Source organism: Atractosteus spatula, chromosome 8 (genome assembly GCF_055471065.1).
Source record: "Atractosteus spatula isolate fAtrSpa1 chromosome 8, fAtrSpa1.hap1, whole genome shotgun sequence".
NCBI lineage: Eukaryota > Metazoa > Chordata > Actinopteri > Semionotiformes > Lepisosteidae > Atractosteus > Atractosteus spatula.
The window spans coordinates 30,796,637-30,857,604 of NC_142713.1; the positions used below are offsets into that span (position 1 = coordinate 30,796,637).

Below are 60,968 nucleotides of genomic sequence, written 5' to 3' on the forward strand. Positions count from 1 at the left end.
TTGGGGAAATACGGTGCTGAAGAAGAGAATACTCTGTCACATGTTATCTGGAGTCTGGTCTTTGGTAGAGAAGGAATGCCTGAATCAGTGTATCTTATTTCCTGAATTATATCTATGCAATAAAAACTTAATATACGCTGTAGCTAAACTATTCTCTGCTTTATAAACAAATAGGAGGACGTAACGTTCACTTTAAATTTCATGGAAAGCCTCATTGTATGTGTTGTTTATTTTATACATTCATTTTTGTTCAATTTCATGAAGGGTGCCAATAATTCATGAGCTGACTGTACATAGGACTGGACTTACATGTTAATGCAAAGTGGTTTTAGTGAGCACAGGAACAGCAGAATTCTGGACATACTGATTAGTATTAAGTGCCTTAGTATACCCCAGCAAAGGGGTTACAGTAGTTTAATTTTTAATGAAATAAAGGAACGTATCAAATAGAGAAAGGGCCTTCAGTGAGCAATGTTACACAGATGGAAAAAAATACCCTTGTGACCTTCCTAACATGAGCTTCAGATGACAGCACAGGATCAAAAGTAACTCCAAGGTTTCTGGTTCTCTCAAGGGCTTAATTTCTAAGCACCATCAATAACAACACTGAAGTCACCAATGTTGCAAAAATGGTGTAGGGCGTCTGTGACTGTATCCTCATTCTTGTCACAGTTTAGCTTAAGAGAGTCCTGTGCATGTATACTGTATCTCAGGCCTAGACAAACATCTGTAAAGTGCAGAAAACCACAGCAATTGTATCTGATTAGTTTTGCAAGTAGATCTGAGCATCATCAGCATAGTGAAAACAGTTCACAGGAGCTGAAAGGTGAGATGAGAATACTAAATAATAAAGATCCCAGCATGAAACCTGCGGAACATCCTGACAAAGACAACACTGGTTTAAAAAAAGTCAAGACTTATATCTTAGCTCCTATTAGAAAGATAGGAGGGAAATTAACCAATGGAAGAACTGGGGATGCTTACATACCTTTTTACATGCTCCAGTAGGATGTCTTGAATTACAGCAACAGAAACTGCTCTCAAATCCAGAAGGAGGAAAATATTAAGTAACTGAGTGAGAAATCGTCAGCAAATCATCCAGTACCTAAAAACAGTTGATTCAGATTCTTTGTCTTAACCCAGCTAGAAAGATTCAAAGGCTCTTTAAATAAAATATGAGATTTTAACTGTGGTGTCATTTCCCAGTTAAGAAATGCAGGATAAAAAAACAAAGGTGAACAGTAGTCGTTACTGTAGGTACTTGAGATTTAGGCACACAAAAGTGTGATAGCAACAGACATTAAATCTTCAGCTACAAGACCAGATTTTGGGTTATTTGTTACTGCTGTCATTGGTGATGTTAGTAACAAATGGAGAAAGAACAGAGAATCTATATTTTACTTTGAATGTAGAAAATGCTCGGTGCCAGTTTCAGGTATTAGTTTTCATTTCAGTGATCAACTCAGTCACATACAGTATATTGCATCTACAGCAGTACAGTAAATTGAGTGAATCTCAAACTTGTAAGAGTGGGAGTGGGTGTAGTTGTCATGACTGCAGGAGCTGAGGTCAGAAGCTGGTATAAATATTATGCATTTTGTTGTGAAAGAATTGCATGAATGTGTTATATTGTTCCAAAGTAGGTGTTTTACTGGTTTGAGCTTTTTACTGATGGTGGATAATTAACGGACATCATCCTTCTCAACAAGATTGGAATAGGGAAATCCCTACAGGTCTGCTTCTGCTGTTCACTATCCTGCGGATGAAATGCAAGCCCCATCTTTAAGTCACTTCTCAAGACAATGCCCTGCTGCCATCGCAGAGCTCAGTTCCCTTTTGTACAAGGGAAAGAATGAACAACACAAATGAGACAAACTTTAGATTTTGTGATCTCCACCAAACTAGTTGAATTCAACAAAATTAATTCTGCTGTTGGCTGTATTCCATTTACAATTAATGGAAAGTAGAGGGAATGTGAAATCCAGTAATAGCAGCTTTGTGGCCAGAAGTGTACAATTCAAGTGTAATACTGTAATGTATGTTGGAAATACTCATACCATGACAACTGAGTTTAACGTATTACAACTTTTATGTATTGGGAAGAAAATATGATGATTAAAACCAAGACAATACAAGGAACTGTATGTCTATTGAAATTCTCAGGAAATAAATGTCTGGGTTTGGGTGAATGAATTGCGCAAAACAGTTAGTAGATCGGATAACACAAGAAAAAACATATTAGTAATTTAAGTGGCATGGTAAATAAGGACCATCAGCAGTGGCTGAAATCCTGTTGGATCACAAAAGTAGTATATTGGGAACAAAAGACATTTTGCAGTCAAAAATAAACTCATTAAGAATCTGTGTCTTGTTAAAATCAAGTATTCAAGAGACCAAATTAGAAATAGATCCTTACTAAAGAGAGGTTAGATTTAGAAATGCGACACGTGGCAGTTTTGGGAAGATAGTACAGAAATCCATGACCAATAATGTGACCCTCAGATGAACACTGGCAAGAATGGGATTAGGTCGCACTGATATTGAAGTTAGAGGTGTCATTATAGCCCATAGTGAGATCAGATCCCCATTTACGGCAGAAATCTTAGGAGGTCCCCATTCCAGTACTAACCAGGCTCAACCTTACTTTATTTCTGATACCTGAAGAACTCGGGTTTTAAGGTGGTATTGCTGTTGTCAATACTACTGAGATGTGGTCAGTGTAATTTTGTAGTGTTTTTATCTAAATTGAATTTAGTGTCTTACTAAATATTTAAGATTTTCAGGACAGCATTCTCAGTTATATTACTAGTTTACATATACTGAACAAATGATCAGTAAGTAACTTGAATCAAAAGTCATGTTTGACACAATTGCTTAAGAAAACCAGGACAAAAGTATATAGAGTACATTGCGAGGTTGTCCATTGCGGGTTGTTATTATAATAAAACATAGCTACATGCAAAGATTATTTTCTCGCCTTTGTGAATTTAGAGAAAATATTCTGGTGAATATTATGAGCCTGTGGAAATTTCAGGGAAAGCATTTCAAAGTCCTGTGCAGCAGCACAGTCTGATGTCTTGTGCAGTAGCTCAGCTCCAGAGCAAAGAAATGTAGGCAGTTGTGACACACAGACACGTGGTTATGTTACTAGAGTTTAAATAGTTACAGTTTCTAAGTGACTAACATGTTCAAACAGCACCAGTCACGATGAGTACATTTTACACCCCTGGAACAGTTCTGCCCCCAGGAAATGTAGGAAGGAAACTAAGCTGGTTTGCTTGTGCTCAGTTTTCCAGGGCCAAAATCCTGTAGCATCTCATGTGTTAAAGAACATGGTATCCAAGGAGGCTAACAAGTAATTGATTCAACACCCCAGGGAGGGATAAGTGTTACACAGCACTCCTTCCTATTGAAACTTTAATTAACTCATTTGTAAGGCCTTGCTTCGGTTTTTAGTTTTAGGATCCAGACAAGTCTGTCAAGCTCAGTGGCATCTAAACTAAGAGTATCGTTTTAAGCAAAGAAAAAACAACTGGAATGAAGGAGGTCTTTTCTTTAAACAGTAATTACTACAAAGGTGATAACAATCGTTTGATTTTGCTTGGATTCACTGTATATACTCAGCTTATTATCGTGTTTAACTCTGCTTTAAAGGCATAACAGAAATACCGTTTTTATCTTAGTCATACCGCAGTGGAGACTCACTCCGATGTGGAATTGTGTTGCAATAAGCCCTCACCTTCCTTGGTTGTGCTCCTCAGCCTTTCCTTTCCCACAGCTCACTTACCCAGATATAAGGATTTTGCGACTCACCACTCCCTCCCCCCACACGTCCATGTCACCGAACCCCAGCTCGGGGTCATATGATGACCAAGACTTGTTTCGGTGTTTATGCTGAGTTTGCCTCAGAGTGCGCAGTCACCTTATCCTGGTAGGAACAAATGACAGTAAAGCACAGAGCTGATGCTCATCACCCTCGCACCAGATGAGATTCTTCCAGGAGGTGGCCTCTGTCTTGTGTGTATACAACACATTTAGCACGACATTTTGGTTACTCTACAAAACTGACATATTGTAACCAACGCTCATAGTTCTGTATCGGCGGCGAGGGGAATGACTGGGCTGGAGACGATTCTACAGGCTACCTGACAGTTTTATTGCCCCTTTCAGTGGCACATGCTGCCTCCAAAGCAGGGAAATAGCTGGGAAGGCAGAGAGAGAAAGAGCAGATGCAGAGGAGGGAAAAGAAAGAAGATTCCTCCATTTTTATTAAGGAAAGGAAGTGAGCTGAGGTATAAAGGGAGACACCATGGGGAAAGGACCAACACATTATTAGGGGGGACTGTGGAAGGCTACAATATACTGTATAATCAATGTTCTATTAATTATTTTTTTATTTTGCTCATACAGTATTTGATTTTTCCAAAACTTCATGTCACACCCAATAATGTCTGAGGGCACAGCACTGTGCTAAAACACAGGGGTTGAGAAACATTGTCCTTTGGATTTCCAGAAAAAAAACCTAACTGAAAAACAGAAAAAGTCAAATGAGATTTCATTCCTATAAATGTCATGTAATAATCCCATGGATTTATTGCAGTATCTGCAGTTTAAATGTACTGTACGTTTCCCACTGACCAGGCCTTTATCCTCCTGTGTGCTTTTTAATTGTGTATATCCTGTGGTTTAACCATGTCCTATATGCAGCAAGTAAAGGCATACAGGGGCTAACAGTAAATTTAATTTCCCATGCATCTGCTCACTTCTCACTACTCCTGAACTAATTACATCCCGAGTGTCCCAAACTTTTGCTTATTGGCAAATTTGACTGTTTTGCTAATGACACCTTGAATTATGTTATCAACCATATACACTACATGATACAGTAAGAAAGTGAAACCAGGGAGTTTGAGAATTTCCAATAACCAGGATTTTCACAAACTAACTGGAATATTTAGGATTAATATGGATTTTGTGAAATCCATGGTTAAAAACATAGAGATTTTATTATATTCTTGGTTTCATAGTCTTGTTGTAACAAGTTAAATCCATTTATAGGGTGTGCCATTATGTCCCACTGTCTTTAGATTAAGAACAAGTTTCTCATTAGAAACCTCAAAGGCTAAAAAATCAAGTACACAATGTTATACTGTAATTATCAAAGTTTTCTATTTTTTTTAAAGAAAAGAACATCTCTTAAGCATGATCTCTTCTACAGAGCTCTTGTTGACTTTCCCCAGTACTATTGTAACAGAGCTTGCTGCTTTATTGGGTTCTAAGGACATCCAGTACATAAGACACAGCTCTAAGCAAAATAAAGGCATGTGTGCCACCTTTATTGACACCAGAGATAACCTAACATGGAGAAAGCACGTGCAGAGTACAGCCAGACTGTCACATCAACAGATCTCCCAGATGGAGGGAGCCAGCCCCTTACCATCTCCCCTCAATATGATGACTCCACAAACCTGGGGGAAGACACCCCCATCAGCACACTGGGGACTGGGGGTCCCTTCACCTCACTCTCCAAGCTCCCTACAGATGCTGGTGGAGCACTGCATGGCCACTGCTACAGGTTCGTGTGCTGACAGCACGCCACATCAGCCTCAGTCCCCCGCACCCACACCATCACATACATGGAATCTGGCACATGAAACAGAGCTGCAATGTTTCTGTATGATTCACCCACGAAGTGTTGTTCTCATCACATCTTGGAAATCTTCAGAGTGTTTCGTGTTGTTTGTGCCATTTTCCACTGACAGGACCCAAAAACACCACATGTGCTGACTTACAAAAATGTGTCATCCCGTTATCGTGCCTCTTATTTTTTTCATGGAGGGGCAATGTGTGCATTTAGCAAATGGTTAAATAAAACACAGTATAACATAAAAGAAACTCCTATCATTTGTTCATAACATATAAACACTCTGGTAGGATCAGAACAGAGAATGGCTTTCTTCCATACAATTATGCAAGACGTGACATGAAATGCATTGAATCAGTGTAATGTGTGTACCTCTGCCTGCCCCTGGCAGGATTCAATCTCGGCCACTTCCAGGCTCTGAGCACCTCTCCTTAGACAGGAGCCTGAAAGAACATGCTTAGAGACCAGCTCCTGAGCAGAGTTTTCCACCGTTGTGGTCAGTAATCAGTTGTAGTTTATGCTTCTGCTTGCAACCTGCAACTTTTAGGAATCTAAATCAATGAAAATGTCTCTTCAAGTTAATGTGCAATAACTGGTCAATAAAACAACCTAAGACAGAAGTCAAATATGCACACATTGAGATCTCAAAGAGAAGTGTTAGGAAGCTTCATTATTGGAGCTGGGTGTTGCTCAACACAAAATAAATGAAATCATGGATCACTATTATTAGAATAGAAATTACAATGATTAAAGATTTTTTTATTTCAATGTTTGCTAGCTCTGTTTTGAATCAATATATAAAAAAGAAGATAATGACTTCACACATATTTATATTACATATTATACTAAAGTAAGAATCCAGCGGCTATATCACCCTGCAACTCACAACTGGCAACCCACTGAAGCTCAGCAGCTGTGAGCCTGGTCAGTACCTGGATGGGAGATGTTCTGGGAAAAGCTAAGGTTGCTGCTGGAAGGGGTGTTAGAGAGACCACTATGGAGCGCTCACCCTGCAATCTTTGTGGATCATAATGCCCCAGCATGATGGGGACACTATACTGTAAAGCAAAAGTGCTGTCCTTCTGATGAGACATAAAACCAAGCACTTAATTTCCTGTGGTCATTAAAAATCCCAGGGCATTTCTCAAAGAGTAGTGGTGTTAACTCCGGTGTCCTGGCCAGATTTCTTCCTGGTCCCTACCAATCATGACCTCCTAATTTTCCCCATCTATGAATTGGCTTCATTACTTTGTTCTCCTCCCTACTGATAGCTGGTGTATGGTTGCCGTTGTTTCATCCAGATTGGAGCTACACAGTGGTGGAGAGGAGTCCCCGTTACCTGTAAAGCTCTTTATGTGGTGTGTTCAGTAAAGGACTATAAGGTATATGTGTAAGGGATTATTAATTTAAAATTTTAAATTCATGGATTTTTAAAACAATGGACACGTCTAAGAATCAAAATAAAGTTTATAACACCTGGAAATGTAAACATTTCAAGCTTTAAAGCAGAGGGAGCTTTAGAGAGTCTGTGATCAAAGCAATCATAATGTCTACCGTAGTTAATTAAGTTCTGGCTAAATGATCAGTCCAGAAAGACACCATATAAGATCAGATCAAGACAAATAAAAGAGGGATCAGCTAAAAAGAATGTCAGACAACACAAGAGAGGAGAGGAATGAGGAGACAGAAGCAAATGGAACTTGAAACTGGTGCAAACCGAGAGTCGCTTCATCATGATCCACTTAGCTTGGGAACTAAGTGTTTGAATCTTGCTAAGAGAATTCGCTGTTCTGTAGCTTTTGGGGAACTTGGAGCTCCTGAGTGAAGAATCCCTTGGTTTAAAACTGTCTCTCTTGCTCAGTGGGTGCATTTTAGAATAGGCTAGGATAGGCTACCGTTTATTTTGTGGAATCCGAGTCAGAGAGAGAGATTTAAGCGTAAGTTATTCTGTCAAATGTTTTTTAGCAGCCTGGGGTTTTCTAGGTGGTCTAGACGTAGATCTCTGAAAAGTCTTGTCTGTAAACTTGTAAATACAGTAGCTTGTGTGTTGTATGTGTATGTTGTATGCAATGTAGTGTTTGTATTGTTATTGTTAATAAATATATGTTTAGGCTAGTGTGGCTAAATTATTACACTTTTCACTAAAGTTACAGTGTATCAGAGAATAAAGAATTCAAATGCCTCTAATTATACCAACCACTAGGGTATATTATTGGCAGAAATCTTTACAAGTTATAATCATTTATTTTTCTTATTGACTAATCTGCTTGGTCAATTCCTGATTTTCTCCATTTTCATGACCCACCATTAGTAACACTATTTTGTTAACACCTGCAGAATACTAGTAATGGTGTAATTTGTGTTTGTTTTTGAAGTAGCAAATTCTCGTAAAACAAATCTCAGATGTGTAAAAAGCAGATCAAAATCCATCTAATCCAAAGAAATGGGCATCAGGGAAAATCAAATTAACTGCTTTTTGGGGTTCGAGGGTTGTAGAGGCAGTTAGTGGTCAAATGTACCCTAGAACTGAAGGAATTAAAAGACCCGATAATCAATCTTTAAAAATGTCTTTAATTGGATGCTCTTTAAGAAGAAATTAGAAGTGACAAAAACAATGATTACCTTTGCATAGATCTTAGTCTATGCATTCAACAACATATAACAAACTCATTTAAATTGCAGTTTCCTGAATGTAGAAAAAACAACATAAGATAAAAGGTACAAATATTTAACATCCTCCCAGAAAGTGCAATAACTTACAAAGTCTCTCATGAATACACCAGGTACAGATTTCCTGCAGTTGAAGTGCTCTAGGCTCCCTGGCAACACACTGTGAATTATTTGTTTGAATTGCCTGGCATTGCTATTTTAGAAAGGATTTGGTTTTTTAAATGGATTTATATGGACCCAGAACAATCATATCGCCATCAGTTCAAAAAATCTTTGACTGTACCATGTTTGTGGAAAATTGATGGAGTCTTGCTTTTGGGGTTTGAAAAGATCAGCAAGGTTATAAAATAATGGAAATATTCTAGATATTTTTTTAGCTATAATAATAAAGTGAATTACAGTAAGGAGAAACTGTAACTGTTTTGACAGTTGACAGCTGTAGTCTGTCCTTGGTTTTGGAGAGAAAATCGCATGCAGTGTTATTTCAGCCATGCAGTTCTACAATGTGCAGGATGCTATTAAGATTTGAATAAAAAAGTAGTGGTTATGGGTAGTTGTTATATGTAATAAGAATATACAATGAAAATTAAAATTGTTCTAGATGTAACCTTTGCTTCAGCTATAACTTAAGGGACAAAAGGAAGCAGACAGGCTTGAGAGAGGTTTTACAGCAATTAGATTATGAACATTCACATGTAAATTAAACCTCTGTCTGCTTTTTTACTTGACATTAAAAATGCACAGGGTCTGTGATGGGCATAGCTTTAAAATTACAATACAGAACAGAAGCTTTTGGTGTTTCTGCTGATCACAATTTTTCAACTGTACATACCACCATCTTTTAAACAATTCAGTAACCAAATGCCATCAATTAAATTACAGAAATATGGAAATGTAACATTTTCACTTTGCAAAATCCTCTTTCTTCAAAACCCAGAATATACAAGTTAGACACAATCATTACTGTGATATTTAAAAGCTTTTAACACATTCAATGTAAAGGGATATGCTGGATTTCAATTTCAGCTGAGCAAGCATATATTTTCTAAGAGGTGTATTGAAAACACAACAAATGTTACTGGCTTCAATACTCATTTGTTGCATTTTAAAGCCTCTCAGTCTCTCAGTACACAGTATCTTATTTTACTCTAATACAATGGTTTTGAGTTACTTATTATGTAACATTTTTCACATTTGTTTCTAATAATCAAAAATAAAAATGTAACTAACATATAAAAATATTGTTCTATATCATTTTCTATTTTGTTGTTTCCATTTTTACTAATTGGAATATTATAATTTTTAATTTTTAAAAACATTAGAGATTCTGTGCTTTATTATATCCCAACTCATACTGTATACACTGTCAAGATAATCCTTTCATATATTTACAATTAAAGTCATTATGAATTATCTAAATCAACATTTTAACTCATTTTTACAGGTTTTATGGTTGTACCTTACACATGTAGGAATTATGGTAAAATAAAACTATTAACCCAGACTGTATTTTCTTTTAAAAAATAAAAATCTGTTCAGTATCAGTCTTTTTAAAAAATGTTAATACCTTCTTTCACAACCAGAAATAATTTAATGAATTAACATCAGAATAAACATTATTGTAATAAAATATTGGGATATACTACTGTACTGTATATCACAGATATGTATATACTGTATCTCTATGTAAAAATTATCTATAATCCTGTGAATTAAATGGCATAATGCTCTGATAATCATAATGATATTATAACTTTATAGTTGCATGACTTTAAAGGTATTCTTAGGGGGAATGGGTCCTCTTGGGCAGAATATATGGTCAATTATATTGAGGTGAATTACTCTGTAAACTTTCTAAACATTTCTAGGCTGACTAAAAGGGACATCTGTGTACAAATGTTACATTTTAGTATATTTTGTGGAAAATAGTACACATGTCAAATACTTTTTAGAATGCTTGCCCATTAAATCTACTGCACTGAAGGCTCTCCTAAATAAATGGCTTCTTTTAAAGTTGGAATAGTTTGGTGATGGAACCATATCAATAGGTAAACCCATACAAAGACAAACGTGGTGTATAAAATTGCAAAGGAAAACACCTGATAGCTCCAACTTGTGGAAGATATTGATATCAGTGCGTTATTAAGGGGCAATTGATTGAATAATTTACAAAACATTGATATTAAAATTTAAAATAGGTTGTAATTCAAGTGCAATATTTTACTTACAATATTATTTTGTTGTTTCTGACTATTTTATTTCTTTTAAGTGTGGGTAAATTTGCAATGTCTTTGGGTTTGTTAATTGGATTTTGGATTGTTAATAGTGTACATTTCATTTTAAGCTTTTGATTAAATGAACAACTAAATGCTTACGTAATATAACTTTTAGTTATTCAGAAATGGATATCTACTACTGTACATAATTTTAAGATGCGTATCTTACTCTAAACCTTAACTTCATTATGAATTAAAAACACTTTATGGGGTAAATAGTGCTTCTATTATTAATATACCACAGCTGCCCTGTCCTTTACCAATGTTTTACACACATCTATCAGGTGTACATTTAAGTCCCTGCAACATTTGAACCTCTGTAGTGCAATTGTTCAGCGCTTTTGCCACCACTGATTAACCAAAGATACATGCCTGTTGTGCACAAGAATCATATTATTTCATGACCAATGTCTCATTTTCTCCTGTGCCAAAAATGTATGAAAAAGTTACAGCTTCGTCTTCTACGGATTTCCTTATCCATATCCATATCCGCACCAAACACAATGCATTCTTATTCAGCTGCAGCCAGCTCTAGCCTATCCTGAGGTGCAATTAAATACTTAATCCAACAAGAGTTTGTGAGAGATTATTACGGCTCTCACAGCTTTTGACAGGTCTTTTTAAAACTATTGTATCAAGCGCGGAAATCAAATAAAAATTATGCTTTTTCCAATATTCAGTTTTTTCCCCAATATGTGGACAACTAGGCCATAGGTTTATTGGAGATTTTTCAGTGAAACTGTCCTCTTGTCCTCTTTTATCCAGTAGTTTCAAGCATTCGAAAGGTTTGTGATTTTCTTTCGCTTTTTCTCTTCACCTCCATACTCATCATCACTTAGCAGACACGAAATCACAAGTCAGGTTACCCTCTATCACTCACAGCTGTTCACTGTGCTCCGTCAGGGGATGTTAATAATTGTTGGATAAGTGCTTACTAAATTAAATATTCTGGGTAAACCATAGGTTCAATTGCACTTGGCCATCAAAGGAAACATAAGTGATTAAAATCACTGATGAACCCAGTTTCTACATTTTACCAAGCAGAATCACATGCACTGCACTGTCATTCATAACCACATTGAGGTAGACAACAGAAAGGCTTAAAATGGTACAATGCAAATCAAAAGGGTGGATGCTGGTAAGCACATGAGCATTTACTGTATGTTTGTTTTAATTAGGCCTACAGTATATACAAGGAGTCAGTAAAACGGCGCATGACAGTCACCGCAACATGCTAAGTAATCAAAATCGAACTGGATTCCTCAGTCAGCCATTCAAATGATCCTGAATCCAGCCCTTGGCTTCTCTCTGGTTCTGTGTTGTGTGTAGACATCCTGTGTCCTGTCTGTCTCATGCTTGACGCGTCTGAGACGACACATTCATCAATTCTGGCCTTTGTTCTCAGAACTGTTGAGTGGATGTACTGTTTTATTTCTGTCATTCTCTATAGGGTATAGATGGATCTATAGTGCATTATACAGTAGTTAAAGAAGAAACTGAGACAGGACTGCTTTGCTTTTTTTCCCCTATTGTACATGGAGGCACTTTCAATGATCCACTGTGTAAGAGGGTTAAAGGCACTAGCAACTAACTCAAGTAATGTTGCCATTTTCTTTTCTGCAAAGTGTATTGGGGAACAAAAATTCAAATATTGAACTAATGAATACTGTAAAATCAATTGCAATATGGATGCATCATTTACATAATACAGTATATCTAATTTTTGCATTCTGAGAATGTCCATGCACGACACCACTGAAGTAATATTGAATGTAGTTTACCAAGTAGTGCCAATTATGAGTATATGTGTTTTGATTTGCTCTTCTCTCATTAAAAAAGTCTGCAGTCCCAGGAAAGTCTAGGATATGTACAGCCACAGTTCAGACAAAGTGAGGACATGAACCCACTCATTTCCCTGACAATAAGCAGGAAAATCATCCGGTCCTTCGGAAGTTCCTCTATTACAACAAGCTGTTTAATTCTGACGTCATGCATTAAATATACTAGGATACATAGTACCTTAGTCAAATTGTCCATAATGCTGAGTATTTTAACATGCTATGATCTCCAAAAGTTACTGTTCCCATAAGGTTTAACATTCAGCACTTAAATTCTTTAAATTATTTATAATTTAAATAATCAATAACCAGTGCACTTTTGGTGAAAGCAAATGAGGAAAAAAAACTCAGAAGGTCAGGATCAAACTAAAACCTATTTCCCATTATATGAGGTAATGTTTCACGCATGCCAATATTAAACGAAGAGTATCAGAACATGCTTACATTTCATTTTTTTTTCCATTGTGCTGTCTTGCATCTAAAGGGCATGTCATTGTACCCATTTTGTAAGATTTGAGTTACAGCATCTGCAGGAAAATAGCAGCATTGCAGATGTCCTGGAGACTTCTTATGCTATAAATTCGCAGCAACAGACCAGTCTTTTTTTTCGGATAAGGTGCTTTGCTGGTCGGTATGTCTCAAGTAATGACATCACCTATCACAAGGGAATAAGTAGATCGATAACTGCAGATGCTTGCATGTTTCAGCAGAACTGAGAATTCTGATGCACTTTCCTGGATGCACTGTGCAACTTGCTGAAATTTACTGTAATCCATGCATAACTTACTTTAAAATGATCACGTTGTTTTGACGAGCAAATAATGGAAGTCCTTGTTAAGGGTTGTACAACTTCTTATAATAAACCTAGTTAAAATATTTTCCCATTGTATATACCAACTTGAAGAATCCCATTTAAAAATAAATGAAAATATTAATCTTTCACGTATCCTGAAAGCTTGTTGTTGTTGTTTTTTTTGTCTTTTTCTTTAAATCGCTGAGCATAATAATCGCAATGCAAGAACGCATTAACGAGGTAAATAAAGCATTCAGATATGATTACAGTATCTACAAAGTGACAGTGTCACTTGGGTCCGAGCTGCTAATGTTTCTTTTAAACGTCAGTTAGCAGCTTGCTCTTGTTAACACAGTTTTGGTTGGCTACGGTGCAGTTGCCAGTTCTGAGGTTTGCCTCTCTAAAATTGTCTATGCTATTGTTTATGTCCTCATCGATTTCCATGTACTCGGACTTGCTGACAGTAGACGAACTACGGCGACTCGAATTTGTGTCAGATGCGATGTTCGGGTTGCTAACATGTAGCAATTGTGCCTGTTCTTCCCCTTCCGTCTCTCTGTGATAGAAGTAATTAAAGTTGGACACAATTACAGGCACGGGCAATGCAATCGTCAGCACTCCGGCAATGGCACACAGCGACCCCACGATTTTACCCCCAATTGTAACAGGGTACATGTCCCCATAACCCACGGTTGTCATAGACACCACAGCCCACCAGAAAGCGTCCGGGATGCTGGAGAAGTAGGAATCCTTCTCTTCTGCTTCTGCAAAATACACTGCACTGGAGAACAAGATGACACCGATGAAAAGGAAAAATATCAACAGTCCCAGTTCCCGCATACTGGCTTTGAGAGTCTGTCCCAAGATTTGAAGTCCCTTGGAGTGTCTGGAGAGTTTAAAGATTCTGAAAACTCTGACCAGACGGATCACCCTGAGGATTGCTAGAGACGTCGCCTGCTCTCCCTTCTGCTCTTTCCCGTCTTGCTCTTCTGCCATCTCAGTGCCAAGCGTGATAAAATAGGGGATAATGGCCACTATATCAATGAAGTTCATTATGTTCTTAAAGAAGTCCGCCTTGCTGGGACAAGCAAAGAACCGAACTACCAATTCAAAAGAGAACCAGATAATGCAGAGAGTCTCCACAATGAAGAAAGGGTCAGTGAAGATATTTGGTTTGTAGTAGAAGGTACTGTTCCCTATAGTTTGTATCCTCCCTGCAGGGTCGTCTTTTAGTTCAGGTAGAGTCTCCAAACAAAATATAACAATTGATATCAGAATCACCATTACAGATACAATAGCAATCCCCCTCGCTGGTCCAGAACTCTCCGGGTGCTCAAATAAAAGCCAGATTTGGCGTTGAAATTCCTTCTCGGGCAAAGGGCGTTCTTCCTCCCTGATGAAACCCTCATCCTCGCGAAATTTTTCCATTGCCTCCTCCCCGAGCTCGTAAAACTTTATCTCTTCCGAAAACATATCCAAAGGTACGTTAACCGGTCTTCTTAACCGGCCTCCCGATTGGTAATAGTACAGGATGGCGTCAAAACTAGGACGGTTTCTGTCAAAGAAATATTCATTTCTTAGGGGATCGAAGTACCGCATCCTTTTCTTGGGGTTACCCAGTAAGGTGTTGGGGAACTGGGCAAGTGTTTTTAGTTGAGTCTCGAAGCGCAGCCCGGCTATATTGATAACCACTCGCTCACAGCATTCGTGATCATCGTGGTCTGGTGGGTAGCTGTCTTGTGGGTGCCCGGGCAAGGCAGACGTCTCATCCATGTTATCTCCTGCCACAACTGTCATCCTGGCTCTCGAATCTTTTAATACTGCAGGAGATACGTCTTCTGTTCAGCCCGCGTCAGCAGGCTTCCAGTTTTTATTATATGTGTCTTCTTCGACTTGCTCTTTTGTTTGCGGGTTCCCCTTTTTAGGGGATAGCTTTGCTTCGCTTCAGTGCGGTTCCCCAGCTATCCGCGCTGACTCGACCATTGCTTCTCTGTGCTGCTGCTGCTGCTGCTGCTGCTGCTGCTGTTACTGTCACCCAGTAGGAGAAAAAATGGATCGAACAGAAGAGATCTTTGCCAGATCAGCAGTTTCGGCTGCCTGTTTTTTTTCTTTATGCTGTAGACCTAAGGTGGCCAAAGCGCAAACTGTACAGGATGCTGCGGAATACAAAAAATCGGAGAAAAAAACATTTATTTCTTCTTCTTTGAAAGACGTTCAAAATCCCATACAGTTCATTGGAACGAGCCGTGCTTATTTTTACTGCATAGAGCTCTGCACAAGTTTCAGATCTACAGCCCACCCACACTCCTCAAACTAAATCCCGCATATGCTAACATCTCATTTTAGCCAAACAGCTGCATCATCGTTAGGGACTTCAGGGTAGTACAGAAGTAAGGTCTATTTTTGTGCGTTTATTATTATTATTATTATTATTATTATTATTATTATTATTATTATTATTATTATTATTATTATTATTTCGTCATCATCCTTAATTCACCTTACCTCCGGTTAATCTTGTAAGACACTGTGCAGGAATGCGTCGACTCCGTGGACACCGAAAGCCAAAGCTAGAACTTTGCACTCCCTGCTTTGTTTTAATATGGCTATCGCTTTACACTGCGCTATCTAGGAGCTTTCCTGAAATATTAATAGACTATATTGTCTTAGTACATGTCTACGGCATTTTAACGTCATTATTTTCTAAGTTTAATCAGAACAACCGAGCCACCTCACCGGTAAAAGTATCGAAGTGTTGCATCTTACATTAAGGCAATATAAAAGCCCGAGAGACAGACGAGAGAGCAGAGACAAAACCAAACACGAAATCCACTGGATCTATTGACCTCAGCCCAGCTGCACCATTTTAGCATAATGTCCTATACAGCGAGAGAAGTGATGATGGTGCGATTGGGAAGGCTGAATACATTAAGGGCAATAAGCGAACTCTTTTGCCATTTCTTGACGTTGCAGCATCAGCAGAAATTGGAGAGCTTTTCCTGTTTGGTGCAGATATGATAACGAACGTCCCAAGGTACTGTACACCGATATCTCAGTACAGTTTCAGAAGGTGAACGAAAGCGGGACTTTAAAAGGGAACGGATTGAGAGCAAAAATAAAAAAAATAAAAAGCCATTTATAAAGACAGTCTACCGCATTACTTAACATACTGTATACTGTACTATAAAGTACTGAGGAAAGAAAGAGTTGTGTGTGAGCGAGGCATAGAGTGCGTGAAATTGTGTGTTGGGAGGGGGGTGGGAGGGGGGTTAGACGCAATGCAGACCGGCTGTGCTAAACACACGTTGCCACTAGTGCATCCTACACCATAAAAAAACAACATTGCATAGTACAAGACAGCGCTGCTGTACAAATATGGGTTTGTAGAATCACCGAGGCGGCTGTAGTGGTGTCACACCGTGTACTGTATGTTACTCTCGACGATGACAAAGGTGGAGGGACATGGATTTAAATACAGTACATGTATGAAATAAAGATTAGTTTTAGGGGGATTACGACAACGTAAAATAAACCGAGATACAGTATACAGTTTATATAATACTACTACGGACGTTTTATCATGTTATGCAAACCCCAGTTCAACATACTGTACAATATATCAAGACAGTAAATTCACTACTATTTATAGTATGTTCTCCCACAGACAAAGATCAGGCTTATTATTTTAATTTACTACAATTCTGTCATGCTTTATCAGTATTTAATTAAAAACAGCAGCATATTTCAGAATAGTTTTACTTGCAGTTTGCTAAAGCAGCACTAGGGAACATCCAGCATTATTGACCATACAGTAGGTACTGTACAATGAACTTTGTTTTTATTTGTTCTTTCTACTGTGTGTGTGCAGTAGGAATATACAGTAGCTTGGTAGGTCAATCCTTAAATATACATGTACTCATCATATACTGTACACAAACATGATGTTCCAGAAGCCCGGAGGCTTATAAAAATATTTTTAATGGAAAGGTCAGAAGTAATGGGCCAGCTCATACTGTAGCATACAGATGAAATACTTAATTTCCTTAAGATCACTAATTTCCACACCTATAGGACACAACTATAAATAGAGAAATGTGTTATAATCAGCAGGTTTAGCATGATCTCCTTAAATAGTTCAGATACTGTAATACTTCCACTACTGGAACTGGCATTGAAAGCAACAATCGTGTTACCTTACACCATGCCACAGAAACTGGATATTTACAGTAATTTATGATGGTGTATATTAGAAAGTAAAAAAAAAAATCAGCGTTGAAACATACAAAATCCAGTGATTTTATGAATATCAGGACTTTTAAAGTCAGAAACTATTCACATTTTTGGGAGGTTCTTCTTCCATGCATGGATTGAAAAGTGAAAATATCTTGAAAAATATTGTTTAACCAATTAGATGTATAGAAAATGAGGTTTGGTGGATGTTTTGGTTTAAGAATGGGATTAAAGGAATGCAGTTCAGTCTTTGGCCATTCCACAGGTGGTGGTCTGGCACCCATTCAACGTGTTTCTGCCACTGAAACCATGGCTTTTATCACCTTTTTGCACACAAAAATGAGCAGTTGTCTGTTTTCAATTACAGCATATTGATTATTCGATTGACCAAGCTAATTTTACCATGTGATTTATTGTTCAGTTGTGAAAAGGATGGCTCATGCTGTTGCTCAGGACATTGATGCATGGCCTTAATTCCAAATTATTCTAATAGTCTACGATGCAATTGACCATATTAGCAGGATGACCCTAAATAACCCAACATAGAGTAACTGGAGAAACGTTTAGAACTAATAAAATGGGAAAAATCAGCACCATGGACAGTACACTTTTCAGCAGCCTATAAATTGACCTTTGCCAGTAAACACAATAAATAGCATCTATATACACTGTCAGGTATGAGAAGGTGATTTTAATGAGTATTCATGCCATGTTGATATACTGTAATATGCATTTCACTTCTTGTGATATTCATGAGTTAATAGACCACCATTGATTGTTATACATATGCAGCCCATCAGTTATACAGTATACATATAATATATGTTTTAAAGGGCTTCTTTAGAAAAAAACAGATGGTTTTTCCCCATCTCCATGTGTGATGATTATAAAACATATAATCATATAAATTATTACAATACTCACAATACCTCACCTTACCCTTTGTTATTAAACTGCAGATAGAAAATGATTTAATTTGATAATTTCCTATTTAATTATCTTTATTTTTAATTGTACTTATTTTAAGGTATTGGACAGGATCTAAGATTCACATTCTCTTGCCCATCGGCATTATACAATTAAAAGATCTTTAGTTCAGAGTATTACTGATATATTTAAGTACTAAATGCTTTTTGCTGGTTCCATTGTGCACTAGTCAACTATTATTACTGGTATATTGTAGTTTAGTACTGTTTTCTGTACATCTTTAATGGTCCTGTTACTAACTACTGATTTAATTTTGAATAAAGAGTTACTGAATCATAAAATCTGGTGTTACAATTGTGTTGCTCCATTGAGTAGTACTGCATGGTTCGTTGATTCAGATGCTATGTACAGTGTAATATTGCCACTCTATGCTACAGCAATAAAGTGGAGGAATCCCTTGCAGACAACAGTGGATACAGTAGACAGGCGGTGCTAGAGAACAGATAATAAGAAATGAATCCAGCAAGAATCTCTAGTCCATTACCACTTTCCTTCAGAGTCATTAACAAAGTAAAGCACCTCAGGGAGAGTGGGGGGAGGCTTGCACTGGATCATGGGTCTTAAAGGCACAGTTAGTCCCATTAAAAAGCCAATACTCACTCCATTCAGTGGAACATTGTTACACACAGTATGTTTTGTTTTTTATTTCAATCATAAGTCCTGTATTTTACATGCATCTACAATATAAATATAATGTATGCATTCTTCCATTGTAAAAGGAGTAGTCTTAGAGGAATGGACTATAGCTAAGATATTTGAGCTCTGTAGCACTCTTTATTCCAGTAATAGTTTCCAAATGCATTCAAAGTTCTTACCCCGTCCTCCAAAAATAATTTCAGTGCATTGATCTGTTTTCTCTTTTGCTTTTGTGATCTATGATCTTGGATAAACTCAGATTAAATCTTGAGAGACTTCAAAGAATATGGATTTTGTAGAAACATCTCTAGTCCGTTACAGAATCTCTAGTCTCAGTACTGTTTCTCTGGAAGTGAAAGAGTACTAACTGAGATACAGAATAGCGTGGATCTCAAATGTGACATTTCTGCTCAGAGAGCACATTGTCTAGTGTTAAATCATGAGCAGATATAAGAATCAAATTCACAGTGTTCCTCTAGAGATACACACATTTTCATATTTATAAATTATTCAAATCTGAACTACAGAGTGTGCAGAACACATAAATGTGCACACAGGATACAAAACAAATCATCAACTAAGATGAATATAATATTGCATCAATATATGTATCCATCAAAATCATCAGATTTTATCTCATTTTCAAGAACTGCAAAATGAATTTATTGAAATAATAAGACTCTGTACTGTCTGTGTCAAATAAGGATATATACTGTATAGTACAGTAGTAAGAATTGTTTGATATAGGACGATATGCTTGGAATGGCATTTTTACATGGTATTTTAGTATGAATGAATCGAAAGAGAAAAGACACTGGTTGATTTCTGAACATTTGGCACTGTTGCAGATGTGCTGTGATCAATGATGTTGGTAGGAAGCTTCAAACAGAAGAATTTCTGTATATATAGTAGCATGCAGAACATGTCTCTCCATGGCAACGGGGATACAGCTTTTCTACTGGGATGAAAACCTAGTGCTTTTGACTTCACATTCACAAATACACAAACTGAAATACAGCTCATAAGATATCAAACCTTTTCTTTTCTTCTTTTTTAGAAGAAAATCTGAAAAAAGACAGCAGATCTATCCACAGAACGCTTTTGCCATACGGAATTATATATTGCAGCAACGGGACAGTTCTAGAGCATCACAAACAATTTGACCATATTGACCAACATAAAATAATAGTAGGAATAACCTAAAATAACAATGGGACCTAACAAAACATTAATAAATCCAACGAACACCGATCTTCAAAGCAGCTCAAATTAAACCCATTGCTGGTGTGTATTATCTACCTGTAAAGTGTTGTGTTTCTCGAATTAGATTCATAACCCTAGGAATAAACAGTACTCCCAGCACTCCCATTATTAATAAGATGTTTGCTTCATGTCTCAACATGAATGCAACTCTGCCAACAATGTACTGTAGGATTTCCTTTAAAAGAAAAAAAAATAGTGGGGCATTTTGGTTTATCTAGAAGGAAGAGTGCCATCTGCTGGTCCAATAAAACAATTTACAAAACCAGCTTAATTTGCATCCTGATTGTCAGCCAACAGACAGTAAGAAGCAGTAACGACACTACCTTAGTTTCTTAGTTCTGATAAGCACTTCTACTTCCCAAGGCCATATGGTAACTAATCTGAAATGAATGTACAGTATCAAATCTAAAAGTGGCATGTTTTTCAGAAAACGTCTTTTCACAGTGGACTTATACATCATGGACAAAACATCGATTATTTCTCAAATCTACAGGTGTGATAGGTAGAACGCTGTTTCTTTAAATAGATACTACAACTACAGCTTTCAATTCAAACACATAATGATGACATTCCTTTTATCCAATGCCATAATTATCAATTGATTAATGCAGTGAAAGCCATATACTGTATTTAGTCATCTGCTTTCAGATACAAATAAGCCATTGGTACTGTATGTACTGTACATCACTATAATGAGATTTTTATGATGAATTATGTTTGTGAATTTGCAGTCTCTATACTCTCATGTGTGTGTGTTTAGTTTGGTATAAATTGGACAAACAGGCATTTCCCTTAATTAGATTAATTTAACCTTCAATTAGCAGCCTGGATTCAAGAGACAAAATCAATAGATCGAGGGTACAGAGAGGCTATTGCCTGCTCTGGCATCCTGTGTGCGTGTTAAGTGATACAGGGAGGTGATTCAATTCAAAGTGGAACTTTATGTATAATTGACCTGAGATTGGGTTACCAAAGCATGTTAGACAGATAGAAAATTGAAATGTAAGACAATTTAAGAACCAGATTCTGCCAAAGTAGGGTGGAGGGTTTAAAATTCAACTCTCTTAGTACCCTTACCTTTCCAGTCTGCAGTAATCTAATGGATTTCACTACTTTTCTCCGCTTGGAATGAAACATTCAGATCTCACTTTCATGGGAAAGACAGGAGGGGACAATCCTTTTGAGACATTGCAGTGTACTGTAAATCTACACAGGATATTTCCTCTGCACATGGGAACGCATAACTGAATTGCAATTGGGAGCAGCAGCAACAGCTGCAAATGCACCAGTGGATACTGTCAAGTACCTTATGTAAACGTCTTTTCTCATGTAATTTTATTTCCAGTCTTGGCCCATGCTCTTGTCATCTGATGCTCAACACTTACTGTAGTTTGGAGGTCTTGGCAGCATGCATTCCGTCTGCATTTAGTTTCTTTACACCTTTCATTGTTGTCCTTAGGATTCAAACATTCTCTTCCTATGTTATATCACACAACCCTTACCATTTAAGTGCACAAGAACCTAGATCTCAGGAAAAAAATTACTTTATAGACAGTATCAGAAAATCACAGACACAAAAAATGAAACAGGAATTGTAAGTGTCTTTGAAAAGCCTGAGTGATGTAACACTACAGGACCTTTAACCTAGTTAAGATTGTCAGTGACTTAATATTATGCAGCCATTAAATGTCAGGAGGTCTCTGTGAAAATATTCAAAGGAAGCAAAGACAACCTGGAAATCACAGCTGTAGGCTGTAGGTAATTTTTTGAACAATACTAATGTTTAACCTCTTAATCATTCTTGTTGCAGTATGCTCATTGGCATAACCAATTCCAAATAAATGGTCTACATATTTATTTGTACGATTGTAAACATCTTAACATACAGGAAGTCATACAGTCTCAATGATCCCATCCTCAGATGCTTGATGATTTGCTTTTTTAAACATTTTAGGACCATCCTGTCAATGATGACATGAGCTTTCAAAACGTTTAGCCTAATTTATGAAAGTAATCAACAAACCATGCTGAAAAGCTTGTTACATCCTTGACTTGTTCTGCATCACTTACAAATATGTTGCTGCTTTATATAATTATAATAATAATTACAACAATAATTCCTTACACTTATATAGCACTTTTCTGGACACTCCACTCAAAGCACTTTACAGGTAATGGGGACTCTCCTCCACCACTATTGTACACCAGGATGATGCAACAGCAGCCATAGTGCGCCAGAATGCTCACCACACACCAGCTATCAGTAAGGAGGAGAACAGAGTGATGAAGACAACTAATAGATGAGGATTATTAGGAGCCCATGATTGGTAAAGACCAGGGGGAAATTTGGACAGCACACCAGGGTAACACCCATACTGTTTTCGAGAAACGCCCTGGGAATTTTAGTGACCACAGAGAGTTAGGACCTCAATTTTATGTCTCATCTGAAGGACGGTGCCTTTTTACAGTATAGTGTCCCCATCACTACACTGGGGCATTAGAACCCACACAGACCACAGGGTGAGCACCCCCTGCTGGCTCCACTAATACCTCTACCAGCAGCAAAACATTTTTGCCAAGAGGTCTCCCATCCAGGTACTGGCCAGGCTCATACCTGCTTAGCTTGAAGTGGCTAGCAGTTGTGAGTTGCAGGGTGATATGGCTCTGTATGTATTATCCAGTATACGAAAAGCTGGATAATCTGCACATACAGAGAATATGATCCTCTATTGTATCTTTAAATTAAATGTTATCCACACAAGAGCACATCACAGTCACAGGCATCCCTTCAAGACAAACTGAGACTGTGTTTCAGGGCATCGGATCTCTCTTAAGTTCAGAGCTGAGGGGGAGCTACTTCTGGATTTCTGGCACATGAGAATAAATTAAAATTAATAAGTGACACAACAGAGAGAGGAACTTCCATTATTCTGATTAGGATATACAGTAGGTAGGAATTCAAGTACTGATATACAAAGGTGATTAGAAATGTTCCAAATGTAATCTTAACATCAGAGACTTTTTCTGTTTGAGCTACTAACACTACTAACCATGTAGATAACCCACAATGAAAATTAGCTGTTTAAAGATTAAGCATACAGGATGTTAATTTCTTTTTTAAGCATTGTCTCTTGCAGGAAGACAATAAGGGATGATGGAAATCCAACCCATTACTATATTGTTATCAAAGGCTTGAAATTATAAAACACTAAGTCAAAGGGTGCATTATGGCCACAAAAGACTGATCATAAGAAGGCAAAATTACAGTAAATCTATGACACTGTTCCTTTACTAGTAGCTAATTTTCAGTGTGAAATGTGTAAGGAAGTGGATAATTTATCATCTCTATAACTTTTTAAGAATAATATAGATCCGCACTGTAGATATGCAACTATACTTTATTCTATTTTCAATGTTACAAAATGAATTCACTAAGAGATTGTTTAGCACGTCTTTGACTAAATTCTTCACATGTCTAACTTGCTATGAAGTATCAGCGTTTGGTGCTGCATGCAATTTAACATTCACACATGTCCATGCCCAATAAGTGAAGGCACAGATTCGTTGCTTTATATCTGAGATAATTCAGGTGAAAAGTGAAAATGACAAACAGTGACGGAGCAGTCTGTCACTGTGGCAAATGGAACATGTTAGGACAGGGGTGGCAGAAGTTAATGGAGCTTTGTTTTTCTAAAACACCAGAGTGTGTCAGTTCTCAGCAATTTACCCTGTTTGTTTCACAACGCAGGTTGTGGAAAGGAGGGGAAACTAATGGTAGAGAACACTATGTTTAGAGAAATGGCACTAAAGAAACAAGGCAGAGTATAGAATGCCACTAGCTTACCTCTTAACAGCACTGCATGAGAGGAGAAGCCAGTGCCTATTTGTTTGGAGGGGTCCTCAGAAAGGTCAAAAGGTTACAAACAGATAGGAGACTGGTCATATGCCTGAAACGTAGCTAGTGGAACATACCATTGCTGGAATGCATGAGAGGGGAAGTTATTAGAGCCTAATGTTATTGCTAAAAATGGCAACCAGGTATAGAAGATCTAATGAATGTCTGTCCTGTGTATTGTTAAGGGTTTCATGTACAGTATTTGTTTGTCCAAGTAGTCCTGACTACTGAGCTATGTGTTGTTAATCTTGTGAATTTTATGTTTTACACCTAGTGTAGCTATAACGGTACAGCCCAGATCCTATTTTAAGGGTGTGGTGAGCACTAGGGTTTGTTGGGAGTCAGGAGTTGGTTCTGGTGAGTTAGGGGTTTAGAAATAAGAGCAAGGTGTGAGTGGATATTTTAAAAAGATTGTTCCTTTATTTATTTATTTTGATACTTGGTGAAGAGACCCAGTGAGTGTTTGTGTGGCCAGCTGCATAAACTTCAATAAAACTGGCCTTTTGGTTTGTGTGCTGACTTGCCATCGTGTATTTTTTTCCTCTCTGTGAACAAAACATCCTACGGCCAACACTACCCACACAGGAGGTGTTTGTGTGACACAGACATGAATTTTCTTTTTAATGATCCAGACAGGCATGGTCCTTCATCTCAGAAGAAGTGCTGCACCAAAACAGGAGAAAATCATACATCAGTGTTCATCTACAGTGCCAAGAAAAAGCTTGTGATCCCCAAAGGTTGGTCTGTAGTCTTGTATGTTGTAGACCTAAAAACATGATTTGATCTTCATACAAGTTCTAATAAAAGACCATGATTGTTACAAAAGTTAACAGCTGAGCAGAAAGCAATCCAGAGATGGAGGTTGTAGCCTGGCTAGGGTCAGAGAGGAAGAGTCCAACAGGCAGGGGTCAGACCAGAGGGTTCCACAATGCACAGTCCAGGAGAAGGGAATCAGAGTCGATAACAAAACTGGGTTGTAAGCCAAGAAGACCAGGAGAGGGGAAGCCGAGGCCCTGACAAGTGTGAACCCAATACTGAGCAGAGAGATGAGCGCGAGGCAGGTTAAAGTAGTATTATTTAATTGAAACTGCACTGGAATGCGGAGAGTGTTGGGTCCTCATTGGGCAAGGCTTAAGACTCATTGGGCGAGGCATAACAATGATGACCTGGTAAAATGTACAGTATATACTGTATATATTTGATTGTTTAATTATCAGTCATAGCTACGCTCCCATGAAAACCCCTCTAGCTCTGTTCTTTCCTGATGGAAAGTTGTGCCACGAAGGCAGACATTAGCCGGAGCTGTAGATGCCCGCAGATCCTTTGTTGTGACTCTAGGGCTCTTGGAGACTTCCTGGATGTTATTTCCAGGATGCTCTTGGCTACCTACAGTACCATGTGTTGTGTCACCTCTTCTATTCCCATAGTTGACTTACCTGGCATAATATTAGTGTAAATGAACAGGTAAAGGTTCATTCAGTGCTGAAATGTATAAGGTGCAGGAGTTGTTGGGCCTAACAACTGAAGAAATCTTGAAAAACGTTGCTTTTCTTCTTTTTGCATTACAGTGTGGAATTAATCTTTACTTGCTCCTTTACAGCCAATACACTCTTTTGCAGCTGCCCACTTGATAATATTAATCCAAGTCAATAAAAAATTCTGCTCTCTCCTCTTGCATTCTTTGCAGTTATGCAGTACACAGTATGTATTGGCAGACTTCCCATCTTCAGATCTCAGAAGCTATGCGAGGCTGGGCTTGGTCAGTTCTGGGATGGGAGACCTCAGAGAAACACCAGGTTGCTGTAAGTGATGATGGTGGCGCTCTACCTTTTGGACCAGACTAGTCTTACCACTACCTCAGTGTGGTGACCAGGGACACTGCTGCAGGAGTGGCTATCATTCAGGTAAGACAATGAATGGAGGTGGTCACTGCTTTCACATTTAACAGCCTTCTTCTGGCTAAATTCCACTCTGGGCTGTACATTGTGCCCTTTTTAAAGTGTCCCTTAAATCGATTGGTGAAGCTTGTCCAGTTGATCGGCTCTGTAGTGAGACTGCCGTCGGCACCCAGGTGGGTTCTGCACTTCAGTGATCTGTGAAGCTGGTCCTTGTCTGTATGTAAAGTGCTTTGGGATCCTTTGGAATGGAAAGCAATACATGAATACAATTAATAATTAATTCTGCTGTAGTTTAGACATATATGTGAACCTTGTGCGTTGATAACCGAGGGAAGCTGTGTCTTGTGTTACAGAGATTGTGATCAGGATACTCACAGCTGCCAGCAGCAGTAAACACTGGTGACACAAGAAGCAAAATGGACAGGAATTTGGACCAGTAGGGCAAGAAGAGCAAAATGCTGATTTGTTCTTTTAGTGTGGTGTTTAAAGGATAAATGGGAATGTTATGTTTTGTGCCACTTTTTCCAGTATTCATTGATTAATACTGATGGTTTTATTATTTAAAAACAAAACACTTACTTAACGAAATAGCAAAACCTAGAGAGAAAAAATATCCTTTTGTATTTTCAGCCTATCCAGCAAGCTAGCCTCAGAGCAGTTCCCAGAATTCACCGTGCAGTCTAGAGCTCTGTCCAGCTCAGCTTTGCGATAGATTTAAACTGTCCGCAGTTAAAAACGAAAAACAACTGGCAACAAACAGCAAAATGAATGTGGCTGACCCCAGGCACTCCGAGCAACAAACATGTCACGCCAACATGTTTTTCTGCATCACTCACCAGAACTGAAAGCTGTATTTTTCACTTAATGCAACCCACTGAAGCAAAAGCACACTTACATTAATAAGTGCTTCAGGCCTTCAGATTTAATCATGACAGAAGCAGCGCATAATCTGCAGGTTAGAATTCCTCTTGAAGATGTAATTCTCAAGCTCTAATATGAAGACAAACCCATCGGACTAACAAACATTGTGTTTATTAAATCTAAATATGGTTTTGTAATATAGATATTAAAGCAAGAATGCAAAGTATTGCATCTCAATGCCTCCTGGTGTTCTGCTGTTACTCACTCTCAATGTCATACACTGTAATATATATGTAAAACTATATTATTTTAATGTAGTTTATCTTTATTAGAAAATCTGCTTGTTCCAGTTACTTTTAGCCTAGCTCTCCTTCTCTGGGGGTATGTGCCTTGTTAGTATTCAGCAAACCTCACAGGGAATTCTTTTCACTTTGTGAGCTGTGACCAGCTTTTCCCATGTACTGTACTGTAAAAATCAGACAAATCATTTTGCTCATCAATTTCCCTCACATTTAAGGTTTGTGTATAAACAGGAGGAACATTTTTTTTTTCAGTAGCTGTAGGCTGTTAGACATGGAGCAGTTCTATTTTAACAAAATGTCTGTGATTTTTCTTCTTCTACAGTATGTATTAAATTTAGAGTGCATCAGATATTAGCAGTCAGTATGTGACACTGAAGCTATTTACTGTCATTGTGATCTCCCAAGGAATAATGACAGCACGCCACGTATCCTGAGAAGCAATCTCAATTTAATATATGCATGTGTATTTGCATAACTTTTTGATGGCATTAACATTTTAGCAGAGCTGTAAGCATGGCTTTGTTTTCCATGCTGCTTGTTTCTAAAGGAGAGTGAATCATTGACCCAGTTGTCTTTAATAATTGATGGATGCTGCGTGGTTTCGGATCTCATCTTTAATGCTTCTGAACACAGGAAAAGGTTTTCTTAGATGGAATACCTGCAGTTTCATGACATGCAAACACACTTGCATATAATCACAGAAACAGAGCAAGGAGCCACACACTTTTTTTTACCATGGTACTGTATCTTTTGCATTCATTTTCAGATCAAAGAATTGTTTAAATACTAAAATTCCAGGTTTTACCAGCAGCATTCATGTCTTACTGATGTTTCTATTTCTCTCCTTAACCTGTGCAGTGGAGTTCTCCTTGTGTTACCTGGGGCATTGTCAAGAGCCTTGACTACTGGCCAGCTAAGCTATTTTGGTTGAATTTTCTGCTGTGTAAAGGGAGATTGAAAGTTCTGTTCCTTGCCAACGCAGCTCTTGCTTCAGCAGGATGGCAGGTTACAGGAACCTGCTTGCAGACAATGCTATCGATTGGAGAGTTTGCTCCCAACCCCTCCACTCCTGCTAGGGTTAGGGACTGTGGGGATACTTCTTTAACCATTTTTAACCTCCCCCACACACACAACTCCACTTTCTTCTCCCTCCCCCGGTATAAAAAAAGGAGGTAGGTAAACCTTTCTTCATCTTTGGAGCACTTTTAGTGATTGGCACGCATCTTTAAATTATTAAGGGCAATAAAACCCCTCCAGCTTGCAACTCTGCTGTCCTGCTCTCTCCTCCCCTCTGCCAACACAGCTTAAGGACAAAAGGGAGGATCAGTACAATATCACAGTTACATACACTAAGTGTTATAAATACATACAGTACTGTATATATGACAAAGCAAAGACACAGCCCACACCACAGTACATTGATTTATCAGGCCACACCCTGGTTACTGTAGCCTTAAGTGGACTTAGAACTGGGGAACACACATCTCCTTTGGATCTCCTCTCCCCTCGGGTACCCCAGAACTGCTGGTCCCCACTTATTCAACAAGGAACTGAGGAAACGTACCTCGCTCAATTCATCATTCATGACTGCCCATAACACACTCTTCTACTGTACCTTCAGCATACATCATTTCATCAGTGAGAGAATTGGTGGTGAGTAGGTAATGAGGTGTTGAAATCTGTTGAAATGTTAAGCTTGGCGAAAATCGAGATGGAAGAACAGGAACCAGAGACAAGCTTGCAATTTCTAACCAAGCTAAATTACAGCCAAGCACAGTCCATCAGTGTCGGGCCACCATCTAGGAGAGACCTTTCCAAGACTGATCGTAAGGTCTAGGTGTGATTGTCTGGTCAGAAGCATGTAGGCTCTACTGAAGTCCATTCATAGCGACTGTTGGCAACCTCACTGCACAGCACTACACTGATCAGGTCCTGGGGCCTCACTTCCTTCCTTTTCAGGGGGGCAGGTGTTTACGGGGACAGGTGCTCATTCAGCTTATGTGAGAATGGCTTTCTTGCAGGATGAGAATAAGGCAGTTATGTTGTGGATGCCGGCAGATTTGAGCATACTGAACATTTCTGAAATGAGCTGAGAGTTGGTATCAAGGGCTTATCCAGACTTGTCCAAGAATAAGACAGAATCCTACAAGTATGAACCCCCAAAGTGGAGCAAAGTATGTCTCGCTTCCAGTAGTGGTACAGCTACATGCTACAAGACCGTGACTTTCACAGTAGACCCCCTTTGGGTAAAATCAGTCGATGACAAATGTTAATCAACATGGTGCATTTACCTGTCATTTCTGTAAAGAAAAGAAAGCTTTCCTTTCTGACTTGATAATACTTTTGTAAATGTATTTCAGTTGTGATTACTAACTTACATGATTTTAGGTTTCTTTTTTTCTCTGTTTCTTTTCTTGATGGACAGGCAGGATATCGCTATACAACATAGTCATTTGTTCAACCTTGGCTGAGGTTATCAAGCTGGAAATGACAAAAATGGGTTACATTTATTTTAGTCAAATGTAAGGTTATCCAAAATGTAGTTATTGCAAAGAATACTTACTGGAATAAGTATTATAAAATTATTAGTCAAATAACGTAAATGTGACAGAAATTTTGTGATTCATGCATGTCAATATTATTACTTATTAATATCTTTTGTAAGATTTGTAATTTAATATTAGGAATGCAATAACCTCAGTCTTTGCAGGGATGAGATAAGACATATAAACTATAATGTAACAGCTCATTTATAGTATTTTATTTTTCCTGTACTTAAAGTCTAAAACTTGAATTAATGAATACAAAATCAGTTATTTCAGAGCACGTGTGATTCTGTGGAGAACACAAGTTATACTGTAGTAGAACAGTAGAAATGTACTCTGAGGGGGGTCAGTCTTGCAAAGAAAATGAAAGGTAGTCAGACCTTTCAGTGCACCAGAGAAGGCAAACAATGAGTACTGGAGAATGGGCAACAGAAGGCTACCCCAGTCAACCAGTGGTTTCCCTCCTTTGGGACAAAAATCATGAAAAGGGGGACAGTGTGCTGCAGGACAGAAGGTAATTCCGTATCTGTGTAGGGCACCAGTGTCACACCACTTCAGCCATGCTTGCTCCATCTCTGTGGCACCATGTGGGGCCCCTGTCAGGAACAGACTAGCCGGAGACAGACAGAGAGAGGGGACCAGAGGTACAGATGGACAGAGAGAGAGGGGACCAGAGGTACAGATGGACAGAGAGAGAGATGGGACCAGAGGTACAGAGAGACAGATAGAGAGAGAACCAGAGGTACAGATGGACAGAGAGAGAGATGGGACCAGAGGTACAGATGGACAGAGAGAGAGGACCAGAGGTACAGAGAGACAGATAGAGAGAGAACCAGAGGTACAGATGGACAGATAGAGAGAGAGGGGACCAGATGTACAGATGGACAGAGAGAGAGGGGACCAAAGGTACAGAAAGAGAGAGAGGGGACCAGAGGTTCAGATGGACAGATAGAGAGAGGGGACCAGAGGTATAGACAGACAGATAGAGAGAGAACCAGAGGTACAGATGGACAGAGAGAGAGGGACCAGAGGTGTAGATGGACAGAGAAGGGGGCTGGACAAAAAGATGGACAGACAGAGAGAGAGGGAGGTATAGATGGACATACAGTACAGAGAGACAGCGAGAGGGGTGAGCAAAAAGATGGACAGAGAGAGAGAGGGAGGTATAGATGGACATACAGTACAGAGAGACAGAGAGAGGGGTGAGCAAAAAGATGGACAGACAGATGGGGAAGATGAGCAGAAAATGATCAGGAAGAGCTGGACGTCCAGTACAGAGTGGTGTACTTGGTGTAGTAAGGCTGAGAGAGAGAGAGACTGGCTGAGCTGAGGAGGGAGCAGTGCTGAGGCAGGAAGCCACAATCCTAAAGAGTAGAGGCAATAGTAAGTAGTAGTAAGAAATACTGTATGTAGAAAAGTATAAAACCATTCAGGAGGAAACATTTAGACATTGTTAAGAAAGAGACAACAAATAGACAGCAAGAAAGACATTCATTTAATGACTAAAAGAAATATCCAAGGACATTGTGGAAGAACAACCTGAAAAAATCCAGAAAGAAAAAAAGAGATGTGAAAGATAGAGAAGATGAAACTGCTTAAAAAGAAGAGGGAATATGATTCAGTGAGGTCAGGCTTAAGATGCAAATTCATCCACTCTGAGATAGCTGAGAGATGTTAAGGTGACGTGGAAGGAGCCAGAAAACGAGATGGGTCTTTGCATCATCTGCGTAAAGATGGTAAGAAATTGAAGCCTCGATGGGAGACAGGAGCTCTAAGAGGATGTGTCCAGACAGAGGAGAACACTGTCTTGAAACTGTGAAAACAGGAAGAGGACCTGTCTATCTGAGGGAGTAAACCTACGGTAAGGCAGCTGGTTAAGGCCAGAAGTTCAACAAGAAACAAGAGGGAAAAAAACACAGAGAAGCAGAGGTGATCAGACAAGACTACTGTAAGTCACAAAAAAAGAAGGACTGATTTCTGCCGCCAGAAAGAAATACGTCAGGCTTTATCACCTCGATAAACCATCAGATGCAATTTGCAGATTACAGGACACCCAAGCCTGATAGGAAAATATTTCAATAATGCTAATCTACCAATGTAAAGTTATTTATGACAGGCTACAATCCATTAAAGAAAACAGGACAGGGATGATGAAGCTTTGAATTCCGCTGATGTAGGAATTATTGTTATATTCCTAAATGGACAGGATAACAAAAATAAACGAGAATAACATGGAAAATTGCAGTCTTCATGTTGAATACACTGCAGTACTCCCTTGTTACTAATATTGCTGTTAACTTTATAAAGGGCTAAATTATACTGTAGGTAAACAATGAACCACAATATTACAGTACATGTAGGGTATCCTGCAAATATCAGCCCCTTTGCTAAATTAAAAATAAAATGAATCATTCCGTCTTTGGCTGTATTTGGCTCTTAGAAAGCAATTTTATTCTTTTAATTGTGTGTGAGATTCCTTTCAGTCCAAAGCCGGCCACATCACATGACTGTAATTACATTTAAAGGCACTTGAGGCTGTACGTGGGAGTCTACCGCATTGCGCAGAATGAGTGGGACCTAATATTTAGTAAAGGGAAAATGTATTTGGACTCCTCTTCCATTTTTTTAATCGAACATACTACAGCTCTACAGAAATGTCTAACCCTTTCTAATTATTGTATCATCTCGTTACACGTGCTAATCATGTACTGTACGTGCACGTCATGAATGTTAATTCATAGGTTTTACCACAAATAAAGGAAAAGAACAACTGTAAACTACCCGGGGAAATGTATGCATCGAATGTTTCATTTATATGTTCATTGTATTTTAATTTCATTGGTTTAACTAAATCTGAATTCGCCATGAATTAGGACTGTGATTGTTTTACCTGACTGCCTTGGAGTGCGGTGGCGAGTATTTAGCTCGTCTCTCCCCTTTGTTAATTAAATAGTACCACCCCTACTTCGCTTCTTAAATGGTTTGGTTTCGAGCAAGGTCTTTTCAAAAATAGATTCTAATCCCCCTTAGGCGAAAAATGTCTTTTTCTAAAAATAGAAACGAGAAAGGAGAGAACCGTGTTTGCAGCTTTCAGCTTCTCTTCCCGGGCGCTACCATCTATACATGGGGCTTCCCCGAAGCTCCTGCGCTGCGTAATGACCTGCTTCAGCTGCTAATGTTAATGATTCATGTGTTTTTACAAAATCAGGTTTACGGTTTAAATGCATTTAAGAATTTACTGTATTATGGATATCAGTTTAAAGTAATTACCTCGTGACAGCCTTTTCATGTACTGTAGTTCAAGGGTAATCACGTGTACGCAATCCTTCCTGCGTTTCCAAAAATAGACTTATTACATAACAGTAATGTACTGTTGGAGGTTGGAGTATCTTCCCTCTTCAGGCATTCATAAAATTTCTGCCTCGCTGGAAAATAATATTTTGTTATTATTATGCCACGATATGGTGAATTATTCTGCTCCTCATAACTGTATTTTTTCACCAAGGGCATTGTATGTCCTAAATAAGATCGTGCTCCCAGTACTGAATTTTCTGACGCCTCCAAATGCAGCAATTTATAATTCGAAAATTATTATTTTAAAATCTATTAGGTTATTAAAATTTAGCTTTGTTCAAGGAGGAGCAATTTAAACAAAGTATATTTCTCAAGTCGAATTCCAGCATTCCAGCTGGGATGTGGATAAGTTAAAAGTCATAATCACTTCTATATACTGTTGGCTTCATTTTGTTGACTGTGTAAGTTGATGTTGATCTGTGCACAGTGATATGGAAGTAAGCGTTGGGGCTACAGAGATCTTGGACTCTGGGTTCGACTCTGGCCTGGGGCTTCTTCTGAGTTTTGATCTCCCTGTGTCTGTAAGGTACACTGATTTCCTCTCACACTCCAAAAACACGCAGTCCAGTTCACCTGTCACCTCTCAATTGCCGCCACGTGTCTGTGTATAGGTGTGTGTTTGTTTGTGTGCCCTGCAGTGGACTGGCATCCCATCTAGTGTGTAGTCCCGCCCTGTGCCCTGTGTCTGCTGGTTTAGGTTCCAACTCCCCGTTAACCCTATACGGATAATGCCGTTACCAAAGATGGGTTTTTGGATAGTGAATAGAATTCTCAGAAATTTAAAGAGGACTTTTCAAAGCTATGCTGTACCATTGGAAGTTTCGTCAGCTGCAATCACACCACACCAGAAACTGGGAAACTCTGTTTCCCCCTGAGGCTATGCTCAGCAAACAGCTGTGTGTGGCTATAATTGTCATCTGTTTGCATTATGCTTGTCCTTTTTTTTAACTAGGCCACTGGGAAAATTTCTACTGGTGAGAGACCTGTTACATAGTGAACTCACCTGCAGGTGCATCAAGTTTCTATTCATTTCCCATGTCTGTCTGCCAACAGAAAATACATACATATGCATGATCTTCTTCTGCATACTGTAAATACTTGAATCAGGTACCCTTGCAGTCCTCTCTGTTAATGTTTAAAACTATATACAGTAACTCTTTTATTCTGTTAGTGTAATCCAGGAATTTCTGTTCTGTTTCTGTTATTTCCAGGAATACATCTGGTTGCTCTTGTTTCAATGGATTCCAGAATACTATATTTTTAGTATATTTATATATATTTTTGTGATGATCAAAACATAAATTAATATTTCAAAAGAGTTTTTGCAAGTACATTGTACAACAAAAATAATATTTATTTTATATTGCACTTTCAATATATACAGTGCAGTCTGTAAGTATTTTGACAATGTCACAATTTTTGTTGTTTTGGTTCTGTAGTCCAGCACATTAGTTTTGAAATGAAACAATGACTATAAGGTTAAAGTGCAGAATGTTAGCTTTAATTTGAGGGTACTGTATTTACGTCTATATTGGATGAACCATATAGGAATCACAGCCCTTTTTATAGATAGTCCTCCCATTTTAGGGGACCAAAAGTAATTGGACAATTGGCTGCTCAGTTGTTTCTTGGCCAGCTGTGTGTTGTTGCGTCAATAGTTCATGCACAAGAGAGCTAACAGAAGGTCTAGAGTTGATTCTAGATGTGATATTTTCATCTGGAGTCTGTTGCTGTTGTCTCTTAACATGATGACCAAAGAAGTGTCAATGCCAGTAAAGTGGGCTATCATGAGACTGAAAAATCAGAATAAATCAATCAAAGACATAGCCAGAGCATTAGGTGTGTCAAAATCAACTGTTTGGTACATTGTTAAGAAGCAAGAACGCACTGGTGATCTTGGCAATAGCAAATGACCTGGTAGACCACGAGAGACCACAGTAGTGGATGACCGAAGAATGCTTTCAATCGTGAAGAAAAACCCTTTTCGACTGTTGAACTGATCAGAAGAACACTCTCCAGGATTTAGGCATCAATGTGTCAAAGACTACCGTAAAGAGAAGAATACACCAGCATAATCTCAGAGAGTTCACCACAAGATGCAAAGTCTTATGGACAGATGAGACGAAGATGAACCTGTACCAGAGTGATGGAAAGAGGAAAGTGTGGAGAGAAAAAATGGAACCGCTCATGATCCAAAGCATACCACCTCATCTGTGAAACATGGTGGAGGTAGTGTCACGGCTTGGGCATGTAAGGCTGCCAGTGGAACTGACTCACTTGTCTTTATTGATGATGTGACTCCAGGCGGCAGCAGCAGGATGAATTCTGAAGTGTACAGAAGCATCTTATCTGCTCAGATCCAACCAAATGCTTCAAAACGTATTGGACGGCACTTCACCTTGCAGCAGGACAATAACCCCAAACATACTGCTAAAGCAACTGTGGAGTTTTTCAGGGCCACAAAGTGGGATGTTTTTGACTGGCCAAGTCAACCACCCGACCTGAATCCCACTGAGCATGCATTTCACTTACTGCAGACTGAAAGCAAAAAGCCCCCGAAACAAGCAGGAATTGAAAATGGCTGATACCCAACATCTGGTGATGTCTATGGGTTGCAGGCTTCAGGCAGTCATCAATTGCAAAGGATTTGCAAACATGCCAAATTTGATTTAAGTTTATGTTAATGTGTCCAATTGCTTTTGGTCCCATGAAATGGGGGGACTATATATAAAAAAGGTTGTGATTCCTATATGGTTCACCCAATATAGACATAAATACCCTAGAATTAAAGCTGACATTCTGCACTTTATGGACTGCACTGTATCTCAAGGCACTTTACAATAAAACAATCAAACAAAGTAGACACAAATTAACACTTAACTAAACAGATTTAAAAGCTGCCGTATAAACGATAGCTGGTGTTTAAAGACCGAATTTGAAAGTGTTGTCTGGCATGTAAGATCAGAAACTGAGCTGGGAGACCATTCTGCACTCTTGGAGCAACAGAATGTGCTCCAGCCTCCCAGTAGTCTCCCAATACGGTAACTTCATATTGAGAACTGAAAGATGGCTGAACAGCTAAGCAACATTGTGACATATAGCGAGTTAAGAGTTCACTGCTATAGCTGGGAACCAAGCCATTCATATCCTTAAAAGTGAGCAGCAGTGTTTTGAGTATTATTCTGAAAAACCCAGTGAGCCAATCTAAGAAAGCTAAAACCAACGATACTGTACATGCATGAATTTTAGTTGTGGTTAAGATCCAGGCATCTCAGTTCTGAAGACTTATCAAAAATGTCTTTGAAGTCACCGGCAAGCATTGCATCACTGAAAAGACAAAGTGTTTTTTGCATCAAATCGGGAGAGATGTGTACAGACAATGTTCTGAATGTTATGAATTTTATGAAAAAGACACCTTCACAAAACTGTGAACATAAAGATTCTCTTTGCCTTTTCCCACATTGTCTAGAATACAAAAATGTTTTTTTTCATAGGTAATTTCTTCAAGCTCAGCCTTTCCCCCTTTGTATTTGTAATTTATGTTAATACTCTCTGCATGTACTGTAACTGTAGGTAGGTGTAGGTGATGTGTTGTGGGATTTTAATTGACGATAACAATCTGAAATGGTGACGGTAATTTGTGAGAGTACTTGATGACTTTTAGGAATCAATTAAACATAATAAAAAACCAAACGTGCATTATAAACAACAAACATAATAGAATATATCTGTGAGATGGTCAGCAGTGATACAAAAGGCTGATTGTTCACTCAGGGATTACAAGATCAGAATTAATAAACTCTGAGTTAAAATACACATTGACTATGACTTATGTGTTATGTGTTATGGTCTACCTTGTAGGTTCAATCTGTTTCATATAATTTCATCAAATGTATTCTCAGATACAAGTATGTATACTGTTTATGCCACGTACAGTAGGTACTGCAGCTGGGTCAGCATGCATAGGCTGCAAAGGAACAGTTAAAGGTTTATTCCATGCTGAAAGGAAAAGAAAAAGGACACAAAATTTTGGCTGTGGAGCCTTTTTCTGGTGTCAACAAGCTCATCTTCACTAGGCTTCCTTGGACTAAACCAGGCCCTTGGAAAGAGATTTGTTGCCTGGTGACAGAAGCAGTGCTATTCCGCAGCACAAACACATTTCCTTAGCAGTCTGTGGAAGCATGAGGCAGCACAGTGTTGGTTCTTCATCTCCCCAGGTGCAGCTTTCCGTGTTTCTCAGGTGGACCACTGTGAAGGGAAGTCTTACTTTTATTTATAGCAAAATCACATCAGAAGCAGAAAAGGTCTGTTTTCACAATTTATTTATATAGTGATACTAGGCTGTGTAAGTATACTACCTTGTTAAGGTAAATAAGTACAGGTTGTATGATACAGATAATATACAACATCTCAATACCAATAAAGACAAAAGGCCACATTTTAAATTGAGTCACAGCTAATTCATAAATACTATATCTTTATATAAATGTATATATTTTTTATCTCTTACTATATTAACTACATCTCTTTCCATATAATTTAATACACATTATTCAATTTTAAAAAATCACACAGATAAATTAACTTAAAAAAGCTGTCAATTTAATAACAGAGGATAGCAGACAGACGTTTTGTAGGTTCAAGACAAACACCCATCAAAACACTTTTTTATTTGTTTATATTATTATTTGTAATGAAACTGGAACACAGTTTGCTCAGTTTATAACACTTAAGGACTCATTGCGACACAAACATAGAGCTTTTCCCATCTGCAGAATATAATGCAATGCTAAAACAACTTTAATAAAGTGTGTATGGCAAAGGAGATTTGTAGTTTCACCAACTGAATCAATGTAATGCATAGCTGCTTGAAGTGTAATATTTGTGCAGGGGATGTACAGTCAGCAATACTCTTTCACATAGTTGGGAGACTTTTTTATGTGAAGAAATTGTGAGATGTGTAACCTTTTTAATTAAAGATTTTTCCAGATGATCGATTTTTACCTATAAAATACAATTGTATTAAAATAAGAATAACAATAAACAACAATCTCATGGGTGAAGACAAATAAGTATTGCAAAATTTTAAAAAAGCCTATCACATAAAATGCTCTATGCATCTGTTAATGTTCTCATTCCATGGTACCACTCCATCTACTTTATATCAGAAGTGTGCTTCAATTGTACAGTCTATTGTCTAGAGGGAGATGGGGTAATTTATGCTGGGGAGGGTTTAAGAAGACCTATGTGGAAGGTCTGTAAAAAGGATGGAATTAAATTTTACTTCCTCAATCAAGGAAAATCATAGACAACTCCAGATGCACTATGAAACGTCTACAGTACATCTCACAAGAACAAGGACATCTGCACTATATATTATCACCCTAAGTCTCTGCAAAGAAAATGCAGGACCGCAGGGACTCTTGAGTGGTGCCATCAGTAAGACTCTTGTTTGGGGTGTAGGCTGGGCCTTATGCAGTATTTCAGAACTTGCTGGTTCAAGTCTGTGCTACTGTAAATCTTTAGCAGACTGTGTTTGGGACTCCCTGAGCATCAGGGTTCAGGGATGAGTGGCCTTCTTGAGTCAATCATGGTGTCCTCAGTTTGTCACATAATGGTGACCCCCATGTCCTGCCAGGTGTCTGTGAACATGTGGTGTTGTCTCTGAGAGTCACATCACCCCTCCAGCCCACACAGACTCTGCTGTAGGAGTAGTCAGGTTCACAGTAAGAAAAATGGCAGATCAATCTGATGGTGAAAATTTCTGAGCAAAGCATGTGTGGTCCTTGTTCTTCCAGTGCTAATGTAAGGGCATAGTAGCAAAACAAGTTATTTAACTACCTGTAGATGTACAGTATACGGGAAGGTATAGGTAAAATAATAATAGAAGAAATAGATCATTACATTTTTCTTTCCTTACACTACTCTTACACATACATACTACATACAGTAGCAGCATTTAGCAAAGGAAGCAACTTTACAACACCCAAAACATCTGACAGAAGATGGTATTTGAAATACATTCTCAGCTGTCCTGAGAGTAAAGGCAAGTTTTGAATGTCTACAGAGGCCTGAGAGGCCTAGAAACATACATTGGAGCTACAGCTCCCAAGGATGGTAACCTGCAATCCTCTACTTCTTGTCCCAGCCTGTAAACAGGTATTCTTGCTGTCCTCTCTGCATTATTTCAATTATGACCTTACAAATCGCATGTCTTTATGCAGAGAGTTTCTTCACCTTTGAAAAGGTGCTTTTTTGGTTGATGAAGTGAGAACAGAACCTGGAAAACTATGTGTTTACACTACCATCTTTTCAATAGCCACCTGGCTGTTAAAGAAAAATGAGCAATTCCAAAAGCACACATACTGTACACACACTGGATTAAAGCACAGCTCATACCCACCCAATTAAAGCTGCTTACTAACTGCTCAATGGTCGTTTTTCATTTCCAAGGACTTTCATTTTCAACCCATTGAAAATCTGCAATGAAATCTGTGGTCTGTGTTTGACTGGTGGGTCAAAGTTCAGATTTAATACAAGCAATGTTCTTGCATGAATGGAGTGACATTTGACATGGCAAGGAAGATTTTGCATTCATTCTGAATGATGGTGATTTAATTTCCAAATTCCATCAAGCGTGCTTTTCCTGATGTCCATAGTCCATAAATGTTGGTGCAATTCAAGAAATGCACAATAATCATAACAACAGTCATGTTGCTTTTGGTCAATATGTAATGGAAATTCCAATGCGCAGGAATTTGTCTTACATTTAACATGCATACTGTACATACTAAAGAAGAAGAAATGTTTAATTACATATAAGCTTATATATGTCTATGTTCCCATAAAAATAATACAAATAAAAACTAAACTTAATTTGTTAAATATAAGGCACTGTTTTTGGTATTTCACAACCTGCACTAAAGTAAATCTTTATCCTCTTAAAAATGTAATGATTGGCCATTGTGTAAAATAACATCGAACATAAGGTTTGCTAGTCAGAGAAACCATTTAGTCCCTCCAGCTAATTTGGTTAAACGAACACAGACCTGATCTCAGATAATATTAAAATATTCATTCCTTCTCATGTCTTATAGTTTAACTATTTAACTGTTTTCAGAGATTTTTTTTTATTCTGTACATAGTGCCCATTTCTCCTTTTTATCTACATCTAAGTCAGGACCTTTCTACTTTCACTACACAGTTGAAGATTTAAGATACAGTAAGATAAGATCACTTTATTGGCCATATACAATTTCTTGCATTATGAATTTGTCTTTTCAGATACCCCAGTTTGCTCTCCATCAGACACACAGGCACACAGATGGGGAGAGAGAAGCTTGGGGTCGGAGCACAGGGTCAGCCATTTATACAGCCCCCCTGGAGCAGTTGGGGTTAAGGGCCTTGCTCAGGGGCCCAACAGAGTAGGATTCCTCTGCTGGCCACGGGATTTGAGCCAGCAACCTTCCAGCCATAGGCACAGATCCTTAGACACAGTGTCACTGCTCTGCCCGAAATACCATTTAATGCAGTATTAGGAAATGTTTTACATATTTAGAAACACCTGAGCCCACCTTCTGATATTCCGCACTTAATATTGTCAATAGGTCACAAAAGTTTCAAAAACAAAAAAAGTTCAAATGAAAATGTTTTTGTCCATTGTGCAAGAGTGACAGAAAAGAAAACAAATGTTCATGTATTTTGGAGGAAATACAGTGAATGTCAGAAAAATTAGAATTATTGCTACTGTATGTGGAAAATACAATATGTTGCTTTGAGAGAAAGGACATCAACCTTTCTATAAGAAACATACCCAGAAAAGACGTCTGTCATTCATGAAAGTATTTGTGGCTTCTAACTGATGTTTACGGCAATTCTATCATGCTGTGTCAATAAGGTATTTTCAACCCTCAAATATCCTATACTTATAATCACATGAAAACAGAAGTTCAAAGAACAAAGACATTTGGAAGACACAATTTTCTGTGTGGTTTTTATAGGTGCTTCAGTCTTGGAATTGACATTGAAATTAAAATTTATTATTCTCAGGGCAATAATCAGAATACTATCTGAAACTGTTAATATTATAGGAATCCTCCAACAGCAGGGTGTGAACCTAATGTTTCTGTGTTCATAATTGAGATGTTTATTCTCTCTCTTTCATTGTGCACAGTTCAATGTGGAATAATAGGGGGTTGATTTGTAAGAAAATGGCAACTCTCTAAACATTTTTGTTTTGCAACTTTTACTCCAGAATATCAATGTGTTGTACAGGATTATAATAATTTTAACAATTAAATTGTGTTAATATTTAATATTTTGTATATACTGTACTGTATTGTCCTGTCGCTCTTTAAAAGAGCTGATTGGCAGTCTAGACTAGGACAACAGATGATAGTAAAGGGTACAGTGCATTACAGTTAGATAATCATTCAGGACTGTTTAAATTAAGATGCATTGACTATTTTAAAAGAGTTCAAAGTGAAAAAAGAAACAAAAGGTGGTAGTAAAATCTTGCATGAAGGATTTCCAATTCTGGTCCTGTAAATTATACCAAGTCAAACAATTTAATTTCACTTCAGGTGCTGGTGCTTTAAAGTGATCTAAATAATCTGCTGAAACATTGGATTAGATAGGATATACTTGATCTTAGAGTTTCTAAAGCCCCCAAAACAATGTGTTCCTACATATTGTAAATGTTCCCCTTTAAAACTTTGAGCACTTGGGTGATCTGAAGAGGAAAAAACAGCACAAGTGCTTTTCTGGAGAGCAGGTTGAACTCTATATTCCAAACATCACCAATTCATACTGTATGTGTGATCACTGTGGTTCTCAAACTGTGGTACGCATACCACTGCTGGTACGTGGAGCGACTCCAGGTGGTACGCCAGATGACCCTAGAAATTTGTTGTGTGCACTGAAAAATTGGGATGGGTTTTCATATTTTCTATTTTAATCAAATGTGTTTATGTGTCAAATACGCAGCCTACATACTACGGTACAGCACGTGCTAGTACGTGAGTGGACACAAGAGCTACTATGTAATTCTATACCATTGAATAGGAATGCGTGCTATGAACGTAAGTGACCAATTGTGTTAAAAAAAAGTTATCTCCAACAAATAGGGAGGTAGGAGAATGTGCGTGATTTTGGAACACTGGCAATCTTGTGAGCACAGGAAAGTGTAATAGATAACAGAAAAATATTTAAGGACTGTTCTAGGTTAATTTGAGAAAAATACACTGAGCGTCAATGTGTTTCACTCCCATGCGCATGAAATAAAAACTTCTTTTAACTTCTGAGACGTACTCCTGAAATGGAAACGGGGGAAAAAAAAAGCTTGTGGATTGTTGAAGCAGGTAAGCCCCACACTATTTGTGAAGAACTTTGTTAACCGTTGGCAAAAAAGCTGACACGTATTATGTGTGAAGAAAAAGCTGCTAAACAGCTCGACCTGCTGCCCCCTCCAAAAGACACAGTCACTCAGTGAATTATTGATATGGTGGATGGTGTCAAAAGTACGCTGATAGAGCTCGTTAAGATGAGCAGATGCTTTTCACTGCAATTAGATGAGTCTGTAGATGCCGTTGATTTGGCCAATTTGCTCATTATGCTAGATACGACTTTGAGGGTACGTCCCATGAGGACTTTCCGTTCTGTAAGCCGCTACCAACAAAAACTACAGGAGAGCACTTATTTCAGCTTCTGAATGAATTTATCCAAGAGAATGGCATCGACTGGAAAAAAAGCGTCAGAGTTTGTACAGACGGTGCTAGAGTGATAACTGACACAGCGATGTAGTTGCACAAGAGTTTACTCCAGATATGAAGTGGACGCACTGCATCCACCACAAGGCCTTGACAGTCAAGAAAATGCCTGAGGATTTAAAATCTGATAGACTCTGCTGTCAAAGTTGTGAATTGTATCAAGGCTCAACCAATGAATTCACTACTGCTTTGCTCGACTAAACAGGCTCACCCCTCTCACTGAAATGGTAAGTGCTCAGTGCTATTTTTATTATATGTGTGAGTGTGTGTGACGGTGCGCTTGTTGGTCAATGAGATTTTCTGTAGTTCCTGTGAGAAGATGACTTGTAGGTGGTACTTCGATGCTTTGATTTGATCAGGGGTGGTACTTGGTCCAAAAAGTTTGAGAACCACTGTGTTATCACATCAGCCAGCTGTGATAGAGATTCACACAACTGAGTGCTGATGAAGTTTGGCTTAGACAAAAGGCTACTGTATATATTGTATATACTGTATACTTTTTCACTTACTAGCATGTCTTGTGAGAGCTGCATCAGTTCTCCATTCTATGTCAGTTATGCTGTAGTAGGATCTAAGGGACTCTCTGCGAAAAAAAGCAGATAGCTTGACAATCTGATTTTCCTGGAGTTAGTCAGCCTTCCCTTTATAGTGAAAGGGAAAGCAGCAGTGAGTTGAGTTAATGCAGACTTGTTCAGTCTAAGTTGGAGTTATGGAAACAGAAAATTCCCATTTCCAAATACTATATATATATAAAGTCATCAATTGCCTTAAAGTCTAGAAAAAGCTGCCCTTCCTGTTTTAGAAACCGATCACCTGGTTTGATTCCAAGAAACAAATGAATCACATGGATCTAACTGGATCAAGTAGACAGAAAAAACACATGCCTGTTCCATCTAGAAGAGTGTTGTATTCCATAGTGTAACTTGTGATCTTGCAGGGATGATGTTTTTTCTTTGGGGCATACACAAGTTACAGGGAGCTGTGCATAATCAGAAGTTCTATACTATTTTGATATAAAGTAAACAATGTAAACGTGCAGGGTAGATGAGTAATGAAGCTGTTTTTCAGAATGAAATGTCACAGTGTTAGCAGTCTTACAGTGTTTGTTAAAATGCTTCTGCAATCTCCACTCCATTCTCAACTACCATTACAGGAAAAACGCAACTTTCAGCTGTAGCTTTCTTGTGAAAAAATAAATATTGATAACAATAAATGGTCTATTAAAAATAAAAATAGGTAAAAAATGAATTTCATTAAATCAACAAAGAAAAAAACATGGGGATATTAAAGGCTAAAATCAATACTGTATTTCGTACAGTACATAGTGCTCACTTTTTCTTACACTACTTAAACTTAAAACTACTAATGACCACCTTGCATTTAGCCTCAATATTGTTCTGCTTAATATTTATGAAGCGGGATCTGATGTGAGGTTTTTGACTAAAAAAAACATTGTTAGTTTTTTCCTGAATTTGAACTACTGTAGATAATTATGAAATGTCACAAACTTTCAGTGCTCAGTGGATGGCAAAGGAATTTATGGAAAAGAAAACCATATGATATTACATGAGTGATATCTCTTGTTTGATAACATGCAGTAGATTGAAGAAGCTGAATGCTATTTGGAAATATAAACATTGTAGAACATGCTAAAAGTTGAGAGAAGCACATCCTATTAAGATGATTTTAAACAAATCAGTGTAAATCAGTAATCATAAAAAATCATACTGTAAGTATGTTGCAGATGCAGCTTAAAAAATGTTAAAAGATTTCTTTTAAAAGTGTGGTGCCTTAATTTTGTTTGATGTCAATGTATGTTGATCGATTTGATCTCCTTTGATAACTGGTAATTTAACCAGCTTGATGTTACCAGGGTTTTTCTTGTTACTATGTAAAATATTTTAGTGACATTTTGTCAGATGAATAGAGCAAAACTGAGTGTTATTTTCTTAGTCATGTACACTCTACTTTGTCATATGCAACCAGCTGATAAAATCTTGAAGTGTTTCCCTCAGACAAAATCTCAACAATTAACAATAGTTTTCAGTTCTGAAAATTGTGAATTAGTTTAAAAAAAAAGCCATTTAATTTTATGTTGGCCAATATGCTCTACAAGTATAAGAAATCAATCATTGTGTTTGTTTAACAAAAAACATCACTCATACCTTAACATATAGTTGTTCATACTATACATGAACAGGTATTAAAGCTGTATAATGATGGATATGAGGACACTGAGGTAGATGCCTTTAATTACACTGATACAGCATTCTGATAAAAAAAAGAAAACAAAAAACATTAAACTTATTAAAAACCTGCAGTGAATCAATGTACTGCATTTCTCTGCACCAACATTCCTCCGAAGAAAAGTTTTCAGTGTGAACAGGAAGCTCTTTAAGGTACATTAACCCCCTCAGTACTCAATTTATATATATATAAAGGCAAAATAAAAACTTAATTACATTGCAAAATGTTAAAAATCTAAAAATAATTCACCAGTTTAACCGATCCCTTTTTATAAAACATATATGATACTTAAAAAAATATAGATTTAATAACTTCACTAGTTGAACAGTGGTGTTTTTGATAATGAGCTATCAATTGTTCCCACAAGGTATAATAAAAATGTCAGAGCAATTTTGAGCCGTTGACATAGAACAAAAATTGTATAACTTTTACCTTTTTGAATGCCCTGGTTTCCAAGCATGTAATAGATGTTTTGGTATAGCACACGATATGCAAAGTACAGAACATACTGTAAATGTTTTTCTAATAGTTCAGTTTTTTTCCTATTGCATATGAAGTACTTCTTTAGACTAAACAGACTTGACTACTGTACATCAAGAGGCTCATCAGCAAGAACACATACCTGTACTGTATATGTAGTTTTCAGAGCCATGTAGTATTATACTGTACATACAGAACTTCACATAGCACATTTAACATTTTGTTACGGATCAATTTTTATATTTTGTCCCACGTGTTGTTTCTTCATGTAACTCGTGGTTTCGCACCTTCAAAGCACAGCATATCCAATAATTTCTATACAGTATATACAAGAAGTAATTGTGTGAAGATACTGGATTTCCAAGGTATCGTTGATCTTCATTTCCTTGTGGTTTGTGCTTTTTAAATTATATTCTTCTTCATTTCATGTCAGAAAAATCTCAGACTTGTTTGTAGAGAGCATGTGATTTCTTGTGAAACTGTTTTTGTTTTCCATATTAAGTGTGGATTCATTTTTGGAAGTGATGAAATTGCTTCTCTTCTGTACCCTGCAAACCAAAAAAAGAAAAGAGCTCTAAATGCTGCTTAAATCTGAAATGCAATTGAAACTCCAAAACACATCAAAGATTGCTCTGTGCAATCTGTGGACAGTGAGAACCCTTCCCTTCCCTTGACAAGGCTGCACTGATGCAACCTGTAGCTGTAGACATCACTAACAAGAAAAATAAGCTTCCACCCTGGTGTCATTCATCTGTTTTGAGAAATGAAAAGGAAATCGCTGCCAAAATATATACCAAATTCTCTTGAATTCCTGTTTTACTCTGCATTTTTTCACTCTATAACTAAGATTACTGTATTGCATCTTCACAGCTATTATATTTGCTAGAACTTTTCTAAAACAGCTAGAAAGTGGTGTATAGGCATCACAATGTTTTGAAACCCCAGGACTTTAATGTTTGTTTGTATTTGTTTACCTTACACAACGTGAAGCCCTTTGGATGAGTTCAGACAGACAGACTCCGACACAGGGATAGAGCACCCATGACATTTCAACCACTAATTATGAAGCAGTCCACACAAGTACTGATGAGATCACATGCAATCCACGCCACCTTGCCAATCAGACATCATGTCGCATCCCAGAACTTCCTCTCATAGTCTCAGAATAACACAGCAGTATAGGCTGTAGATGTTAGTTTGATTCTCTAAAACTGAACAGATCACAAGTACTGTATGATCTGTTGCTCAATAAACCTGAAATTAAATGCCTGTTACATAACTTATACTGTATGTTCGTGTGTTTGAAAATATTGCAGAAATTGTGACTGAACGAATTCCTAGGTTTGTCCATGCAGTCTGATTTATCTGTTTCTTTACAATACTGCTACACTTGCTTACAAAATATTTTTTACAAATGTCTAAAAGAGACATACTGTACACTGTCAGTAGTCTGTTTTGACCATGTAACATTCCTGAGCTTATTGTAATCTTTAAAATATTGTTCACCTCACTCAAAATAATTGTAAGATATAAAAATACTTAATCTGTGAGCTTTATGCAAAGATTTTAAAGAGCAGCTGAGAAAGATGAAGGAGGGATACTGGATAAATAGGAAGATGAGACTTGGAAAGAAAGGCGACTGGCTACAATCTCAGCTGAATCAAACTGTACAGTAGCAGGCCTGTAGGCCACGAGGGAGCAGAGGGCCCAGGACCTGGAAATGATCATTATGCTGCAGTTTTGGGAAATGGATGGACAAGGATAAGCCCTGTGTGAAGATGTTTCAGACCCAGAAGAAGGAGGCTGACCATATCCCAAGAGTCTCAAGAGGTGAGGGAGGAGCAGCAGCCTGTATCCCAAGAGTCACTGACGAAGCGAATTGGCACAAACCCCCAGAAGAGGAGGGAGATGATACGTTTGCCACCATGGCTAGAGCTTGAGGAGTAAGACCCCAAGTCAGAGAAGGGACCCCCAGAGAATAGTGGAGGGGAAATAATAATAATAATAATAATAAATGCTTACACTTTTAGAGCGCTTTGCTGGACACTCAAAGCACTTTACAGGTAATGGGGACTCCCCTCCACCACCACCAATGTGCACCACTCACCTGGATGATGCGACGGCAGCCATAGTGCTCCAGAACGCTCATCAGTGGTAAACACTATTTGTGGGGAAGAGAACAGAATAATGAAGCCAATTCACAGATGGGGATTATTAGGAGGCCACAATTGGTAAGAGCAATGGGAAATTTTGGCCAGGACGCCCTGGGATTTTTAATGACCACAGAGAGTCAGGACCTCGGTTTTACATTGTAATCCATTCCATCTACCCATTTATAATCCAATTCAAGGTCATAGGAGATCCTGAGTCTATCTTGCCAAGCAACGCCAGTCCGTCGCAGTTGGGATTTCAATTGGGATTTCTACATCTTTGCTCACAGTTCTGAACCTCGTGATCAGAGGTGAGGGGCAACCCTCGCTGACAGAATCTCACTGAAAGTGTGTGGGAGGCTGTCGTGGTCTCTATGTGGCTGAGAACTGAGAAAATCCTGGCTGACTAATCCCATCCTACCCTTGACTGCCATCTTGGGGAACCTTGGTCACAGTTGGCTTGGTTATATGAACAACCTGTTTAATAATAATTATAGACAAATTAACAATTTAACATTATTGCCATTATAGTATGTGAATCAGAACGAGCAACCAAACTTCCAATGGGGTGAAGTGGCCCTATTACATTGTAAACAAGCAGGCTTGTGAATCCATCTCTTGCAATCCAATAGAAATATTGCTCTCAACTTCAAGACGGTTGTGCCAACAGATACTACTTACTTGTTAATTACATGCAGATCACATTGAACATTTCTGCAGTGAAATGTCTGCTGCACAACCTGTTTTTATTTGCTCGTACATCACATCACATGAGTCATTACAGTGACTAGTGAGCAGGAAGGGCCGCTTCACATCACCATTCTCGCAAACTCTCACTCTCAACCGTGGTAAGACCAGTGGTTAGTGACAACAATGGTGAACACACAGTACTTTCACAAAGATCATGATTTGTGCTTAATTTAAAATTTGTCATTTTTCTCCATGTCATCATTTAATTTATTTTGCTACTGAGATTTAATAACTAGTCTGAGAAATTGGGACTGCAGTTCTGCTTAAAATATCTCTATATGAGCACTATTCTTTTCCAAACTATTACTAAAATATTTTTAAACAAACAAGATATATTATTACCATGCAATACAAGGTTACCTCATTGTCCTACTTTTTGTACTTTCTTGCCTCTTTTCATTAAGATCGTGCTGGGCTCTCTGCTGTTATTTGTTAGGCTTACTCAGTATTGTGGCTAAAACAGGGCTTGGTCCTCTTTTGCAGGAATTGTGGTGGTAAAAACGTGTACAGTATGTGCACACATGTGCATGTGCAAGTCTTTTCAGAAACCATTGAGTGTCAGAGTTAAAAGTGTGTATCAGCTAAACTGAGTTTGTGTGTATCAAGCATGCTGGTTACTGTGCCCAATCCAATTCCCAAAGCAGCTGCCGGATAAACAGGGTACTGAGGACATCTGACTTGGACTCACACAACAGACATGGCACAGAGAAATATGGTTCAAGGTAGGGCGACACCAGCAATGTCAGACTAAAGCGGTATTGAGCTTCCTGGGCTGTCAGCCAAAGATTCCAGGGCATTATAATCCAACAAAACTAACAAACATTGCTTCAGCAAGACACAAAAAGGAGAAAATAAATCATGATTGCTTGCGATGCTTATTTGAAAGAGCAATTGCATAAGTGATGAATCAATGATCAGTAGACACAAAGCACATAACGTATATGTGTGTTTCAGGCCTAATATACCTTTCTTCTTTTTTCAGGATCTCTAATTTACTCCTTAATTAATTTAAAAAATGGGGCGGGTTCTTTTCATGAATTAGGTGACTTTGTAAAGAAGTACTGTATATCAGGTTATAGAACCTGCGCTGATTGCTGAAGACAAAAGAATCATTCTGTATAGAATAATTCAGTATTTCAACCAATTTTATTTCACCAATGATAATTGTTTTCCTGCTGTCGAAGTGTTACAAAAATCTCTCATTTTGTTGTTACACACTACTCCATATCTGCACTTAATTAAAGGTATTTTAAAAAAAACACCTACAGTGGGAGTTATTGAATTTACAAGTGAACCTTAGCTAAGGAACAGACCTGAATGCCTTTTGGGACTATGGATTTGAACTATTATGCATTTCTCTGCAGTCTTATAAAAATAGACCTAGCCTGATCAAGAAAAAGAGCACAGACAGTGAGAGGACAGGAGAACCATTCTTCAACCATTCAGACAGACATCATAATTAAACGCAGCACATGACGTCTCAAAACTGCCAGCTGGGTTTGTTTTCATTCAGGTAACGTGGTGTCGTTCAGTGTTTTCTCTGTGGGTTACAAGGTGGTTCAGCTGTGCTGCCTCACAGATCTTGGGTTGTGGGTTTGATTCTGGCCTGGAACGTGCTGAGTTTTTTTAACAGGTTTTCTTCCCACTGTCAAAAAACACACTGTCGGGCTTAATTAAAGTCTTTAAATTGTTCTCCATACATCTGCGTAAGTAAACGTGTGAGTCTGCCCTGCAACGGCCTGGCAGCCTGTCCAAAGTGTCCAATGTTTATACTGCCTTGCTTCAGTTGTCAGCCAAATTGGCTCACATTGGACAGAGTGGTCACTCAAAATGGAAGAATGTCTAACCTCACTCCCTGTAGTATCAAATTGATACAGCTTGAATACAGCTTACTATTGTGAGTGGTATAAACACATGAATGTATGACTGCATAATGAAAGCAACTTGTTGTATAACTTTAATCAAACAAATGATTGTAGAAAAGGTTACGAGTTCTGTAAAATAGATCTTAAAATGTCTGTCTAATGGCACTTATTTAAGTATGAAAGGAGAACTGGGAAGAACGAAGCCCCCTTCACACTACAAATGTTACTTACAGGAAATAACAGAAGTGGAAGTAAAGAGTTCTGTAGGCTTGCTTTGATGGTACTAATCAAGAAAAGAATGACGAAAATATTTTTTTTGCTAGTAATAATCAATCATTTCAATGTAGTTCATCTCAATGTTTTTGCTATGTATGCCTACACAAGGATATATTCAGTAATACTGATAAGACTGATCATTAATGCCTACCTCTACATTTAAAAGTCAGGAAATCATTATTGTTATAATCTCAGAACTAAAAATGCATGCATTAGATAAAGTGAACATCCCTTTACTCGTGATACGACCTGATGTCCCATTCAAGTGAAAGACAAAAAAAAGTCAACTATTACCCGCTACACTGCCACCTAGTGGGCACATGACATAAATGAATGAATCCTCTAAGTCTGCTTTCAAAGCTAGATTCCCCTTAGTAGCCATAATATACTGATGTTATAACATTGTGAACATCGTTTTCTGTTTTAATAGTGGAGGTGCCTCAGGTTCAACATCCCTAGAGCTGAAAAAAGACAGAATTTAACTTAAGGCCATGCTGTGGTTCCCAGTGAAAATCTGAGCTTTGTGAATGGTTTTGTAGAGACTGAATGAATACCTTGCTCTTGCCTGGGAGACACTTTGTATTAGTGTCATCCCCTTGGACTTGTCTTGTGGTATCACAAGAGAACTAGTGCTTCTTCAGGCCTAAGCCGGTAAAATAGTCTTTTGGGGGATCTGGCCCTTCTATGTTTAAGTTAAAATAGCTTACAGAATTAAAAACTTTGGAGCTGCATGACATTGACTATGACCTTAAACTTAAGCAAATGATACACTTAACTGCCTTTGGTCAACTATCAAAGTAAACCTACAGAACTCTTTACTTCCACATCTGTTATTTCCTGTAAGTAACATTTGTAGTGTGAAGGGGGCTTCGTTCTTCCCAGTTCTCCTTTCATACTTAAATAAATGCCATTAGACAGACATTTTAAGAGCAATGTATTTTACAGAATTTCATAACCTTTCCTGTGAACTTTTTAAATCAAAGTTATACAGTTATACAGTTCTCTGTGCATTATAATAATAATAATAATATAATTTAAATCATGCATCTTATTAGTACTTTAGTTGTGGTATCAGTCTAAAAATAAGCACATTTTTCTCCTAATGCTGGATCATTGGCAATTTTCAGGTTTATACACATCCCAAAACATTAAGCTACTTGGTGATATGAATATGCATAACAGAGCAGACTCTTACAGGATACTGTGTATGTGAACTATACTTATCTGAGATCATGAGGAGACAGTACACTCTGAGAGGGATGTTGTAAGTCTTATGAAACTACCTCCAAAGAATAATATAACATAAACCTTTCATTCTAAGGCATGAACTGAAATGCTTTACGGCCTTTGCAGCAAAATGTCATCTACTTTGCTTATTTTTAGACTGATACCACAACTAAAGTACTAATAAAATGTGTGATTTTATCATGCACAGATAACTGTATGATCAAAGGCAGTTGAGTGTATCATATGCTTAAGTTTAAGATCTCAGTCAATAATTTAAAACTGACCTGACCTTTTTAATAACATTTAAAAAAATCTTGTTGTATCTGACATGTTTTAGCAAATGTTAATCTTTGTGTTTCATACTGTAACTGATGCAGAGCTTTTATTCAAGCAATATGGATTATACTGAACCATAATGTACAGTAATGTTGTAATACTACTGTATATTCATCAACTAGTTTCTGCATGATATCTGAACCACTCACTTTTGAGTTTCTGTCTGATTAAGTGTTTGAGCAGACCACATTTTTATACCAAATACTGTACATTTTTTTGTCTTACAAAAACCTTTTGATTTTTGTACAAACTCCCTGGTTACATACAGTACCAACCAGGCAACTTTCAAAGCTCTGGTCTTCAATCCATGTTTTGTATACTCAACACTCTTTTCACTCACCTTTTCTCTACTGCTCAATTCAAAACTTCAAACTTTCACACCTGCTTTAAAAGCAAGGCTGTACAAAGCACAAAGCTGTAAAACTCACCCTATACTGTATATATACTGTTGATACGTTTCTTTTTCTGCCACTGAGCAAATAGCATAGGTGCTGGAAACCATGTATACAGTATCCAGCACAAATGACATCTTGAAAAAGATAAAACAAGAAGTAAACAGGTTCCCATCTCATCTGAATAATTTGAATTCCAAAAATGCTAAATATACATGTTAAGGGAATTCAAATATGCAATGTGTTGCCGCACAGCATCAGCAGAAAGATACAGCAGTAGGTTGTGAGGGGTTTGTGACCTTTTATTTCTGTCCTGTGTGTGCTGTGTGTCACGGCGCCAGAAGCAATGACTTTTGAAAGGCCAAAGGTTTCCGATGATTCTGTAGTATATTCTGAGCTAACGCAACTGTGAATTCTAAAAGAACAATTCAACAACATTTTCAAAAAATGTTTCACATTTCAGTCTAAAATATGATTTAATATTACTTTGAATTATATTTTAAACTAATAAGAGCACAAAATAATTTAAAGTTCAGGAACGTCTTGTTATGTGTCGTATTATGTAACCTTTGGATCTTTGGTCTTTCCTTTGCTTGCTTATACAGATGCCCTGTTAATTTGTTGAATGAACAGTTTAATTAATTGCTCTTGTATGGCTCTTACAACTCCAAAAGATCCAAAGGTGCTTTTCATACAGGAGAATGTGCAACTTTCAACTCCCAGTATGCAGGTGCTCAGGTGGAAAGGTGAGAAACTTTAGAATGGCCAAATGTACACAGCCCTCGCAAAGTGTTCTAAAGTGAAGACTTAATTTTTTCAGTCTGTTAGTATTCTTCTGTTCAATAACTTTAAAATAATAATGGTGTATTATAGTAATATGTGCATTGTTCTACTGATTTCAACAAAACTAAATGTCATTGTTGAATGAGATATTCAGTTGACATTATTTTGAGGTTATGTGTAAATTGTTATATAATTACTCGTGAAGGTTACTAACAACAAGCAAAGCCTGATCCGTTCACGATTGATGAACATTTAAAACATCCTGTGGTCCGCTACGCCTCTATGTACAAAAATGTGCGAACACTGCCATCTAGCGATCTGCCTTTAAACTCTTTTATATGTCTCGGTGTACAGGTAATAATGACAATTCTAATCAGCCTGTCGATCAAGAATTAAAACAGGATATTTTATGGCGTATTCGTGTCTGTCAAAATCTTGTCTTGTACCCAATGATAACTCCTCATCAAGTAAATAACTTTTGCAATTAGCTGTATATTTAAGTTTTAAAAGGTAAACGTATAGGCACAGTTTTAGATTTTAAAGTTGAAAGATTTAGAAGATTTTATTAGAAATCTATAATGATAAAATGACTGTACTTCGTCAAGAAATTGTTCTTGCATATGATTTTCAAGCCCTTAGTAGGCAGGCTGTTGGAGTAAGCATCACACGATGCTTACTCCAACACACATACCTGTATAGAGTACAAATCCAAAGACATTCACCTCTGCGGTACATACACATACTGTACATTAAAGAAACCCAAATTGCCTTTTGTATGCATATATTTTTTAATGATGCTCACGAACATGAAAGCTTATATGATATTACATTTTAGAAAGTACGAATCTTCAAACATTTACTGTACTTCTCAGATCACGCTATTTTTGTCAAGTGGTGAAAAAGGAAGACTGACATGCATTCTAAAGAAGAAGCAAAAATCCTCTCTAGACACTGTAAAACACATACAGAACAGTTAAATATTACGGACATCCGCCAGATTTACTTTTAAGTGTCATATTCCTTTGAACATGCGGTGTTAAATGAAATAAATGAGATCTCTCGATAACTAGACAGGCTCTCTACATACAGTATGAATCCTGCAATTACTTTTCCTGTTACTGTATAAATCCTGGGTATCCCGTGTAAATAATGTACCTTAAATGTCAACTGTTACTATGATGTTACTATATGAATACCAACTGTGAAGGATTAGACGTTAGCCACCTTTTATTTTATTTTAATTCCATTACTTATGATATTCATATGTATTTTGTGGTAATTCTCCTTATTATTTACTATAGTTGCGGCGTTTTATGCTGTTAAACATTTATTTTAATTTCTAAACTTTTTGTTATGGCTTTCTACATCATGAAGCTGTTTTTACAGCTCTGTAACTGTTTTGAATGAAAGTCACCTGACACTAAGTTATTAGCTAAATTAACTAATACAATTTTATTAATAAAAGTATAAAATAAGGACTAGAACATGAGTGTTTACAGCAAACCTTGAAATGTGCAAGTCTACCAAAGTGAATTACTTTTGTAAATGCAAACAATTCTTCCAAAACAAGCTAAGTCTGGCAAAGAGGAGAAATAGAACAGAATAAATGTGAACAATCCACAAAGGGGACAGTAAAGATTGCTTCTAGGTATTTACTGTTTGTTTGACATACTTTACACAATAACAAATTGTTCACAAATCACTCAATAGCCACCCTAAAAAAAGGTAAGTTATAATTTTAAAAGTAATCAGAGAAATTAATAAAATGCGACCATGACAGATTTAGGATTTAAGCCTTCAAATGAGAAAAACAACAATTGTTTTGATAACAATGTTAGAATCACATGGCACGTTTTTAGAACTACACGTGCATTTACTGTAAGATTGAACTACAGAGGCGTAAGCAATGTACAGTAACTGAAGGTTTAAATCAGAGTTAAAAACTTACCTCCCAGACTGGTTTGCTCGTGTAGTCTTTGAACATCGCCTCTCTCACCACATTTAGGAGGAGGACAAGAAGGTCAATATGAAATAATCTTCATCCAGCGCTTGGACAAAGTCTTATATCCGTTTCAGATTGGTTAATTGAGCCTTTGTACTGTAGCACGCTGTTGGTACAGTATGACAACTGCCAATGTCCTGACTATTTAATGCATCCATCCAACGGGACTCCGAATCTCTCGTCCTTATCACACACCGCTTCAGACTCCAAGACACATCCGACGATTTTCTTTTGTTGTATCAAAAATAAAGTGTGTGGCTGGAAGGAATAGTGATTCCCCAGAATTGTTTTTCTTTCTTTCTACAGTATTTGGCAATAGTTCAGTTACGGTATATAACGTTCATATCATTGAATACCGAAATCTTCTTGTTTTGCTTTATTTTCCTTCTGTGAGTCTTGTTTGTGCCATCATTTGAGTCTATATTTCCCTCCACGGTCAAATGATACAATATCGCGTTTTTTCGTTTATTGAATAATTCTGTTGTTGGTGGAGTTTGCATTTCTTCTTTAAAAAATTCAAAGACCGGTAATGTGTCGGCCTTTTTACAATTTCACCAGAAACAAATGACTTTAGCGTTAAGCCGTTGCATGCGTTAGAAATTATATAGTTTTGAAAAATGGGAATAATGAAAACAAATGATGATTCTTGGTTATGAACCTACGGCGTTCGACTTTTTATTTAGCATCAGTTAAGTAGATTTTCAGTGCTATGTTGTATACAAATATAAAATTCTGTATTTAAAAAAAGATAACCCATGTTGCATAATTCTTTAAAAAAATATAACAATTATATAAATTCAACTAAGTTTTATCACCTTTGAAGTGAAATTATTAATCGATGTATTTCTTTCTGATGCCAAAATCAAAAAGTTATGAGAACAGTCTAGAAGGTTGCTATAGAAACGTGAGTCTCTAGAGACGCCTGCAAGACTTTCATTCCTCCGCTCTGTGGCGCTCTAAGCGTTGCAAAGCTTGGTAAAATTAGCATCCATTTTCATGTAAAACAATAAGGGGAAACGTTCCCTTGGCTAATTTTGAATGTATTGACTTGCATACAAGGTGAAATACTAATCGTACTTTTTCTGCCTTTTATGTACCCGACCATTGCTTCATCATACCAGGCACTTACAAATAAGCCTTTTGGTGACAGAAAAGGAATGGAAGGAATTAAATTCCTTGACGACTGATGTAAACAAAATGAAGCGTTCTATGTGCAAATTAGGTATTTAAAGGCTGTCACAGTTAACAAAGAAAAAAATGATTTCAAAGTGCTTATGACTGATATTGGCAGAAAAATAAATTCTGAGGGGGTAGGATTTATTGGATAATTTGTTGTGCGAAGAGAAGTTATTTGCTTATTGGCTGCTCGTCACGTTTCAGTGACAGCTGCTTTTTTAATGGCGCTGTACAGTCTTCAAAGGGCACACACACAAGAGATAGAGTTTCCACTATACAAGACAATGGCATCGCTGCAAGAATCCATCTAACACGGCTAATTCCTCGTATCTGATCAAATGAATGATGCTTTTGGAGTGGCGCTCACGGAAAAATACGTGACCGCGGGAGATGGATACAATAAAACAACAGAGGCAGGTCACCTCTCACAATGACCTTGTGCAGAATTAATTGTACCGCCCGCAGGTCGTAAGCACACTGTAATTCAGAATTAGTTGGTCCTTTCCTTGATCTCTATATACTGTACGTATATTCTACATACAGTACGTGAATATATATATACTGTATATAACTGACATGCCAATTTCAAATAATATCTCAGAAGGTTAGTAGTGATGATAGGTTTACTTCTAATAAAGTGCTGCAAAGCGGGGCAGGAGGTTAAAAGAGCAAGTGAAAATGAAGCCCGCTATTTTACGCAGTGCCCAAGATGAAGACACGACACGGAAGACAATTTTAAAAAGGGAAAGCAAACCGTACCACTCACAATCCACGTGTATGTCACCCATTGCTAGAAATTTCTCTGAATTTCAATTCTCACATTCGTTACTCACTTCGTTGCATTAAGGATGCGCGAAACAACAGGCGGCCAATATTTTAAGCAAAAGTGCTGAATGGGGGGATGTACTCACAGAAACGTTATGTTTCTCTGGTCCAATTACGCGCAGGCTACAATCATACATCAGATAGCTTGCCCGTGTATGCTTTTGTCGGGCTACAGTTTGTATACTTTATTGCATCGAAATCATCTGTCTCCAGGTAGTCTGATTTGTTGAGAGAGGACTTGCTGCCACTCTTCTTCAGTTCACCGAAGGAGGACTGCTGTTGACCGCACGTTACATGGGTGTATTGAAATTGTTCTTCGTGTTCAGTCTCCCTGTGGTAGAAATAGTTGAAATTTGAGACTATGACAGGGACAGGTAGCGCAATTGTCAGCACACCAGCAATGGCACACAACGAACCCACGATTTTGCCACCGATTGTGACAGGGCACATGTCTCCATAGCCCACAGTAGTCATGGATACCACCGCCCACCAAAACGCATCTGGGATACTGCTGAATCCAGAGGAAGGGTCGTCGGTCTCAGCGAAATACACTGCGCTGGAAAACAAGATGACACCTATGAAAAGGAAGAATATCAATAACCCGAGTTCTCTCATACTTGCTTGGAGGGTTTTCCCCAAGATTTGGAGTCCCTTGGAGTGTCTGGAGAGCTTGAAAATCCTGAAGACTCTTACCAAACGAATAACTCTCAAAATTGCTAAAGACATGGCTTGCTGGCCATTTCCCTGATGTTCTGCTAGCTCCATGCCCAGGGTGATGAAGTAGGGAATGATAGCCACTATGTCGATGGTGTTCATGATATTTTTAAAGAAAGCAGGCTTACTCGGACAGGCGAAGAACCTCACTAGCAACTCAAACGAAAACCAAATGATGCACAGCGTCTCAACAATGAAGAAGGGGTCAGTGAACGGGTTGGGTTTGACGCTGCTAGTCCCGTTCAAGACCAGATGGTCGTAAAATCTGTTCTCTTCCCTAAACTCCGGTAACGTCTCTAAGCAGAAAATAACAATTGATATTAAAATGACGAGAACAGAGACTATTGCAATCCCTCGAGCTGGTCCAGAGCTCTCGGGGTATTCAAACAGAAGCCAGACCTGACGCTGGAATTCATTATTCGGCAATGGGCGTTCTTCCTCCTTGATGAAACCTTCGTCCTCCTTGAAATTTTCTATGACTTCCTCCCCTAGTTCGTAAAATTTTATCTCCTCCATGAAAATATCCACAGGCACGTTAACAGGTCTTCTAAGCCTCCCTCCCGACTGATAATAATAAAGTATGGCATCAAAGCTGGGGCGATTTCTATCAAAGAAATATTCATTTCTCAGCGGATCAAAGAAACGCATCCTTTTCCTGGGGTCGCCCAGTAAGGTGCTAGGGAACTGCGCGAGGGTTTTAAGCTGGGTCTCGAAGCGCAACCCGGAGATGTTGATAACCACCCTTTCACAACATTCCTGGTCCGCTTGCTCGGGATCATAGACATCGTGGGACAGGGCTGCCAGTGCCACAGTCTCGTCTAGATTTTCACCGGGCACCACTGTCATCTTCCCCCCCAAGGGTAAAGCTCCCCTCGCTGTGATCCGTCTGCGTTTTGCTCCGGATACTGTACGTCGTCCTCAATGTGTGGCACAGATGTTCTGAGTCACTTGTAGAATAGAAAAACCTTACTTATTTCCTTCTGTTGACACTCTTTTGTTTCCTACTTTTATTTTAAATCTATATTTTACATTCGTCTTGCTCTTTTTGTTCTCATTTTTTCCAGTTGTACTCGGTTTATCCCATCACCTTCCTCACATTGGCAGTCTGGACTCCTGGCTGTCACATTCACAGCATTTTAAACAGAACTGCCCTCCCCAAGTCCTCTGACGTGGAGACGCTCTCTCACTGCAAAAAATACATGCACACGCCTGTCTTAATGTGATACCGATGATATTCAAAACACTAGAAGCATGCTACAATGTCTCCTATTCTACACTTCCTATGTATATGTGCTCCTTAACATTTTTCTATCGGGTAATCTTAAGTGCAAACCTTTAATTTGGGGAATTCATTTTTTTTTCTTTCAAGGCTAAGACTATACGAACAGCGTTAGGCTTTCCTACTAATTGAATAGCATTTACCTATTTCGATAACTTTCCCATTGATTTAAGCGTCAGGTAATTTTAATTGTAGAGAATAAAAGATGAACAATCGATGTCTGTTCATTTAATACAAAAACATTCTAGCAACCAATATCGAGCTGTTTCCAGATTAAGACGTTTTAGATGGCTATTTCTAGACGACATTAATTAGCTTGCATTTAAATTTGCATTAAGGACGTTGCATTTAACAGTAAATCTCCAATTTACATTAGACCACGTCTCGAATTCTACATGCCCTTGGTCAGTTTGCTGCCTACCCCTTGCAGTTTGCTTTGAGAACTGGGATTGTTTCTTGAAAAGAAGCTAAATGTGGCAGAGTAACAGGAAACCGTTTGTGGCTTGATGTGCAGAAAATGTAACGACGCATATTCCTCAACAGCTATGAGGAGGGGGTGAAGGCAGCACATTTAAGCCATAGACTGAAGATTAATAAATATTTCTGAGTAGCTAGACTCCGATTTTCATTATGCGCAAAAACAAACTTGTCACAGACGTAGGGAATTTTTTGTTCGCTTAAATGCCAGTCACTTCTGTGTGTAATTGTACAGATGTGTGATGTGACAGCAAGTAAGCAAAGTATACACGATCACGCACAAATATCTTTGGGGAAGCAAAAAGTTTGAATATTGGGACAGGGTGCTGACTGCTGTGTAGGGAATCTTACATGCAGTATACTGTACGTTTTTCAATAACAATTGGATCGTATCCATTGCTACTGGGCGCAAGTGGAAATAGTTCGGAGGTTCCGAAGCTATTGTCAAACATTTTAAGAAGAGACATAATTATTGAAAGAGTTAAAAAAATACATTTCGATTGGCCATTTAGTCATAAGAACACTTTCATTTTTCAATATTTTCTAGCATTTATTAAAAATCTGTCACAAAGTGTGCCCTACTTTTGTACTGTTATTATTTATTAGAAAGAAAAAACACTGTCCATTGAATGTCCGTTTTACATACTGTATTTATACAAATACATTTGTATACTGGCAAAACAGAAAATATCGTTTTTTCAACTATGGCGTACTGTATATTTGATGTTTTAAGGCGGCAAGTTATATAATATATTATTAATTTAGATTTTTCACGGCGTTATATAAATTATATATATATATAAGCTAAACAGATCTGCGCCTTGGACACAGCAATAGCGACGAGAGAAACTGATGAACAGAACCCAGTTTCCTGATTACACCGCGTCTATTTTACCGAATAATAAAAGATTACCACAACTGGGAGGCATACATGTTTAAAAATCACTGAAATGAGGTGAATTAGGGGGCGAAGCAGAAACACATGACGTAAACTCTTAAAATAGATTTCTCTAAGGGCCGCAGAAAAGT

At 37.9% G+C, this 60,968-nt stretch overlaps 2 protein-coding genes across 3 annotated transcripts; both read right to left on the reverse strand.

Annotated features, from left to right (window-relative positions):
* Positions 1-13,388: 13,388 nt before the first annotated feature.
* Positions 13,389-16,408, reverse strand: kcna1b (potassium voltage-gated channel, shaker-related subfamily, member 1b). The gene has a single exon (XM_088923364.1). It carries the CDS (start codon positions 15,016-15,018, stop codon positions 13,540-13,542), a length of 1,479 nt encoding a protein of 492 aa, XP_088779490.1. The 5' UTR covers positions 15,019-16,408; the 3' UTR covers positions 13,389-13,539.
* Positions 16,409-45,216: 28,808 nt separating this feature from the next.
* On the reverse strand, positions 45,217-59,284 carry LOC148829401 (potassium voltage-gated channel subfamily A member 1). Of its 2 annotated transcripts, none has more exons than XM_088924108.1 (2): positions 57,556-59,284; positions 45,217-46,235 (listed from the first exon to the last, which is right to left on the reverse strand). In XM_088924108.1, the coding sequence occupies exon 1, from the start codon at positions 59,027-59,029 to the stop codon at positions 57,599-57,601; it is 1,431 nt and encodes a 476-aa protein (XP_088780234.1). In that variant the 5' UTR covers positions 59,030-59,284; the 3' UTR covers positions 45,217-46,235; positions 57,556-57,598. The 2 variants fall into 2 exon arrangements, with proteins under 2 accessions (XP_088780234.1, XP_088780235.1); XM_088924109.1 differs by lacking the exon at positions 45,217-46,235 and having other exon boundaries at positions 55,756-57,800; positions 57,886-59,257.
* Positions 59,285-60,968: the final 1,684 nt, after the last annotated feature.

What these genes read in the sequence shown, in the direction of transcription:
- kcna1b (XM_088923364.1), bottom strand. Translation starts at nt 15,018, where the DNA reads ATGACAGTTGTGGCAGGAGATAACATGGATGAGACGTCTGCCTTGCCC.
- LOC148829401 (XM_088924108.1), bottom strand. Translation starts at nt 59,029, where the DNA reads ATGACAGTGGTGCCCGGTGAAAATCTAGACGAGACTGTGGCACTGGCA.